Source organism: Erinaceus europaeus, chromosome 2, assembly GCF_950295315.1.
Source record: "Erinaceus europaeus chromosome 2, mEriEur2.1, whole genome shotgun sequence".
NCBI lineage: Eukaryota > Metazoa > Chordata > Mammalia > Eulipotyphla > Erinaceidae > Erinaceus > Erinaceus europaeus.
The window spans coordinates 103,787,818-103,859,906 of record NC_080163.1 but is presented as its reverse complement, the minus strand read 5'-3'; positions in this window follow the sequence as shown (position 1 = coordinate 103,859,906).

Here is a 72,089-nt window from a genome sequence, read left to right as displayed (position 1 = left end):
CTCTTGTGAAAAGAGGTAACTTTTCAGGCATAAATATACTAACACTTAAACAATGAATAATGACTTTATCTACTATTATGTGAACAGACAGGATGAGCAGCATATGTTTTGTATTTCAGGCAACTCACTTCCATGAATTAAAAAAAAGTTCCCCTTATTAAATATTATAGGACTAGTTCACTTAATTTTTCTTGAGCTATTTTATGATTATATAATAAAGTAAAATATACAAGCCCAATAAAATATACTAGGAATAATCTAAGAGATCAGCACTTAGTCTTTTATGATGTACAAATAAATACTGGGAGTATAGATCTTTCTTTCTCTAATATTTATTGTTATTTCATATCCAGACATAAGACCTATTCTACAAGGACTTTGATAAATATAGTGAAACTAAACAGCCATTCAGTTTATTCTAGTAAATATGCATCTGTGTTCCCCATGATGATGATGCATTTTATACTCTTTCATATTTCAGAGTGGTAATACCACATCCATCAATAGTTGACAATTTTGCTCACTATGAAGCAGAGCCCTAACACAGAGAAGTGCCAAACTGTTGAAAAAAATGAATTGAAAAGAAATGAAGCAAGCTCTAATGAACAGGCAAACATGACTTGTTTAGCACTGAAAAATCAATGAGGTGAAATAGTTTCCCTCACCAAATGAATAAGGTGGAAATCAACCTATCACTGAACCCTATAATTTCGCATCTTCATCCCAACCATCCACATGGTACCACCACTCTGATGTGTCTGATTTTTACCAGTAAATGTAAAATAAAGTAAGTTTCTTAATCAGTTCCTGCTCACTCATGAACTCAGCATTTTTAAATATATATATATATATATATTTATTTATTATTGGATAGAGGTAGAGAGAGATGTTGAGAGGGGGTAGAAAGGGAAAAAGACAAAGAGGAACCTGCAGCCCTACTTCAATATTCATAAAGCTTTCCCCGCTGCAGGTGGGACCAGGGGCTTGAAGCAGGGTCCTTGCATACTGTGATGTGAGCATTGCCTGAATCCCTCTGCAGTTTGATTTTCTAAAGACTTTCAGGCTGTACTACTGACCTAGTTTATCACAATAAAATACATTTCAGGGGGCATGCTATTTGTAACAGCTGTTACTAATTGTAATTCTTCTGAAATGGTTTCTGTGTATCTACTCTATTCTTGACCTCTTCCCATGTGCATAATAATTTCTTTAAAAGTGATCTACAGTGTTTTTTGTGGCCTAGATATTTGGTATCTCCCCAAATTGTATGTTGACACCCCACCCCACAGCATGGTGGTTTAAAGTAAAGTTTTCTGAGAGAAAACTAAGTCATGAGAATGGCATTTTTTTTTCTTTTTTCTGTTTTTTTGGTTTGTTTGTTTGTTTTATTTTTTCTATTTGACAGGACAGAGAGAAATTGAGAGGGATGGGGAGATAGGGAAGAAGACACCTGCAGATTTGCTTCACCGCTCATGAAGCATCCACCTGCAGATGGGAAGTGGAGGCTGGAACTAAGTTTCTTAGGCATAGTACTGTGTGCCCTTAACCTTAGGCATAGTACTGTGTGCCCTTAACCTTAGGCATAGTACTGTGTGCCCCACCCTAAGGACACTTTTATGAATGGAGCTACTACCCTTAAAAGACGAGATGCCAAGAATTTTCTCTAAGTTATCCACCTTATGAAGATACAAGAGGACAGACATCCAAAGATCTCACTAAACATACTCTGTGCTGGTCTCTTGATCTTGGTTACCCAACCTCCAGCACTATGAGAAATAAATACTTGCTATGTAAGTCTTCCCTGGACTATGAAATTGTGTTAAAATATAACCGTCCAAGCTATATCATGTTTTTCTCCCCCCCAGGTTTATCTCAACCATAAAGAATAAAAATGTTCAAAGTGCTTACTATCTGATACTTTTATTTTCTCTTTTCCTGTTTTGCTCCTCCTTACTATTCATCTATCATTTTAGTGAGTTCAATTTTAATTCTTATGCAGTTGATTTCCAAATACACATCTACAATTCGATTTCCCTTACAAGCACAATCACTGAAAGTCCTCTTAGCAGTGAGAATAGTGATAATATAACAGTGGCTAAACAGATCACAGATCTATAGATGACACAGAATAATTGTTTCTCACATCTTATCATTTCCTTTAATCATATAACCATTTACCACTTTCCAGATTCATCCTAAACTCCTCCAGCTGAGTGTTGCATTTTTACTTCTTCACTTGATTTTAATAAATATCTTTCTTAGTTTCTCAAGTGCATCTCCTCCTGTAGTAATCAAATAACCTCACTTCTTTTGATTTCCTTAACATAGTAAAGACACCACAAGACAGGTCATCAATCTATTTTCTATTCCTTTTAAACACATACCTACAATTATAATTAAATAGGGCTACAAATTATTTCTAAAATGGATCTTTTGGCTAACCATACTTTTCTTCCTCCTGGGTTTCTCATGTTTCTACCTCAGAAAATTAAACTCCTATGTGTCATAAAGCTAAGTTCAAATTCTAATCGCCAAGGTATAGATGCTAATGCTTCACACTAAACATTATTTTCTATAACTTTCCAGGTCCCTTTGCATTAACTTTCAAGTTCAGAATATTCAGACATGAACTACATTAACACACACACGTGTGCTGGTGCGCGTGCACACACACACACACACGCGTGCACACATACACGCATACACACACACATTTTCTTTTTATTAAATGGGGATATACCATAATGAAAGAAAAAAGGTTCTGGAATAAGATGGATATGCCATTTACAAACTTCACTAGCATGCTTCAGTTACTTAAACTCTCCCTGTTTTCATTTTCTCATCCATAAAATTAAATGTGATAAATAACATAAAGTACGTTATAGAGTATATGGCATTTTGTAGGTACTCAATAGATTAGCTATAATAATAATGAGCACCATAAGCAGAAACTTATTTTGTAAGGGGTTAAGCTCATCTATTCCATTATTTTGGCAAGGTCCAAAAGAGATCTTCCTTGTATTTGACCTCTAATAAATACATTTCTATAAATGAATACACAGATTGTTAGTCTTCTTAACAGTGTAATTTTCTTTCTCAGAACACTTCAGCTTCAGATCTCAGATGATGGTCTTCACAGATTATTTTCCTTTTTTTAATATTCTTTTAAACTAATTTTGTTTCTTTTATTTTACATTTAATGAGAGAGATACAGAAATAAATACAAGAGCATTGCACAGCTCTGGAATATGGTGGTGCTGAGGATGGAAACTGGGACTCAGAAAGTTTTTTGCATAACAATTAGCTGTCTGCCCCATGGCCAGAACTTTTTCCAAATACTTTAAATTAACTACCAAACAAAAGTTTACCACATACATGCATTATCATGTATATTTATTATCCATACTTTTATAGTCAATTTGAAAATTATAGATTTGTATACTTTTAAATACATATAGGATTTAATACTTAAATCAGATTTACTTCATATGAGACAGGAGTTTCGAGAGAGAGAGAGAGAAAAGTCAGAGTAACATTCTGACATATGCGTTTCTGGTGGTCAAGCCTGAGCCTCAGTCATACAAATTTCTGCTCCACCAGTTATTTCCCCTGCCTTAAAATATATTAAGATATATATATATATTTCTCATTTTAAAATTTATTTACTTATTTATATTTATTTTCCCTTTTTGTTGCCCTTGTTTTTGTTGTTGTTGTTTAGTTATTATTGATGTTGTTGTTGTTGGATAGGACAGAGAGAAATAGAGAGAGGAGGGGAAGACAGAGAGGGAGAGAGAAAGAGAGACAACTGCAGACCTGCTTCACTGCTTGTGAAGCAACTTCTCTGCAGGTGGAGAGCCAGGGGCTCAAACCGGGATCCTTATGCTGGTTTGTGCGCTTTGCGCCATGTGTGCTTAACCCGCTGTGCTACTGCCCGACTCCCATATTTCTCATTTTTATACAACATTGACAGTATCATTTAAAAGTGATCTTGCTTTTTCTTTTACTAAATATCATATCAATGTACTAATTATTTTAGATAGTAAAGCTTACTTGGAAATAACTAACTACTCAAAGTACAGAGGTAACTATTTTCTTCTATGATTTGTGGATATATAATGATGTTGGTATTGTAGTTTTGAAGGAAGCATAATCTATCTGTAATGCTACGTTGTAGTTAACACCCAATTTTCTTGTTTAATGATTTATTAATGAAAGAGAAGCAATCATCACTTCGGCACATGAAGTCTGGGGGCTGAACTCAGGACCTCATGCTTGAAAATCTAAGTCTTTATTCACTGTGTTGTTTCCTAGGCCCAACTTTTATTTATTGTTAATTATGTTTTAATTTTTGGCAAAATATTACATTTATTAAGACTGTTTTAATGGGGGGCAGGTGGAATACAGTTGAGCATACATATTACCATGTGTGAGATTTCAGGTTCAAGTCCCTGCTCTCAACCTGCAGGGAGAAACTTTCATGAGTGGTAAAGCAGGTCTGCAGGTACCTATGTTATTGCTGTTGTTCTGTTTTATATCTTAATGCTTTTTGGCCACCAAGTTGCAGATGCTACTTTGATGCCAACTTGACTTCCCTGGACAGAGGACCTCACCAATGTGTCCCGGAACCCTGACTTTCCAGAGCCCTGTCCCACTAGGCAAAGATAGAAACAGGTTGGGAGTATGGATTAACCTGCCAATGCCCATGTCCAGTGGAGAAGCAATTACAGAAGCCAGACTTTTCACCTTCTGCACCTCATAATGATCCTGAATCCATGCTTCCCAAGCATTAAAGAAAGGGAAAGTTTCCAGGGGAGGGGATGGGATACAGAACTCTGGTGGAGGAATTGTATGGAATTGAACCCTTCTTATCATAGGGTCTTCTTGATCATCATTAAATCAATAATAATAATAATAATAAACACTAGAAAACTAAGTTACAGCAGTCACAGAAGAAAAAAAAGGGGGGACCTTCAGAAACAACAAAAGAATAATAAGGAGCACTGCATTTTTGTTTGTTTTTAGCACTGTCATGGCAGTATTCAAAACTCAGTTGCAAAAAAATTATTAACTTCAAAGATTTTTAAGGAGAGATTTGAAGAATTTAACATATTATATACATACTGCCATATAAAGAAAACTGAGAAATGGTGTGCATGTACACACTACTATATTTCACTATTGACTGTAAACAGTTAATTCCCCAATAAAGAAATTTTAAAAAGAAATACAAGAGTATACTTGCACTGTATACTTTTTGAAAAATATTGTCTTTTACAATATTTCCATGGATTAATTGCAAATAGGACCATATCATTCAATCAGTACTGAAGGAACCTAATAGTTACATGTTAACTATCCCATATTCTGTTGATAATGAGGAAGCAAACAATACCTGCTAAGATGTTATATCAAAAATCAGTGGTAGTTGTGTTATTTGTCACCACTAGTTGAATATTTACAAACTAATCCTTCTGATAACATTTTTCTAGTGAAATACAGTCTTAGAAATTTACCAATAGCTTTAATTTACATGTTCAGACATTAAGATATCATCTTTATATAAAATTAAACTTTTATGAGCACTAGTTAAAAATATTATAATGTCTTAGCAGTCAGCAGAAAAAGCAGAAAATTAAAACCTTATAATATTACAAATGGAAAAAGCAATTACACTAATTATAAAACAGTCATTCTTTAAAATAACTTTATTTTGCATTTTACTAAGCCACATCCATATTTCATTCTTTCTGACTAACAATTTAGTCACTATTTTCATAGGATAGAATAAAAATGGCATAAAATTATATTAAAATTTTAGAAGCAAGTGCTATCAAAAACTAGTCACAAAAAAACTAGCATTTCCTAGCAAAAGGAAATCAAGCAAGTTATGAAACAAGTCTAAGTCAGAGTTGTTTTTCAGCAGTTCTGTCGGGTTCAGTGAGACTAAAACTCCCGCCCATCTTCTTTTATAATAGAATGTCTCATTTGTCAATTTTTATATTGATAAGCCAAGCATAAGGTTTAATCTCCAAATTAGGAGAAGTAACTTGAAAGCCTGATAATCTGAAAATTACTGTTTCTATCCTTTTCTTAGTTATGTCTAGCTTGAATCTTAATAACTAATAAAACTTCTTTAGCTTAGCCTTCATAAGACAGCCATTTTCCTAATTATCTTACTAATATACCTTCTGGATTGTCTGCAATGTAGTTTTGGAACACTTATTTAAGTTGCTATGTATTTCCTACATAATGCCCAATGCAATATAAATCTGAAAATTTTAGTTTGTTATGGGAACTCTTCTAATAAAATAATTGACATATCCATTTAGTAATTGATTTTAAAAAATCATGTAGACCTTTTAATTACATTGTGCAGGAAATATAGCTCTAAATTTTAAAAGCAATACACTATAAATAGCCAATGAGGTTATTATATCTGACATCTCTTTCATACAGTTAGATACTATACTCATTTTAATATGTCTTACATAATCCAACTCAATAATATTTAATGTTACCCTCAATAATTTATCTGGAGGCACAAAGGCTTTTTAAAAATCAACAGATCTAGGTATTATCTAACTCACAATAAAAGAAAGATGCTCAAATGAGACGATCATTATAAAATGTCTTCCTCTGTGAATCTTATATAAAAGGTTTAATTTCATATAACAAATAGCTCTTGTCAATTAAACATCTATTATTCAGACATTGTACAATGTGTGGTTAACTTTTTCTTCATTTCGTCTTCATTATAAAACAAGAATCAGATTATTCCATCTTACAAACAAGAAAATAAAGGCATAGCAGATGAGCAACTTATGAAGAGTGCATAATTGGCAAATTAGTCAGAAATTAGATATAAGTATATTTAATTTAACCTGTGAGAGCTACTCCCTGTATTATGAATGGCCCCAGAAAAAAGAAATGACTCAATATGGGGCAATGGTTTTCAAAGACTAAAGCCCTTCCTATCTTCTTTATTTACTAATTCTGTTGTGTTTTAGGCACATGTTAACCATCACATTTCACTACTATTGAAGTTATCAGAATAACCATGGTGTCTGATTCCAGAATTTATATTACTTCTAAGAAGAAAGTATTAGAAATAAGCTTAATTTTCAAATTCCTTAGTATTTACGATAGAGAACCCCCCCCCAACTATTTCTAATATCAGATTTAAAGTACAATAAAGCCCTCTAGATAGAGGACACTTTTGTAAACAGCCAAATGGATACTGGAATACTTTGGTGAAGTATTCTTAGTACAGCAATTGATGGATTTAATTCTAGGCTGAGGCTGGTACTGAGGCTGGTACTGAAGTGACTTTGGAAAGTTTTCCCACCATTGATATATATATATATATATATATATATATATATATATATATATATATATATATATATATATATTTTTTTTTTTTTTTTTTTTTCATCAGGGTTATTTCCAGGGCTCTGTACTGACACTAGGAATCTACTGCTCCTGGAGGCCATTTTTTACATTCTATTGGACAGGACAGAGAAAAACTGAGAGAAGAGGGGAGAAAGAAAGGGAGAGAGAAAAAAGATACCTGCAGACCTGCTTCGCCGCTTATGAAGTGTCCCACTTGCAGGTGGGGGAGCGGGACCTGGGACCTGGATTCTTGTGCAGGTGGTGTGCAATCCAATTACACCCCGTCCCACTGATTTAAAAGATACATCCATTGCAGTTTCCCATCACCATCTCACAACCACTCCACCCTGAACGCCCCCCCAAAAAAAATTTGCTTGAGCGCCCCTGAATGTAGAGGGGACTTTCAGAACAGAGTGACAGGTGACAGAATCACTGTGTGTCTCCTGTCTGTGACCAATGTGGGGTGAGCGCACCTTAAGGACTAAAACCAGTTGCTGATGATGACCAAACCCCTCCCAAATTGTGGCCCTGCCCACTTCCCTTTATAAATCTTGTAAATGTCTGGATTCTAGATTCTCCTGGTACCCACAACTCATTTATATAAGCTGCCACTAAAGAGGAATCTATTTTCCATCACTATGTGTTACTGGTTGTTAATGAAAGCATGCACCCTGTCCATAAATATTTATGCTTTTACTTTACATTTGCATTTGAGGTACAGAGTCATTGATAGTGCATTATTCATATCACTTTAATAGTGGAATACGATCACCTTGAATATAGGTTTTTGTAAAAGCAAAATATTTTGGTTTTGGCTTTAAGTCATTAAGAACTTAAAATAATCTGCATAGTTTATAAGGTATAAATTGAAAAGCAACATAATAGTGCCTTCTGCAACCTAATGTTTTTTTTTTTTTTTTGCATGGCTTGCTTAGAAAAAATAAAACAAATCTCAAAGGTGACCTACTCCACTTCTCTTTATGTTTTATGTAACATTTATGATAAACTCTAATTCAGGGTCAGCTTTTTTATTCTAATAGCATTGGAAGGTCAATGCTAACATGCTTTATTTCTTTCAAACAGAGAGCTATTTCACAGATAGCTTTCCAACTTGATAGGTCTATGTTAATAGGGGGAAGAGGTTAAGTGAATCATCAAGCAGGTGGTTTACTAAATAATGTTCAGTATAGAAAGAGAAAACAAGAACTTATGTCTGTTTGATAATGTTGTTGCTATTATTGTAACAACCAGAACTAAAGAAGTATCAATACTACTAAATAGAAAAGGAAAGAAGGCAAATATAATAGTTAAGAGTATCTACACACCAAGGTTATATATAACTGGATTGGATAAGACTTTTATAATAGAATCAAAGAGACTTCGGTAGATATTGTGATGGGGAAAATGTGGCAACAAGATATTTAACAAGTAGACATTATAGTCATCATTAAGAACCTTAATGGGTCTAAGAATATAATTTTTATTTACTATTTTTTATTGGAGAATTAATGTTTTACATTCAACAGTAAGTACAATAGTTTGTACATGCATAACATTCCCAAGATTCCCATATAACAATACAACCCCCACTAGGTCCTCTGAATCCTTCTTGGACCTGTATAATTTTGAGAATGTATTCTGATACATAATGGATAGAAAAACCTTAATGATCCTAAGCAAAAATTGACTACAAGATAGTGATTTATAGATGGGAAAGGTCTATTATATTTACAGAGAAAATGGTAGAGAACTTGGTCACCTGCAATAAAATATTTTTTCAAGTCCATGATTTTTTTTGGGGGGGAGAAGATCTTTTTAATTTTTTTATTATTTATTTTCTCTTTTGTTGCCCTTGGTGGTTTTTATTGTTGTTGTAGTTATTATTGTTGTTGATGATGTCGTCATTGTTGGATAGGACAGAGAGAAATGGAGAGAGGAGGAAAAGACAGAGAGGGGGAGAGAAAGATAGACACCTGCAGATTTCCTTCACTGCCTGTGAAGCGACTCCCCTGCAGGTGGGGAGCCGGGGACTCAAACCGGGATCCTTAGACCAGTCCTTGAGCTTTGTGCCACATACGCTTAACCCGCTGCGCTACTGCCCTACTCCCAAGAACATGAATTTTATTTTAACATTATAGTTATGAATAAAATCATCCCATAGCTATCCTTCCTTTTTCCTCTTCCCTCTTAGATAACCAAGAACAGCCCTTGACTTCCTCAGATGTTGTACATTATCTCCTCCCTCTCAGTGATGGTGCAAAAGCAAAGAAAGGTCCCTTGTCAAAAAAGTTCTGGTCTGCCAGTGAGATTGGGATTCAGAGCTTTCTGGTCATCTATGCCTAACATACTGTCTCTGGTAAAGTGGACCAAAATTTTCTTGGGGTTGAAAAGATAAGAAGGAGTTCTGGATTCTGTAGTTGCTTCTCTGCTGAGCATGGATGTTGGCTTGTTGATTCATATTGCCAACCTGTCTCTATCTTTCCCTAATAGGGTACAGCTCTGGAAAGGTGAGATTCTGGGAAACATGGGCAAGGTTATCTGCTTAGGGAGGTCAGGATGGGACCCTAGTAGCATCTGGAACTTGTTGGCTTAAAAACAGCAAGATATAAAATAGGTCAAAACGTTTAATAAGCTGAGACCAAGGAGGAGGGATACAGCAAATGAGAGTATGGATCTGAGGGTAGAAAGAGGCTAGGATAACTATTTGGGGTATATTCCTAGGAGCCTGGACCATTAAGTAATCTTTGCTTGAGATTGATAGCTTTGTCCTTGAGTGACAGACTAGTATGGCCCAGCTTCTCTTTGGAGAGTGGGGCAATCGTTATAGGCTAGTTAGTAATGAGTGTAAAGTCTTAGAGAGGCCAACAAAGGGGGCATATGAGGACATTCATTGCTGATGGGGTGAACAGTGATGGTAAAGACAAGAATCCATAACAGATCTAGGCCCATAGAACCAAACTGGGAATCCAAAGATTCCCTGACAAGGACCCCAGATGATACGGAGGCCTGGTATTGGTAAAAAATGGCCATCATTAAGTGAACCAGTTTCTTTCTCCTCTCCAGTTTTTGTAGTTCTTTCTTTCTTTCTTTTTTTTTTCTGACAAGCCTAAACTATCTCTCAATTGTTAAGGCCTTGAATTTTTTTTCTTTTGTTATATCCAAGCAAATATTAGGTTTATGAAATCTAGCCTGGAGTTGTGAAGTAATATATCTAGGTTTTTAGCGGTGTCTAAGTTAACTTCAGTTTTTTGGCATTCACTTGTTTGATAATTATAAAAAATGTTGTCTAAAGGCATCAATTGTCTTTTACTTGATATATAAATTTTTCCTTTTTTGTTGTTTCAATGTTTTTATGATAAAGCTACAGAAAGAAAACTTGTAATGCCATAGAAAAGTGATTAAACTCTTTAAGTTGTTGAAATAGTTGATAGTATATACATTTTTCTAAAATACCTGTTGGAAAATTATATACAGTGCTTCTTCTAAGAGACTGGTGAGTGGTGACAATAATGTCCATACCCTGTCAAACAAGATTAAAAGATAAAAGAGTGAATCTTATTTAATAACTCTTGTATAATTATCTCAATAGCTCAAGTGAATGAGGGAAGTGAAGTAGTGGGTAGAAGAGGAAGATGTCTAGGGCTAAGTAATAAATGCTTCATTGAAGACTTTATGATTGGAGGCCAAGCAGTAGCACAGTGGGTTACACACACATGGTGCAAAGTGAAAGGATGGCGTAAGGATCCTGGTATGAGCCTCCGGCTCTGCAACTGCAGGGGGTTCACTTCACAGGCGATGAAGCAGATTTGCAGGAGTCTTTCTCTCTCCCTCTCTGTCTTCTCCTCCTCTCTCAATTTCTCTCTGTCCTATCCAACAACAATGACAACAATAACAACAATAATAACAACAACAACTATAAACAACAAAAGGGTAAAATAGCTTCCAGGAGCAGTTGATGATTCATAGTACAGGCACTGAGCCCCAGCATTAACCCTGGAGACAAAAAAAAAAAAAAAAAAGGCCTCATGATTTCTTTCCTTAGGCCATTCTACTTGTTGCCAAACTTACTAGGTTTAATTACAGAAAATTACTAAGTACTTTTACTTTAAAGTATAGAACTGCCCCTAACTTATAGGGACATGAGCACATGTACACCTTTGTCAGAAAATGTGCAGGTCAAAATGCAATTGGATAATTCCTTATGTTAGTAAAAAATTCATCGGGCAAAAGATGTTGGGAGGTTGACCACTCAGGATTGGCATCTCTATATACAATCTATAGCAAGAAGGCAGTAGCAACATGAGTTGGCATGTAGAACACGCACTGTTGTTATAGTTGAGACAGTATAATGAGGTAAGAGATCAGGAAAAGAAATATAAAAACATATAAGCAAAGTCCCAGAGGTTCCAGGCCAGGGAGAAATATGAAAGGTTCCTTGTAGTATTAAAAGAAGCTTAAAATAACAAGTTAGTTATTATTAGAACCAATTTTTTTAGGGTTTTTTTTCCTTTGATAGTCCAGTGATAATTTAGTTGAGACCAATATGGTAGTATTATAAATCTTTTCCATGCATTTTCAAAATATATTTCTCTTAATTCTTTTTTATTTTTATTTATTTATTTATTTGTTATTGGATAGAGACATTGTGCTACTGCCCGACTCCCTCAAAATATATTTCTATGTGAAGATGATCACAGATTATGTTATTAGCAAAATGCCCAATATTTCTTTACTAACATTATAAAACCCTATTGGAGAAATCATGCAATATCTATTCTCAATTCACAAAAAGTAAACTAGAAATTAAAAATAGAGGAATTAGAAAATCCCTACATAGCACACTTCTAAATAACAAGTCTCATAAGAACTCTCAAGAGAACATTTAAAATACTTGAAACAAATGAAAATTAAAGCATATAAGAAATGCATGGAATACTGAGAAAAATATATAATACACACAAAATAAAATATAATATTGATTATGTAAGTTTTAACCTTAGCAAACTAGAGAAATGAAGCAAATTAAATTCATAATCAACAAAAATAATATAAATTAGAGAAGAAATAAATCACACTGAAAATAGGATATCAACAGAAAAAATCAGCCAAATGAAATAAAATTTTGATTCTTAGCAGAGAATAATGAAATTGATAACACTCTAGCCAAAAATAAATAAATAAATAAATAAATAAACCAAGTTACTAACACCAGAAACAAAATAAATAGAGATCATCACTACCAAAGTACAATATCTATTATGAGGAAAACTATAAAGTTCTGATTAATGAAATAAAAAAATACAGAGGTAGCCTATGTTCATTTATAGGATTACTCAAGATTATCTATGTTTCCATTATTTATTTCTTTTTAATTTTTAAGCTTTTTTAAATATTTATTTATTCCCTTTTGTTGCCCTTGTTTTATTGTTGTAGTCATTATTGTTGTTATTGATGTCGTTGTTGGATAGGGCAGAGAGAAATGGAGAGAGGACGGGAAGACAGAGAGGGGGAGAGAAAGACACTTGCAGACCTGCTTTACGGTTTGTGAAGCGACTCCCCTGCAGGTGGGGAGCCTGGTCTTGAACCCAGATCCTTATGCCGGTCCTCACACTTTGTGCCACCTGTGCCTCACCTGCTGAGCTACCGTTAGACTCCCTTGTGTCTATTATTTCTAACTCACTGCAGTGTCAATGCAATCCCAATAAAAATGCCACTAAATTCATGTCAAATTGATTCTATTTTTTTCTTTTTTAAAATTAGATATTATAGAGAGAAATTGAGGGAGTGGCGAGAGGGGGAGAGAGAAAGACTGACAGACACTTGCAGATCTGCTTTACCACTCCTGAAGCTTTCCCCATGCAGGCTTGAATGTGGGTCATGTGCCTGAACATGTGTGAGCACAACAGAGTGTGCCAACGCCTAGCACCAGTTCCAATGCTTTTACACAGAAGCAAAATGCCCATAACAGCAAATGGGTTACTAAAGGAAAGGAAACTTGGTGAACTAGCATTCCTGAATTGATTTAGTATTATTATTATAGTAGTTGGTTAAACAGTAAGATAAATGATAGACAAGTCATTGGAAAATAATAGAGAATATAAATATAATCTCACAAATATGTGCAACAAATGTGATATAAAGTCTTTTTAAATATTTATTTATTTACTTACTTACTTTTGTTGTCCTTGTTGTTTTATTGTTGTAGTTATTATTGTTGTTGTTGGATAGGACAGAGAGAAATGGAGAGAGAGGGGAAGACAGAGAGGGGAGAGAAAGACACCTGCAGACCAGACCTGCTTTACCACTTGTGAAGTGACTCCCCTGCAGGTGGGGAGCTGGGGGCTCCAACTGAGATCCTTAAGCCAGTCTTTGCACTTGGCGCCACCAGCGCTTAACCTGCTGCGCTACTGCCTGAGTACTGATATAAATTCTTAACAATAGTGGGCCAGGCTATGGCAAAACTGGTTAAGTGCACAACTAAACTGTCAAGGATCCAGGTTCAAGCCCCTGGTCCCCAACTGCAGGGGAAAACTCTGCGAGCCATGAAGCAGTGCTGCTCTGTCTCCCTATCTCCCCCTTCCTTCTCAATTTCTGTTTCAATCCAATAATACATAAATTGACTTTTAGAAAAGTCTTAACAATACAATTTGATCTTTGACAAAGGACCAAACTAATATAAATAGAGCAAAGACAGTCTTTTCAACAAATAGTTCTGCAGCAACTGAGCACAATATGCAAAAACAAGTGAACGGGAACATAGGAAGATATTAAATGGATCTAGGATGGAATGTAGATCTAGTAAAATGCAAAACTATAAAACTCTTAGGAAGTAACACAGAAGATACTTAGCTGCAAAGTAAAGAGATAAAAGACAATTACTGGATGATTTCTATCACATGTGGAATCTAGAGTTCTAAAATACATGAAATTTGAAAAAAAAAATAGAAGTAAGTAAATTGTCTCTAAGACTTTGTAAGAACTATGATAATTATTATTGGGATAATGGGGGACCAGAACTTTAGTAGTGGGTGCTGTGTGGGATTACACCCTGCAATCCTACAGTCTTATAAACCACTATTAATCACCATTCAATCAAAATAAATGAAATAAAAAATAAAAACACAACACATTTACAAAACAGATATTAACCCTACAAAGTAATAATTTTCTCCTATTGTTGGGAAATTGTGAGGATGTGGTAGAGCTTAGTAGGCTTGACTTGAGGGGACATCTATCCTCTCATCTTATCAGACTCCCTGCCTCATAAAACACCCTACATTCCTGATACATAATCATGGTTTTTCCTGAAAGATCCACACCCATTCCATTCCTTTGATCTATCTTCTTTCTACACTCAAGACCCTCCCTGCCTGCAGGATATTATTAATCCTACCAGTTAAAACCCTTGCAACAGTTGCTAATGAAGTTCCTACCTTTCCAGCCCCTTTTGCCTTTCTCCACCCCTTTCCTAGCCATTTTTGTTTCCAACTTGCTACTTCTGGGTCTGCCCTTTAAAAGCCTTGGCTCTCTGATCAATAAAGAATCAAATTGCCTTGCCACAAGTCTGTTACTGAGTCATCTCTCTTGCATCACTGAGTGAGTAGCAGCTCAGGCTGGCTCCGGCAGTGTTCTCTCCAACCTAGAGAGTACACGCCCGGGAAGAGGCACCCCCATGCCAGCCCAGCATCCTATAAAAGTAAAACAATAATAACACATGAAAAACTTCTTTCACCTAAGACATGGTGAGGTATTTTTTCATATAAAACACCAATGACACAGTCTATAAGAGAAATCATTGCTCAGCTGAGCACAGTGAGATTCTGGTAGGTGATAGTGATAATGGAGGGGAGACAGTGTTATGCATATATGTGGGGAGTGGAGATATATATGGGATACATGGAATTTACTCTCAATTTTATGAAGTCTTAAAGTGCACTAAAATTTATTTGCAAAAAATAAATCCCTATTGTACTAAAATATGCATGTGATTTTATTGTGCATTTTAATAATAAAATTAATATATTTTAAACTTTTAGCTACAAGTAGTTAATTATAAGATTATTTTTTTCCAAAGCCAATGACTCAACTTTTTGCACAGAAAGCAATTACAGATTTTTATAAGCTCTACCTCCTCTTTGGGTTATAAAAGTCATGGTTGTGAAGTAATCAAAAAGGTTTTCTAAGAAGACATGCAAAATTAAAACTCTATTCAGCTCCATACTATAGTTTGTAGGTAACAGTAAAGAAACATAAAAGTCCATCTGAGTAAACACAGCAGCTAAATAGGCCAGTTACTGGATATTGCAGGTAAAATTCCTCTGGGTACATTGCTCTTTCAAACTCATGAACATTTTATCTGCTTTTTGTTGACAGTACAAATGCAGAATTAGCCATAGTAAGCACAAGAATCAATTAGTAGCTTTTGGCATTTTGACCTTCTTTAAAACCTTGCTGATACCCTGGTGCAGATACTGCTGAGTTAAACTAATCTGCAGGAATCTCCCATGAAGAGGTAAATGCAGTTATTTCTGTGATCAAATGTTATGTTATCAAAATGCTAAGGAACACTATTGTGATAACCTATCTAGAAAGAAGAATTTAAAAATTTACAATAAAAGGTCACCAGGGCACTTCAGTAATCCCTTACTGCATGAAAAAGAAGTATTGGTCTGTATCTTTTTTCCCCTCAGGATTCATTTATTTGTTTATGATAGAAAACCATAACATCACCCTGGCATATTCAGAGCCAGATATTGAACTTAGAACCTCACATGTGCAAGTTCTCTATTCTACCACTGAACCACTTCTCATGGAACTGGGCTATGTTTTGATATAATTTTGAGCCTTCAATATAAAAAATTATGTCATCTTCTATTTCCCTTATTAGTGGATCATAGTACAGGCATATCACTGCTTTTTATAATTATTAAATACTTAAATATTTTTGCTACTATTTTAGTTGAGATGTTTTTGGATTTCTTCCTCTTTTAGTGTATTACTTCCATAATGGAATACCATCATTTTTTTTTAAATTTTTACCAGAGCACTGCTCAGCTCTGGTTTATGGGGATTGAACCTGAGACTTTGGAGCCTCAGGCATGGGAGTCTCTTTGCATAACCATTATGTTATGTACCCCTGCCCACACCGCCAATTTTTATGACCATACTTCTTATAGTAATATGCAAATTCTATACAATTGCTATCAAAATCCATCTGATGAGGTACCAACTCACACTTGTGAGATTGTGACACATTAAAAAGTACTGAAACAACAAGTGCTGGTAGGATTTGATGAAAAAGGAACCTTTCTACATCGTTGGTGGGAATGTAAATTGTTTCAATCCCTGTTGAAAAACATTCTGTAGACTGCTCAGAACATTGGGAATGAACCTACTATAGGATCTGCCATTTTTTCTCCTAGGAGTTTATCTCAAGAGCACAAAATCAAGTATTTGATGGAATATACTATATGTATACCTATGTTTACAGCATCTCTATTGGAAAAAAACCCCACAAATTTCCAGTAATAAATAGTTAAGAAAGTTGTGGTGTGTATATGTACAATGAATACTATTCAGCTATAAAACTTCATGAGCTAGAAGCCCAGGAGGAGGCACAGTGGGTTGAATGTCTGATCTGTGACCATGAGGTAACACTTTAATCCTTGGGATTACATGTGTCACAGGGAAACTCTGGTTATCTCTACCTCTCTGTGTGTATCCTTGCTCTTATTAATAAAAATTAAAAACTGGGGCTGGGTGGTGTCACACTTAGTTGAGTGCACAGGTTATACACTGCAAGGACCTGGGTTCAAGTCCCCAGTCACCTGCAGGACTCATGAGTGGTGAAACAGGGCTGCAGGTCTCTCTTTCTTAATCCTCCTTTCTATCTCTCTCTATCTCTCTCTCCCTCCTTCCCTCTCACATCCATCCCTCTCAATTTCTGGCTATCTCTATCAAATAAATTAATATAATAAAAATACATAAAAGATTGAATAATGTTACTTTAAAAAATTAAAGATTTAAGGTAATTATGAAACATTCACTTTTGCTACATTTTGGGGACAACTTGAGGGTATTCTATTAAGTGAGGAAGGACAAATACCAGATGACCTCACATATTAAGTGGGACTTAAAAGACAAGGAAAGGGGGCGGGACATGGACTATTCTAGCAAATCCAAAGAGGAAGGGTTGGAAGAGATTGAGACAGACCTGGAAGCCCAATCCACTGTAATTTAGAAAGATGTCAGTTGGTGCTAGGTATTGTATGCAGTCACCTGTAATAGAAATAAAAGGAACTACACATGTGGGAGTCACTTTATTGTATATCAGTATTGTGTCCCCAGTAAAATCAATTAAAAGGTTGATTTGCATCCTTTCAGATGCAGTAGTGAAATTAATTTATTTCAGATTAAACTGTCTAAATGTTTCCATTCAAATGAATGTACTCTAAGGTCAGGGTGACAGCTGACCCAACAGCATTCACATTTACTATGTCCAAAGTTCAAGTCCTTGGTTATCCCATGAGAATACCATGCAAAGGGAATGGACCACAAATAGTTGAGCAGTGCTGTGGTATCTCTCCTCCTCCCTTCCTCCCACGTTACTGTTATGTGATAAAAAGAAAAGAGTTTGCAGGGGACTATGGAATCACAGTTGTGCAAAGCTCTAGCAAAAACCCTGGAAGCAAAAAAGAAAAGACTAGAAATAGAAATGGCTTAACGAAGCATGACTTGTCACTATTTTCCTACATGCTACTTCCTCCACATGAAATATGTGTGGAAGTACTCTAATTGTGCCACAGTCTATGCTGTGAATATATTAACAGAGAGACCCTACCTAGAAGCAACTGCAAAGTTCTCAGAATCTTTGTACATTTGGAGTTCACAGTAGTCGAGCCAGCAACTATCAACAGCTTCTCCATGTCTTTTGAATGCCTTATTTCTTTTTGTTATATTAACTTTTTCCATTGTACTAAACCACTGAAATAATGCAGCAGAATAGTTTGCAGGTAATTATATTCATATGACAGGTGTTCAGTTAAACACAAACATTCCCACATCCTTTGAACTAGTGCTGTGGACAAGCAGTGATGCTCAGAAGATTTGCAGCTGCTGACTTTATCCCCGTGAAGCTTTCTCCTTTCCATCTGTCCTTAGAAAAGAGAAGTTCTGCAATCATGAAAGATGATATTGTATCCTTCAGTATGAAATGAATGGAACTGAAGTTGATTACACACAGTGAAGTAAGTAAGGAGGTGAAAAATAATCTGATAGTTTTGCTACTGTGTAGATTGGACAGAAATACATACATTTATAAAAACAAAGTAGCCAAACTGGAACACTTTCTAAGGGATAGGAGGCAGGCAGGAAAGAGATCTTTGATGGTGGCTGTGGATGGAGAGCTATAACCCTGTAGACTTTTAATCCTGTAAAGCATTATCAAATCACTAACAAAAATAATACTAAAACAATAACTATAAAAGAGGAGAGATGAACTTTGTTATTATAAATACTGGAGTGAAACAACAGGTAGTATAGTATTTCCATGATAAAAAGGTCATATATATTCTATTATATAAAATTGGTTATATGTCTTTATATAATACATTTTTGTCTTGCTAAAATAAGCCTTTCTTTTTTAAACTTATATTTATTTATTTATTTTCCCTTTTGTTTCCCTTGTTGTTTTTTATTGTTGCTGTAGTTATTGTTGTTATTATTGATGTCATCATTGTTAGATAGGACAGAGAGAAATGGAGAGAGGAGGGGAAGATAGAGGGGGAGAGAAAGATAGATACCTGCAGACCTGCTTCATCACCTGTGAAGCAACTCCCCTGAAGGTGGGGAGCCAGGGGCTCAAACCAAGATCCTTAAGCCAGCCCTTGTGCTTCTCGCCATGTGCACTACCACCTGACTCCTAAAATAAGCCTTTCTTATATTCAGTGTGTTTGAGTATACTAACAACTTATTGTTATTTAAGTATGGATATTTACAAATATTTGGTGATAGACTAAAGGCAATGTTGTAGGTGCTCTAATGTCTATTTTATTATATGTGAAGTATGAGTGAAAAGGATATCACATTTAAATTCACAATTTTATGCTTTCCAATGTCAAGTCTATAGTCTTTCTATCACAGTATTGAAATACAATTCTTCTAATTTTAATTTAGGAGCAGTTCATTTGATTTTTGCTAGACGAATCCCCTCCGTGATTAAAAAATGTTACACTTTGTACAAGGTAAAATCTTGAGCCACTAATCAACAGCAAAAAAATGTTGTAATATATACATCCTCAGTATATCTGAATTTCATTTTCATATCATTATTATTTTGTTTCCTATGATGCTGGGAAATTGTGCCAATGCAGTCAAATCTGCCATGTTGTCCCCTCAGGCTACTGCTAGTTCCCGCGAGAGTTAGGACATTCTTAGAGTGCCTGTTCAGCCATGTTGTGCCCTCAGGGCATTGTCTATATCTCTGTGATATTTGGAGTGCTTTGGTTACTCCTCCCCCCTCCCATTCTCACCAGAGTTATTATCCTATCCTGGAGTGCTATGGTTACTCCTCCCTCTTCCCATTCTCGAGAAAGCTACTCCTATAAAACCCCTTCTTCTCCTTTGCACCTCGCTCTCTTGCCAGCGCTTCACTCCGGTGTTCAGACGCAGGAAAGGTTACTGCATGAGGCGGCCATTTTCACTACCTCCACGTGGCCCAACCTGTTTCTCCAGCACCCAACTCTGAGGTGCCAGCGCAAATAAAGATTTATGTTTCCTCTTTGCTCCGGACCCCCTCTCTCTCATCTCTGTGGCCCGTGCACAACAACACTATGATCTCTCCAATTTTAAATTTCATGTATTAATTTCCATACAGATCAGTATTCCATCATTTTAGTGTTTCTCTCTGCTTCTCTATATTGGCTTTGTATTATTTAAATACTTTTCAAATGTATGTCATTGGATTCTGAAATACATTTATTCATGACTCCAATGCCTCCCATTCTCCATGGATCCCAAAACAATTCCTGGAAATTGAGATTAGTTGAGTGGGATTCTTGAAGGATGTTCATTTTTAAAGGAAAACCTCTAAAACTGATATGTTAAGAGATGAACTCCCTTCATTCAGTTCAATTCCTTTCATGTCTTCCTGAATGCAAAACTTAAATAAATAGCAAAACCATACTTCAAAATTTTCTGTTATCCTTGATATATTCACATGATACTTTCAAAAGTCACTTCCCTTAGGATAGCTCACTCTCTAAGCAAGGGAAATAATTACTTCTCTCTGCTCCTAAAGCCTTTTACATTGAAATCTGAGGTAGTTCCAAGTACTTGGTACATAACGATAGATACATACAGCTTTCTTCCTCATTGAACAGCAAATATCTTATGGGCAGAAAATGTATGTGATTTGTAGCCTGGTTTCTATAAAATATGACAGTCATTAAAACTTAATCATTAAAATATGACACTTAACCATTAAAATCATTTAATCATTAAAGTCATCTCTAAACTTTTTACCTGTGACACTACATACTTAGCTATAGGGCATAAATTGTATTTAATAAAAATTCTGTTATGATTTAATATCATACCAAAATTGAATCAGATCCATAAGAATTAGTAGATGATCACTAGAACAGTATTTTCTGTTTTGATCTGTTATACTTTCAAAAACATTCAAACAGTTTATTTTTCTATTCCATCCAGTTGCATGAAGACTACACTGCCACAATACAGAATCAAGTAGAAGCCTAATTACCAGGATATTAATATGTTTCATTTCTATTTGAAACTAGAATCAAAGCAGTGGGATGCTATTAGTTCAAGTACTTATTGCATTCCTTAGGTTGACCAGTGGAAACCTTACCTATATGGCTTTCAACTGTTCTAGTCTCTTCTCTCTAAATAAACAATTTCTTCAGTAAGTTTGTTTTTGATATATATATATATATATATATATATATATATATATATATATATATGAATGGGAGAGAGAGAGCATAACTCCTCTCAACTCTAGCATACACAGTATCTGGGATCAAACCCAGACCCTCAAGTTTACAGGTTTTATGCTCTATCCAAGAGACATCTCCATGACTCAAAATGATTTGTTGTTATTTAATTTTAAATTTGTATTTTATGTAAATCAATCACTGACTATATCATGTTACAGTCTGTAATGCATTTTTATAATGCATTTTATATTACAATACAACTTACAGTGTATAATACAACTCTCAGTCCATCAAAATTTCTGAACCTTGATATGCAAAGAGAAGCTTCTGGAATAGCTACCTGAAATGATATGCTCTGGCAGTAGAAAGTCTGACTTTCAAGAAGATAGTTTTGAAATGAGCATAAAAATGTATTATTGGAGATACAAATCAGATTTTATTTTTTCTTTGTAGTTCATCTTATCCATATCAATAGATCAGTGATTGAGCTCCAACATGACAGAAAATAGTCTCAAAAGAAGTACAGATGAATCAACACTGAAAACATTCATAGCAGCACATTTTGAAATAGCTCAAACTCAGAAGAAACCTAGGTGTTCAGCAACAGATGAGTGGATAAAAAACTTATGGTATATATACATAATGAAATACTACTTAGGTATTAAGAATGATGAAATATTTCCTTTTTTCCTCTTCTGTCTCCAGGTTCTGAAGGAATTGGAGTTCAGAGCACTCTGGTAATCTTCCCCTATAATTTTTCCTTCTCTGAGAGACTGGGCTTAAATTCTTTTGGGGGTTCACAAGATGGAAGGTCTGGCTTTTGTAATTGCTACTCTGCTGGACATGGACATTAGCAAGTCAATTCATACCCCCAGGTTGATCCAGTCACCCCTCCAGAGCCAAATCCTTATCTTTCTCTAGCAGAGTGGTATCAAGCCTTAAAGCCAGCCTCCCCACCCCCCACTCTGCTCCATACTCCATTGCTGACACTATGGTCTATTTACATAATCATTGTTTTGTCTGAAAGTTTCCCACCACGTTATCCCCTCAGGGTATTGGTAATTCAGTTAAAACCATTGCAACAGTTGCTAAGGATGCTTCTACCTTCCCAGCATGCCCTTTGCCTCTCTTCATCTCCTTTCCTAGCCAATCCCGTTCCCGACTTGCCACTTCCATTTTTACCCTATAAGCCCGCTGCTGTTCCTGGTTTTGCTCTTCTTTCTCTTCTGCCTCCCGACCTGGAGAAGACCAGGAGAAGGGCTGGTGTGCACAGTGGGAGGTGGCCATTTTGCTAGCTCCACATGGCCTAAACCTACTGTGCTCACTCTTGACTCTGGGACGTCCACATCAATAAAGAATTGTATCACCATGCCACCACGAGTTCCTCTGTCTCTCTCTCCGGCAAAGCTAGCCCAGCAGAGTGGGGCTCTGGAGGGGTGAGGTTCCAGGAAACACTAGGCCACTCCAGGAACTTGGCCTCCCTATAATGTAGCAACAACAGGTACTGTCTCACTCTCCAAAGGGAGTTTAAGGTCATACAACTTTGCCACTAGAGGAAGACTGGTCTTGAAATGAGTGCAGCCTAGAATGTTCCTTGCTGTGACCAGGAGCTTTGAGTTCAGACCAACAGGGACTCAGAAGTTACACAAGCTCCTATCCTAAATATGAATATATTTGAGCCCTGGGTCAAGTTGATGGGTAAACTGTTACTTTTAGTCATAGATTTTCTTCAAGTTTGGGAGTTATCCTTTGCCCTAATCTAACTTTCTAGTCCTAGTCTCAACTCTGACACCATCTTCTCAGACAATATTTTTGTCCAAATCCATGTTAGCTATCAAACTCAAGCAAAAACATGAAACTCATAGGCCTCTAGGAGTATACACAAAATAGACTTTCTCACTTTTTTCCACCCTAAAAGTCCTATTTTCATCTGCTCTATTCTTACATTTTAGTTCTTGTTTATTAAGTATTTTGTCCTGCTTTATATCTTACTGCCTTTCAGCTATCAAGTTACAGCGACTGATTCTATCCTGACTTCCCTGGGCAGGTGACCTCACCAATGTTTCCTGGAACCTCACCCTTCCACAACCCCAGATATGATGAGCATTAACATCTAATAGATCCCTCTCTTCACCATCATTTGCTGCTTCCAACAGAAAAATCAGCATAATCAGCCAATGATGGCAGAAAGAGGGATCTATAAGAGGTCTAATCCCATCATATCTGTGTGGGAATCCAAATAAGGCCACAGATGATGGTATCCCAGTATCTCTATGTCACAGTTAAGAAATCTGAGACTAGGAATAATTAACTTGTGTAGAAAAACCCATTCACTCCTTTATAGTTTTCCTTTACTTAACATTCTTTCTGCCTGCCTCCACATCTATGCATGTCTCTCTACTTCTCTGCTATCTTTTCCTGTCCCCCAAACCAATTGTCTTTTCATGTGGTGCTCTTTTCTTTCATTTAGTCATTTTGCTCATAAAAACATATACATATATTTATTTTTTATATTTATTTATTCCCTTTTTTTGCTGACCTTGTTTTTTTTTATTGATGTAGTTATTAATGTCATCGTTGTTGGATAGGACAGATGAGGGGAAGAAAGAGAGGTGGAGAGAAAGATAGACACCTGCAGACCTGCTTCACCACTTGTGAAGTGACTCCCCTACAGGTGGGGAGCCGGGGGCTCAAACTGGGATCTTTATGCTGGTCCTTGTGCTTCATGCCATGTGTGCTTAACCTGCTGCACTACCACCTGACTCCCATATATATTTATTTCATTAAAAAAAGAATGATGAAGTCACCTTCTTCACCTCATCTTGAATGAATGGAGACTGAAGGAACTGTGATAAGTGTGTTAGCTAGAAAGAGAAGAATGAATATGGGATGATCTCACATATGGGAAGAACTTAAGAAAAAAGAACAGAAGTGGAAAACACAAAGTAAAACTTGTACTGGGTTTGGTGTATCACACCAAAGCAATGGACTTTGTAGAGGGAGTTAAAGTAGGGGGGTAATTTTAAACATAATCTAATATGTGACAAGAAATCAAGAGCTACAAAAAGGCATCAGAGAAGTGGCTCAACTACAGAAGATCTATCTTGATTAAATGAGGCCATTGGTTTATCTCTGATGCCACTTAAGAATGCCAGAATGAAGTAAAGATGTGAAAAAATTTCTTCTAGAAAGCTTATTTGTATAGTTTACATTATTTCCTAGTACTACCTTTTTTTTCATTGGATGAATGTTATTCTAATGCTTTTATAAATGCTACTTAAAGTGTAAAATCTATTCTTTTCATGATTATGTATGTATTTAATATGAGATGCCATTATTCTTAGTTGTAACATTACGGCAGGGCAAGGGCCTCAACATGCATATCCTATTCCCCAACATTGAGGTGCCTCCCTAGCTTCTATAAATCACATATCAATCACAATTATAAAAATACAAATTACACAAAAAGCCTAAAAGGAATCCTGTGTCAGAATGTCAAAAGGTACAAATTGTACAAATAAATTTAAGCAAATTTATTTTGCTTAAATAAAATGACATTGTTTTTCAGTTATCAAAATAGTCAGTTTCCAAATGCGTTCAAATAGAGAATCCAGTCATACTAACTTGCCAGTGAGATTGTATGAAAGGTTATCCCAAAATGCTAAAATTATTTTTTAACGTTTTAAAAATATTTCTTTACTTATTCCCTTTTGTTGCCCTTGTTGTTTTATTGTTGTAGTTATTATTGTTGTTGTTGATGCCTTCGTTGTTGGATAGGACAAAGAGAAATGGAGAGAGGAGGGGAAGACAGAGAAAGGAGGAATGTTGGTATGTTTCTAAATTCTGCTTATAAGACCTTTTGTTTTGATCATCACATTTGGTTCTCTTGTATTACTTACAATGTGCTCTATTTACTCTATTTATATAATCACTGTTTTACCTGGGTCCCGCCCTGCCTGCAGAGTACTGGTTTAATCCCCACTGGTTAGATGGAAGCTTTCTATATTCTTTTTGTGCTCTTTTTTTGCTCTGCCCCCTCTCCTAGTCATTTCCTTTCCCTTGCCACTTCCGGTGAAGAGATGCATAAAAGGCGATGTATCTGATTAATAAACGAGCTACTGCTTCCCAGCTCAGCCATGAGTCCCTGGTCGTCTCTCTAACGCCCGTGAAGCTAGCCCAGCCCAGCAGAGGAGAGAAAGACAGACACCTGCAGACCTGCTTCATCACTTGTGAAGTGACTCCCCTGCAGGTGAGGAGCCGGGAACTTGAACCAGGATCCTTATGCAGGTACTTGCACTTTGCGCCACTTGCACTTAACCCACTGTGTTATCGCCCAACTCCCAACGCTAAAACTATTAAACTGAAATATTTAAAACAGTTTTCAGGGAAATACATTTCTATTATAAATATTAGGATCTGATACAATTTTAATGCTTCCCATTTTATAAATAATTTTGTCAGATATCTAGGGAATCATTCTTTTTTTTTTTTTTTTTTTTTCAAATCCTAACACAGCCAAGGACAGAATATTCAACAGAATGAAGTACTTTGGAAAGTTTCTACCAAAGGCAAACTGTCTGACTGGGGCCAGGGGGAACTGTCTAGCCCATCAGGAGACCTATTTTGGGTCCTTCTCATGCAGGCAAATCACCTTGTGCTCTATAAATTTGAGCAAACCTCTTCACCTCTGCAAACCTCAACTTACATATCTTAAAAATGAGATAACCATAAGGGACAATCTCAGAAGATTCTATTTTTTAGCATAATAAGACCACTTAGTAAACTGTTTAACAACAAACAGTTAAATAGGCTTGCTACAGATCAGGAAAACAATAAAACAAACAAAACACCATCTTATAAAAGTTTGTGTAGTGGCAGAGTACAGGACTTGAAAGCATGACGTCCTGAGATCAATCTCCATATATAACAGAAAACAATGCTTGAGTTCTCTCTCTTTAATAAATAAATCTTTACAAAAATGTATTTTTCAGAGTTGTTTATTGAATTGAAAGGTGAGCTTCAATCTAGTAGCTGGAAGACAGAACCTGAACTTGGCACTGCTCTAGTCCTCTAAGTTGACTAAGAATATCATACTCTCAAATTTTCCAATATACAAAAAATTTCTGAGGTGATGGATATATGTCCTGAAGATAGTGATTGAACAGAAGCAAGATATACCTCATTTACGCTTTATTTCAAACTTTTTATTTAAATTTCTTCTCTGAAACAAGTCAATCTTCATTTTAATATGCTTTCCAAATTTAGCAATGCAGAGATCAAAACTTTTTTTGTACTCATGCACAATTTGAGAAATAATGACAGTTAGCTAAGTTTAATGACAAACTTGCCTTTCGAACGTGAGCACAAACCCCACAGATTCTGTGGACATGTCAAATCTCTGATTTGAAATGAAGCTATTTTAAAAGAAGGCTGACAGGATCAAGCCAAATGATCTAGTATGAGTTTCCAACTGCAAAATATTTCTTAAATTACTATTTGGAAGACGGTTGCTCTTGTTTATGCCACTAGTTTCAGTGACTACTCTGTCCCCACATAGAGTCAAATGAAAACCACAACTTTCTCTACATGTTGGCTACTTGTGCCCAAACCCCATTCTTTGAGAAACTTTCATTTTCTGAGGAAATAGGTTAGAAGTATTGTTATTTTGACTGCCATCAAAATTAGGTACAGAGTAGGAAATGGAAAAGGGGGTAGGAATAGAAGTATTTACTTTTATTTTATTTTACTTTACTTAAAGAGAGAAAAAGAATCGGAAAGAGAAAGACCATAAGACTACATTATCAAAGCTTCCTTCAATGAAGTGGAAACTAAGTTTGAACATGAGCTACATGCATGGCAAAGTGGAACACTATCTGTCTAAGTAAGCTATTGTACTGACCCACAAAGGTCCATTTTGATAGTAGAATTTTGTTGTTAAATATGGTTCAGTCTCATGAACATACAAAAATGTGAAACTGTGATGTCAAATTTGACAGTATTATAAACTATTAGTAAATCAATAAAAGTGATTAAAAGTTAAATAAAGGTTAAATTAATAAGTTAAATTCAAAAAAGGCAGGTCAATTTACTAGATTTAAATAATTTACTAACAATATATAAGCTGCCATGTTCACTTGCCACATCATAAAAACAGAGGTATGGAGTGTGCGTGTGTGTGTGTGTGTGATAGGAGCTATATATTAAAGAAACCAAACACAGTGTGATTCACAAGTAAAAAAATCAATTAAATTAAAAAATATATAAAGAGGTGTCTAGTATATAAATATCATGAAATAAGTAGCAAAATCTTCCTTCAATGCAGTGAAGGCCAGGCTCAAAGCTATTTCACTGCCTGACTCATGTCTCCCCGCTCCTCTCCCCCCTTCATATATATACAGTAATTGGGCATGAATGTAAGTAGCCTATGGCTGATGTCAACCTGATGAGCATATAATGAATTTACGGAAACCCACTTGGGATTGTGGATATAGGAAGTTATTTAAGTGAGTGTCTGGCAGAAATTGCTCTCTCTGTTCCCGCTGCACTTGCCTGCTTGCCTTTTCCCCAGGACTGATCATGCCACTTCCCCTGGAACCTGAACAAGTGTAGTGAAGCATTGGTAACTAGCTTCAAAATGCATGGCTAACCCTAGAGGTATTTCGGTCCACGAAAATGCAATCCTGCCATCATGACTAGCTGACCTTTGCCCCTTTGCCTATTTTACTGTCTTAGTTTTTATGTATCTAAATAACCCAAGATGCAACAAATCTCCCATTTGTTTAAACCCTGTCAAAGCCTGCAAAAGTTTTTTTTTTTAATTTAATATGTATCCCATATCCTTGTCCTTCAAAGTATAAACTATAAAGCTTGTGCCAGGTTAGTCAGAGTATTACACATAAACAGGTATGATGCCCAGAGATTATTTCCTAGTGCCTCAAAAAAAAAAAAAAGAGAGAGGGAATTAATCTATTTGTATTAATAACACAGAAGAGAAGCTATTGCAATTTCTATAACTACTAGCTATTATTATCTTAACATTAAAATTGTTATTCTTGTGTCAATATATACCACTGCAAAGTGAAGCAATGATGCATCTATGTGACTAAGGTAGGTCATTCTTAATTTGGATAAAACAACTTCAACATGAAATTTTTACTTACATTTGTTGGCATATATTTATAACACAATTCCAAAACAGTTCTTTACTAAATATTCACTAGTATAATTCAACTCATCATTTACTTTTTCAGTACTCAACCACACACAATTTTGAAATGTTAACCAGTAAGGTAGACCTTATTTTCTATGGCTGACAAATTCAGAATTCTCTTGATTAGAAAATTTTTTTTAAGGTTCTTAAGTCAATACGTTCTTTTAAGGTTCTTAAGTCAAAAGTCAACCTTTTCGGGCTCAAAATATTTTCATGGGTTCTTCTTTGATAACCCCGAATTGGGACTCTTTTCTCTGGGATTGTTTCAATATAAACATTGAAGCTACCTAGACTGTTAAGAGTGGTTTTAGTTTGAATTTTTTCCTCCTAATTATTGTCCTGCATGTAATCTAATCAAACCTACCAGTTGTTTTCCCTCAGGTTAGAGAACTTTATAGAAACTTTGCTAGGAATAAAATATGCAACCACATAATTTCAAATATATCACAAAAATTTCATGGAGATACTGATAGGTAGAATTTAAAATTTTTGATGACCATAATAGAAAGGAGAGTAAGCTATGTCAGCAGTGGTATACAAGTTAATTCTGTCATTATTAGAAAGCATCCTTTCTTAATAAAACTAAAAATGTTATTCTTTCTTGTACTAAAAATAACAATAAAGTTAAAAAAGTACCATGTGGGAATTTTCAAATAGACATACACTGTTACCTTTTACTTTCTCCAGGATATGCACATACTAGTTATACAAACACAGTGGGAAAATAGAATAATTTCTAAACAAAGTATTTGTTGTTTTAACACCACAAGGTAATATTTGGATGACATATTTTGAAACTGAAGGAAAATTAAAAATTGTTCTAAAATCATTTAATAGTCTGTATTTGGAAACAAGATGCTTGTTATTAATAGCCGATGCACAGTGAAAAATTATTATACTTAGAGTTAGGAGATAATTGAAATAAAATAACAGAATGTACAATTGTTTAAATTTCAGAAAACAATTATAGTTTATGTTGTGTTCTGATATGTCATGTCTCCAATTTATGTAATTTTTCATGCTATTTAATTAGTTATAATAAATATATATGCTAAAAATAATAAATATATGTGCTTTAAAGTAAAATGGCATGTGCAATATATGTAGTCTAATTGCTTAGAACCTTTAAATCTGTGTGATAAAGAAAAAATAATTTGAAAATACTGTACTTTAAGTAGAACTTAGTGTAATTGTTAATTCATTTTATAAATCTAAAATATAATTCTCTAATAATAGAAAAAGATACCCAGATACTAGTAGCTGCTTTATGTTTTAATCTTAACCTGTTGAATTTATGTATAACTAGCTAAATATTTACTATTTTGCATGAAACCTTCTGTATACATGTATTTATACAGTTATGATCACATAAGCAGTTATGTATATGAATGTGTGACTGAAAATTCATCATACTAAAAACCTAAGACTTAATATCGCGTATAAAGTTGGAAAAATTCTTAGGACAATCAACATCACCAGGATGTCTTGGATATGCAAACTAGGTTTATCCTGGTAGTTTTGATAATACTTTTCAAAAACCAAACTAACTATACAGATTTAAGAATTCAACTCTTGGGTGCAAATTAAAACTACCATTAGACACCACCTCATACTGGTGCAAATGGCCTATATCAAAAAGGTTAGAAATGACAAGGATATTGAGAGAAAGGGATTCTATTACAGTTGATGGAAGTTCAAACTGGTACAGTGTCTATGGAAAAGTGAACACACACACACACACACACACACACACACACACACACACACACACACACACACACACATATATTTTGCAGAGCACTGCTCAGCTTTGGCTTATGCGGGTACAAGTGACCGAACCTGGGGACTTTGGAGCCTAAAGCATGAGAATGTCTTTGCATCACCAGAAGGCTTTCTACCCAAGAGAGTTCTTATATAAAAATGGGAGTACCTGAGTGATGGCTCACCTGGTTGGGGCATACACACTACAGTGTACGAGGACCTAGGTGTCAGTCACCAGTTCTCATCAGCAGGGTTCAGCTTCAGGAATGGTGGTGCAATGCTACAGGTATCTCTCATTTTCCTCTTTCTGTCCCTCTCTTTGTCCTCCCATTTTTGTTCTAGCCCCCCCAAAAAAATGAAAGGAAGAAAGAAAAGAAAAGAAAAGAAAAAAGGAATTAAGAACAGAGAAAGTAGAGAAGAGATAAGACAGGACTGCTATTGTAAAGCGTTGAGCTAAGCAGGCACCAAGCCCTAGTGATAACCCTGGTGGCAAGAAAAAAATAAATACATTTTGACCCAGCAATATTACTCCTAGGAATATATCCAAAGGGCACAAAACATTAATTCAAAAAGGGTATAACCACCACCTATGTTTATAGCTATACTATACAGAACAAAATAGTCAAAATATGGAATCAAATGCCAATCAACAGCTGACTAGATAAAAAATTATAGTAAGAATATTGTATTCAATGGGAAAGTATTCTGAAATTTAAGAAGATGATGATCTTGTATTATTTGGGACAAAATGATACATGAAATAAGGCGAGAAACAATTACTGGATGGTTTCATTCATATGTGGAATATAAATGACTGAAGCAACCAAATTTGCAACAAAAAATTAGTAAACCAAAATGTCTCTTAAACTTTGTGAATATACCACAGTGGTGACCAGAGGGGAGCAGGGGATAGAAGGGAGAGAGTGCTGGAACTTCAGTGGCAGGCACAGTGAATTTTATATATCTACTTGTAGGGGTGTGTGTGGAGGTGGTGGTGAGTGTGAAATTACACTTTTTTTTTTTTTGAAATTTTTTAAACCAGAGAACTACTTACTTGTCTTTAGCTTATGGTGGCATAAAGGACTGAACCTAGGACTTTAGCGCCTCAGATATGAAAGTCTTTTGTATAACCATTATGCTATTTCCCTCTACCTGAAACTACATGCTTCAAATGTTATAATTCTGTAAACTAACGTTAAGACATTAATAAAAATATTACTAAAACTTTATGATTTTATTAAAGGAGTTAACAGTTTTTTTAAAAATAATAATTTAAGCAGAAAAAATGAAAGAAGGGTAGGAAGGAAGAAAGAAAAGCCACAAGATCATAAAAGAAAAAACACAAAATGAAAACAGATAGGGTGTACTGTAATGCTGGGGAGCGTGGTATTGGAAGGCAGCTATGCTCACCACTATAACACCAACAGCCATGCTAAGGGATCATGGTATTGGGAGGGTGCGAAAGGGTTTTTGGGTATTGATGTACCCATATGCCGACAAACATACTGTAAATCACTAGCCCTCCAATAACAATATAAATAATCAATTCATTATTATATTTAAAGTCAAGTATCACTATATCTTTTACAGTTGTTTTCATGAAATATTTTCATGAGTTATAATAGATAATTGAAAACTGATTTTTTTCTATTTTTAAGCAAAAATTAGACAAACTTCATTGGTGAAATACTGGCTTGGTATTTAGGTGAAATAACACGTATTACTGATTTGTTTTTATGCAAAAGTGATTATTAGCTATTTACCTCTTATAAGTAATATTTAATTTTCAATGCATTTATAAATATTTTAGAATGAGTTACAGATGTATGCACACAGCAGTGTCCTATAGCACTTTTATAACAATCCATTCACACTACATTCCATGGAGTATTATTATTTTTATTCTTTTATTATTAGAGACTATATTTAATTCAAAATTCTGAATCTTTAAATTTGTCATAATTTTTTTTTAAAGAAAACTCTTATCAGAGCACTACTATATACATATATACATATGATACTATAAGGTAAGTTAAAACTATACTTTATAAGAGGTAACACTACTTCTTCACGAGCAAAATTCAAAAGTTACTATATTCCAAAATAATCAAAAGAGAACTATATTGGTTTTTTTTATTTTATTAAACATTATTTCTAGAAATTCTTAATTATAAAAGTTGGTTGTACTTTTTATATTCTTTGATATTCTTTCCTTGGACTAGCTAACATATACTTCATGGGTGCAATAACTAGATTAAAGTAATAACACACTCAAGCATAGCTTCAGGCTACAGTTTTAGCTGAAACAAATCATCTTTTACTGGACATACTCTATAGTCTATAACACAAGATGACTTTGCTGGAAAAGCTAGTGCTGCAAGCTGGAGTTACACTTATACACTGTCATAAGTCTGTGGCTAGGCATCACAAGTTTGTAAGAATCTGTGATAAAATATTGCTGATGTAGTTAAAACATCTTAATTATATTTCTAAATCACATCAGTTTTAACCACCATATCTCTACAGTTAAATGCTAGCTAATCTTGCTTTGCAATTGGCTCCTGTGAATTTTGGCTGAAGGTCAAGATAGTGTCTTTTGTTCATCTAAACAGTAAGTTTGTCTTTAATTCTGAAAAATCAAATGGGTAGTTTAATGAGGAAATAATTAGCATATCTACTAACATTATACAATAGTCTATACTGGATGAATATTAATGCATTTTACATAGAAATTCTGTGTTTATGTATGCTGATCTGATTTGGGAACTACAGAAATGTATTAACAAATATATAACATAGGTTTTAGGAAAACTAGTATTTAAAAAGCCATCTATAGAAATTTGTGATTTTATTTATAAAGTTGAATCTAGAAAAATATTAAGTAAAACACGTTTTGAAGGAGTCAAATATTAGTAAATAATTTGTTATATATATGTATGTATTTTATGAAATGAACACAATTATTTATCTCATTTAACAAAAGAAAGAAAATATCAGCTATTAAAGAACTATACAAAGGGAAGCAAATTCTACTGAATTTGATAGTACAGTTTACCTGATTTTTCTAAATAAATCAATTTTAACTCTATAGAACTACATAAGGGAACAGCTTTGTGAGAATATTACAATTATGAATTTTCCTCCCAGACATAATTGAACATGTTCATTAAAATGTACAAAAAAAAATCATGCTTATCTAACTGTAAAGCACATTTGGCAGGTAAAAGATATTGGAAAGAGTACAAAGTTACTGAGAAAACAGTTTTCTTATTCCCTAAATTAATGTAATAAAAAGCTGGTATTTTGAATACAATAATATCTATAAAAAGAAAACATAAGTTTATGCGGAAAATAATGTAAAAGTTGGCATGCAATGATATCATTAGTTTGATATTCATACAGTTTCTAAGAATGCATGTTGTAATAAGATAATGATGTCCTAAGAGACCATATGTAATTTCTCACAGATTACTGTAACTTAACAAGTCAGTTGTCCATATGTTTGGGAGCTTTACCCATAGCATTTATTTATATAATTAGATTCTTTGGGATAATATATACTAATTAGGTAAAATTATTTTTAAATGAGAAGTGATATATGCAGCAATGATTACATATGAAGGATTACAGGATAATACTTGAAGTTATACCTCTAAGGAAAATAGTCTTTCTTCCAATTTAGTTTTATAGCAGACAACAATGTAAGTGCTTAACTGATAAAATTCTGATTTTATGATAACTATTTGAACTGAAAATAGGTACTAAGAGTTTAAGTCTAGGGATTACTTTCCTGAGAACCAGTGTAATTGATTCTGAAATTATGTGAACTGAACTAATTATAATATATGGTGCTAATATGAAAAAGTACACAGGTAACAATGTAGAATACTTACATTATCTGATCCAGTATCCAGTATAAAACCCAGGTAGGGATTAATTGTTATGGAGAATCTGAGAAATATAAGCTACATTTCATTAAGAAACAAAATGGGCAGTGTTTTAATTCTGTTCATAAGACTACAGGTCTTCAGCTGTTTATCTTTCTCTCTCCCTGTCTATCTTCCCCTCTCCTCTCAATTTTCCTCTGTCCTATCAAAAAAAATAAAATAAAAAATAAATAAAAATGGCCACCAGGACTGTGGATTCCTAGTGCAGGCACCAAGCCCCAGCGATAACCCTGGAGGCAAAAAAATGAAATGAAAAAAAGGAAAAAAAAAAAAAAAGAAGACTACAAAGGGTTATGCCTAAGCTCAGCCCCGATACTTATTTCAAGAGCAAAGACTTACCAATGGAGTGACATTTTTCAATACTATTTAGAGCCAGAACATGACTTAAAAATTTGAGTATGTATAAGATGTTTGTTTATGCCTAATGCCTTCACATATCATATAGTCATGATATATGCACATGCACAGATTCAGTAAGATGCACATATAAATATATGTACACACACACACACATATATATATATATTTATATATATATATATATGCCTGGTATGCAATATATGAGTGTGTCTGTCCACTGTATGTGACACATAAGTGATAAGAATGTAGTTAATAATACTTCAGCCTTACTCTCCTTTGAGCACAGAACTTTTCCTCATTTCTTTTTCTGTGTAACTCTGCAAGATAGATTAAAGACTAATAAATAATGTCCAAAATAATGTATGAGACTGTTATAATTCTTAGAGAAAAGAGATACCAGCATTGAGACAAATGTTTCACCTAAACTTATCTGTTTTCATGTTATTAGTTCTTATTTTTCTCCCAGCATGTTTTGGTATCTGGAATTTACTTTTCCAGACCCTAGTTAATAAAATGACTTCTTGTCTTTGTATTTCTTTTATCTTTATATCTCTTTTCTCATTCTTCCTAAACTTCCTTCTTGTATTGCAATTCTCTTCCATTTCTATTTTCCTAAGAATTTTCCACTTAACTCATCAAATATTTCTTCTTTTTCTAAGATTCTTCTATTTCTTAGTGTTAATAAACGACACATCCAGTAAACTTGTTAGCAGCTGGAAACATGGGGCAGTAATAAAAAGGTAAATAAGAAAACCATGGTAGAACATCATATTCCCTAATTATTTGCTGTCAGTATCATTTGCTAATGTATGAAAAATGTGACTAAACATTTCAATTTATAATATCCTCCTTGAGAAATCACATTAAGGATACTGAAATAAGTGATAGATGTGTTGTTACAGTTTTAGAAGCACTGTTTCATGCCATTCTAAATCATTAAGATACTGTGATTACACTTGCAGTTAGCAGGTATCAGATTTTACAGGTTTGCATTTTACAGGTGATTTATTACTTAATTATGGATATGTTAGCAGCAAAATTGAATATATATGTTTTCTTTATCCCCCCTAAATTATTTTTAGCAGAGCAGTGAAGACTTCCTAAAACATCAATAGTCACATAGTTAAGAAAAATTAGAAGTTGTATGAATTTCAGGGTTACTAAAACACTGTCTTAAGAATTATTGCTTCCTCTGTATACAAGGTAAAATCAAGATAGCAGTATAGATTTAATCTCTCTACATCCAATTTCACATTTTATGTAGCTAACTCATCTTGAGCCATACTTAAGTTCAATTTTAATTTTTTTCCAAATAGATGTGCAATTTAATGATAGTTTAAAAATTGTCTTTAAAATATCATGTGAAAAAAACACCTACCCTTCTGCAGTCTCGAGTAGAGTTTCTTTTCCATTTTCCTCTATTAAACTAAATTTTATCTTGCCTAAAGGTGCAAGTATACTTCTAGGTGCAGAAACTTCAATAATTCATATTTTGACATCCAGACATTTTATGACCCACTGAATATTCTTAATTAGTTGGGGAAGGAAGCATCTGTATGGATTCACAAATTATTTTAAACATGCTTTTAAATATTTTAAATTAGAGCTTCCAATTAAAATTGTACATGTCACATTGTCTCATTTAATTCCACTGTTCTTTTTTGGAGGCGCAGCCTCAGCTGAACAAGCCTCATTGATGTGAGTTGAGCTCAATTAGTTTCTGATGTTCTGCCAAATTGCCTCATTACCTGTCACACAAATACCACTGACACTTAAAGTTGAGCTTTTTGCATCCATATTATTCTCTTTAAGCCAAAAATAATTATTCTCACTAGAGCAGTAAAAATATGCAATTTACTAGTAAACAATAATTCAATATGTTTACAATATAGTAAAATTTTTGATAGAACTTACAAATAAAGTATTAACTAATGTACACACACACACACACACACACATACACACATAGTTTAAGTTACAAATATGAACCCTTCATGAAGCCCACAGAGGTTTGTTACTATGATCACTTTGTCCAGTGGCTTTTTCAAATAACTTAATGATGAGGAAATCAAAGACTTTTTCATTCTGTATACATTTGAATTTAAAATGTACTTCACCCTAGGATGAAGCATACATCTGAAGCATTCCTTACTGCACAGAATGCTTAAAATGACTTAAAACACATCTATGTATCCTAGGAGAGGATATATAAACAGTGACTTCAAACAATCTTTATTTAAAAGTCCTTCATTAATGCTTTCTACCATTTATCAAAATATAGACCTGGAAGTAAAGATTTATGTGATTGTAACCCTTGAGTCTTTCTCAATCAAATGACTTTTCTTTCTCTCTTGCCCTTTATCCATTCCTTCTTACAGGGGAAAAGAGGGCAGAAAGTTAGAATCTAATTAAAAGATGCTGCCCAGGGTTGGTCTATACAGATGACACATACTGAAGAAAAAAAAGTTTTTCCCCATGATTACCTGGCAGAAAATGACTAATATAGAACAAAGAAGAAAAAAAAAAGAAAGAAAAAGAAACTTACACTTCATTAACACTGTAATGCTACTTGTAAAATAATCTAGTTATAAGCATTTCTGTCTGCTAGTGACTTTCAATTCAATATTCACAGTACAATCACCTAGAAAGATTATAGATATACTCATGCCTCCTACACCATAAGCCAATGAAGTCAAAATCTTGGGTGACTGTATTCTGTAAATATCCCCAACCAGTTTTCCTGTGCCCTCAGGGTTGAGAACCTTGTTGGAGGAACATCTGTCCTTATAGATAATCACAGACCCAAAGTGTAAATACATACTTTTCTTTGGACTTTACATTGATTCCATTTTAAGTAAACTTCAAAATGACTTCTTAATGTTAAAATTAAGATAATTACGCTTTAAGCATTTGATATTTTTATTACTGCTGTTTGCACTGATATTCATTTATGAGCTTTACCTTATCTTATAATGCATTCACAATCTATGCAATTAGAATTTTTGTGTCACTAAAAATGAATTCTTTCTAATCACTCTAGAATGGTAGAATTCTTTTTCATTTGTATGATATGAGATTAAACAGAACTATTACTGTTGCCTTGGATACAAACCTAGGTAATTATTAGAAGATAGTACCCATCTAAATTTCCTTCACATTCAAGTTTTATGTTGATCATATTACATTTGCATTGCTATCAGTGTCCCTGAAAAATCTGAAAAAGCTTCACTGTGAAAATATCCAGTAAATAGCAAGTTTTCTAGGAAAGGATAGCTAGGGTTATGCACCAAATTTATGGTTGCTGTATTTTCTCTAAACACAGGTTTAAGTTTTATTTGTAGCAGTGGCCTAGGGGAAGGATCACTAGTCATTATTCCCCCCAATCCTAGATTTGAATGTCCCTGTTAGTACAGTTCTGACCCTGTAAATTTTACCTACTTTATCAACATAGGTTAAACTGCTAGACACTTTTCTTGACCCAAATATGATAAGAAAGTAAGAGTAGACTATACACCACTCCTTTTTGTAGGAAACATCATACATGATGTCACCCTAGTTCTGAAAAGTTTTTTTTAATTTCAAAATCTGATAATAATTATGTTAAGTAATTTTATAAAAGACTTTCTGGTAGAAATAGCTTTATGCCAAAAGAGAGAGGCTCATATAATTTATATGACACATCAATATCTCTCATGAAAAATTAGTGTTAGAACCCCAGATTAAACACTGAGAAATCTTCTGACTCAGTCCATATTTAATTTTATTGCATTTTCTACATTCTCTAATTCTACTATAACAGCAATATGAACATACTGATGGCTAAAGAAAAAGACCAAGAGCAAATTCAAAGTCTGAAATATTAGTTAGCTATCCCAGGCAGTTAAGACATGTTCAGCGATGCTTATGTCAATTTGTATCAGAACCTATACTCACAAAAAAATTAATTCTGTCAACTGTTATTTATAGAGTGCTGCTAGTAAGGCTCAATATACATTCATAATATTTAAATAGCTAGTAACACACTTCAGACCCTTACCAAATCTATTAATACTATTAATATATAGCAAATTGAATTCTGCTTTGTTTTTGACAAATAAGAATAAAAGCAAAGTAGTTATTATAATGAAGTCATTTTTCAGTAATAATTACATGAACACTCTGAAATTTTACATGAATCTTGCTAATCCCTCAACACACACGCACACACACACACACCTTAAATATACAATCATACTTTGGAGTATACTATCTATTTATTAATTATCAATGTCTCTTCATATTTCACCCCTATGCCATCTGTTGCCTGTACTGTAATAATTTCAATGCATCTAAGCATATTCACTAGAGCAGAGAGAGGAGAAGAAAGAAAAATTCAGTAAAGTTTATTTATCTATTACAAAGCAGAGATCTTATGAGATTTATGCTACTTTGCATTCCATCTGCGATTGCTGAACCTCTCACTCTCCTGCAACATCAACAATACCACTTCACTTTGTTTTGTTTCAGCAAGTTTTGTTACTCATCTTCCTTTACCTAGGACGTGATCACCTCCCTGGACTCCCCACTTTGCCTTCCCCCTCACTTTCTCTTCTTCACTATGGGATAAACACAGATGTTTATTTTGCATTGCACATTTTATATTTATTGGCACAAACCTTATCCCCAAGATATTATTAAATCAATGTAGATTCTTATGTGCATTTTTAAGTGGACTGTTTTTAGGTCAGTGCACTTATCCTCTCTGAAATAACATTAAATTATAGCTATGAATTATCTTTTTGAAGATAATAAATCTGAGAATTAATACAGCAAACTTCTGTATTACATACATTAAAAAGTACTGACCTGTGGTCCGGGAGGTGGCGCAGTGATAAGGCTTTGGACTCTCAAGCATGAGGTCCTGAGTTCGATCCCCGGCAGCACATGTGCCAGAGTGATGTCTGGTTCTTTCTCTCTCCTCCTATCTTTCTCATTAATAAATAAATAAAATCTTTTAAAGAAGTATTGGCCTAACTGAGGTTCAAAATTCTGCTCCAGCACACTGGTATTTTTCGTCAGAAAGACACACACTGAAACTAACCCCAAGTTTATATGACATGGGCATGGCACTTCATTTAGCTTAGCTTAAATCTATCCCTGAGGAAACAACCTTCTAGGCAGCCTGGAATGTTTCTCAATCTCCTAAGTGCTCAAATTGCTAGCATGTTGCAGAAATTAACTATATTTGAAGAAAATCCTTTGCATTAACATTATTCTGTTACTATATGTTATAATAGAGTATGCTATTAAAAATAAACTTTAGGGCTGGGGAGACAGCACAATGGTTACTTAAGAGACTCATGCCTGAGACTTTGAAGTACCAAAGTCAATCTCCAGTACCACCAGAAACCGCTAAAAAATGCTATCTATTTCTCTCTCTCTCTCTCTCTCTCTCTCTTTCTCTCTTTCTCTCTCTCTCTCTAGCAAGTAAAATGTTAAAAAATAAATAAAGATTGAGGTGAGAGAGAGTATAGTAGTTTCTCAGAATATTTTAATTCCCGAGGCTCTAAGGTCTCAAGTTCAATCACTGGCAACACTAGAGACCACATAGAACATTGCTATGGTAAAATAAATGACAAAAGGGTTTTAGGTCTGGTAGATAATTTATCTGGAAAAGACACACACTTGTTCTTCATGCCATGGATTTGGGTTTTGAAAACAATGGACAGCATTAAGGGAAGTTTCATGAGTGTTTGAAAGGTGCTAAGTTGCCTCTCTTCTCTATTATCCTTTCCCCTTCCACCTTCCCCCTTACACACACACACACACACACACACACACACACACACACACACACACACACACACACTCACTCACGCACACACACCTATGTTTTTTCCTCCCAGGGGTTCGGGTGCCTGCACTATGAATCCACTGCTCCTGGCAGCCATGTTTTCTATTTTATTGGTTAGGACAGAGAGAAACTGAGAGAGGAGGGAAGATAGAGGGGCATAGAATGATAAACACCTGCAGACCTGCTTCACCACTTGTGAATTGACACCCCCCCACCCTAGCAGGTGGGGAGCCAGGGGTTTGAAGAACCAGGATTCTGTGTGAGTCCTTGTGCTTTGTACTAGTACTATGTGTGCTTAACCCGGTGAGGTACCTCCTCGACACCCCCCGCGCCTGGAAACACACACTTTATAAAATGAAGAAGAAAAAATTTGGTCTGCAGCGATTGTTTTGTGGTAATATCATGCATTTGCAAGACCCTGGGTTCATTGCCTGATCCCTACCCTGCCTTACACACACACACACACACACACACACACACACACTTAAATTTACAAACATGTTTTGATGGGTGGCAAAGTCGCTGTCAAGTTACCACTTATGGACACAGAACATAGAATTGGTGAGAGAGCACAGAAAGAACAAAGCAAATCTAGATGAGTAGCTTGCTTCCATCAGGGACTGGCTGCATATATGACTTAGAAAAATCTTCTTCAAACTGTTGTCCTGGGAATCTGTATTCAAAAGTGACAACTAACATAATAATGACAGAGAAAAGATTTCCATACTTTTACAAAATTAAGGGTTCTCTGAGGATACACACTTTTGAGCTTGCTATGAACTGTACATATTCCCTCAAAATGTTTATATTTAGGTTGTAACCATCAAAACATGGCATTTGGAAAAAGGGGTCTTTAAAAGATAATTCATTTATGAAAATGGAATGTCCCTTATGAATGTGATTAGTGCCTTTATAAATGATATTCCAAAGAGGCTTTTTGTTCCTTCGAATCCTTCCACCATTTGAAGACAAATTAGTACAACAACATCTATGAGCCAGAAAGTGGCTATTTACCAGATGCCTGATCTTCATGTCTTAAACTTGAACGGCCCAAGTTTCAAGTGTGTGAGAAATAAACTAACATAGTTCCTTTTCATATGAGCTTGAGTAGACTAAGACACACATATGTTAGAAGTATATATGTGTGTCTTATTCTATTCAGACTGCTGTAAAAACAAACCACAGACATTTTAGTTATACACCGTCTGAACTAGTATTTTATAAAATTCCTAGGTATTCACATTAAATTATGAGAAACACTAGGCTACAGAGTCCAATGTACCAGAGATATCTGTAATACCATCTGCAGCCTTATCAGTGTGTTCCTATTCTGCTCCAGAACCTCACTGGCAACTCAGTACACCAGATCCTGCAATAACAACGTTTGATTCAGTGACGTTTTTGTTATAATGCTGAAAAAAAAAATTTTCCAGCTAAAACCACTGTCTTTGTAGTCTTTATTTTTTTCTCCACATCAGCACAGATTTTTTTTTCCAGACCCTCCAGTGTCCCTTTATATCTCTGATGTGCACTTGAGATTCACTGGTGAGTCTCTACTGTCTCAGCCAGAATAAATGTAGCGGATGTGAAATGCCCTATCTGGGAATGAAATCCACCTTGCATCCTGAGCTGCCAGGACAGGATCAGGGTGTCAGAGACCTTGACTCTGAATAAGAAAATTTGAAGATGAGTGAAAAGTAAAAATGACTGTTAAATAATGGTAGCCTTTGGGATCTTTATTTATAATTTTAGTGATGTATTGTGACCAAAAATATAGTAAGAACTTCACTGTATCAATAATCCTATGGTAAAAAGTTAACTTTGGAACACATCCTTTTAGATAAAGTAGCACTTTTTTTTTTTTAAAGAACCCATGGGGAACTTTAAGTGGGAACTAAATGTTCAAGATTCACTGAGGCAAAAAGAGATGTGTCCTTACCCTGATTCCTAAGCCATTGTGTGCATTTCTCTTGATTAGCTTTGCTAGCAGAAAAACTAAGGGATCTAGACTCAAGTTTCTGTGGCCTTGGAAGTACTCAGTAATAGAGCTCAGAACTTTGATACATGTGGTCCTGAATTCAATGATCCTTGACTCCACATATGTTAGACTAGAACTCTGGATCTTATCTCTTTTTCATTAAACTAAAAAAATTTTTTTTCTTTTTAAAGCTCAAATCTTTTCCTTTACTCATGATGCAACAGACAAATAAAAGGTCCCTATTTTACAAATTTCTACCTCTGCAATTTGTTCACTTTTTTAATATATGTAAATCATTCAATATTTTTCCACATGCTGGGAAGGACCTATAAAACTAACAGGTACAGTCGAAAGCTGATGTTAAGTAGGCAAAATACATTGCTGTTTTCTGTGAGAGGAGCAGCAATGACAGGGTCAGAAAACCAAAGCATGGGAGAAATAAAGGGCCTGCTGTGACAAGAAGGCAAGAAGGAGAAAGCATATGGATTAGGCTACGTTTTCTTCTCCAAGATTTCTTAGGATACAAGGGAAGCTTTCTTTCTGTAAAAATCCGCTACCATCTGATCTATTCCTGACTGACTTTGCTAAAAACAAATTAACCCTCCTCTTCTCTTTTCTTTTCTTCTCTTCTCTTCTCTTCTCTTCTCTTCTCTTCTCTTCTCTTCTCTTCTCTTCTCTTCTCTTCTCTCTCTCATTAAAAAAAAGGCTCTAGTTTGAAAGTCACAAAATTCTAAATCATTATCAGTTATGAGGTAATAAATCAGCAATTCTAAGTTGATGAGTTTTTGGTGTATATATAAAAATACATGAGGTCTGGTGACTAATGACTCTAGCTTTGTTTTATATTTAGAGAAATACAGAGTTTCTGAAATATACTAGCATATGGGTTGTCCAAAGTAATTGGGAAAGGGGGACTCATTGATGATCTTATAAGCTCTTTAATCTGGTTCTAAAATGCCTCCAGAATTTAGAACAGTTTGATACCTCTGGCTGGCTGTTAAACTCTTCTCTTTTCGACTTCTCTTAACATGATATTACATTTGAAATGCTGAACCAAAACTATTCCCTTGAAAAAAAATCACCTGATCTGAAACTGGTCAAGTTTAGTGGATCTTCCCAGACTACAGTCTGACAGAAGTACTTTTTTCTTTGACTATACTTTTCTACACAAATGAATTTCCTGTTTCACAGTTACCAGTATTGGTTAGAATTTATGCTGATTACTTCTCACAAAGCATTCTGCTTCTTTCTAAAAGTTGAGAGAGAGATATATATACTTAAATAAGAAAAACCTCACTCTTCCTCTGATAATGGTAACACTTTGGGTAGCAATTGTACAGGGCCTCACAAAGTACTGAAAATATGATGTATAAATGGTATCAGGCAAATCCTCCTTCTGCCACTACCTGTAATCATGGACACATTATTTAAACTCCTTGAGCCTCAACTTTCTCTGATGAAAATTACCTTGTATACAGAAGAGTCTTCATGTTTGGAAGATAAAAATTATTATTAGCAAGTACTTTCTGGAGTATATATTAGTTGCTTAATGCATAGCATTTTCTTTCTTTTGTTTCCTATTTTGTGTCACATGTTAACTGTTTCACTCTCTAAAAAAAATTGGATTTTAAGTCTACAGTATTAATTTAGTTTTTAAATAATCCATTCTGCTTCTTATTTATGCCACATTTAACCATGAGTTGTTGTTAGTAATGACAAGTACTTGCCCTTAGTGTCACCATGTTTAATATTTGAAAACAATTTTTATTCTCAGCTGTTATATATTGTTTTTATAAATTCATGATCTTTCCTTATTCAAATCCAATAAAGTGTCACACTTTGTGAAAATGCATTTGTTGATTACATTCCTTCTGAAAGGATAGCATTTGGGGACAGGGTATAAAAATAGATATCCTTTGAAAGGAAACATTTGAATAAATAATGGAAAACTCAAAATTATTGCATTCTGATCTTGAGTGTTACAATGTACAATTTCTATTCAGAACTACTAAGTCATTAAAAAGATCTTCCATCTTCTATACCCCATAATCATCCTGGGTCCATACTCCCAGAGGGATAAAGAATAGAAAAGCTTCCAATGCGTAGGTTGGGTTATGAAAGTCTAGTGGTGGGAATTATGTGAAATTGTACCTCTCTTATCCTATGGCCTTGTTAATCATTATTAAATCAATTTAAAAAAAGAAAAAGAAGGTATTTCTTAATATAGGATTTTAATTATGCATAACTATTCTTAACGGTATCTATGTTTTTAATTGTAGAGCCTACTTTCTTTGACTTATGTATTTATTTTGAGGTGTTGTATTAATAGAATCTCTCTCAATATGCATTTTTAAAATTATATTTATTTATTTATTTTCCCTTTTGTTGCCCTTCCTGTTTTTCATTGTTGTTGTATTTTTTATTGTTGTTATTGATATCATTATTGTTAGACAGGACAGAGAGAAATGGAGAGAGGAAAGGAAGACAGAGAGGGGGAGAGAGAGACACCTACAGACCTGCTTTACCTTACTGGCTGTGAAGCGACTCCCCTGCAGGTGGGGAGCTGGGGTTGGAACCTGGATCCTTATGCAGGTCCTTGAGCTTCACGCCATGTGCACTTAACCCACTGAGCTACTGCCTCACTCCCAGTTTTATTTTTTTTGTCTTTTTTTAAAGACTTTTATTTTAATTTTTTAAATATTTATTTATTTATTCCCTTTTGTTGCCCTTGTTGTGGTTATTATTGTTGTTGTTGGATAGGGCAGAGAGAAATGGAGAAGGGAGGGGATGACAGAGAGGGGGAAAGAAAGACAGACACCTGCAGACCTGTTTCACTGCCTGTGAAGTGAGACCCCCCCCCCTGCAGGTGAGGAGCTGGGGGCTTGAACTAGAATCCTTATGCCCATCACAATATGCATTTTTTTTTAAGACAGAGGCAGAAGTGGAGTGAAAGAGAACACAGCACCAAAGCTTCCTTCAAAGCAGAGGGGGCTGGGTGGGGATAGATAAGCATAATGGTTATGCAAAGAGACTGTCATGCCTGAGGCTCCAAAGTCTCAAATTCCACCCTCACCCAGAACCAGGATTAGCTAAAGTCCAGCAGTGTTCTGGTAAAAAAGGAAGAAAGAAAGAAAGAAAGAAAGAAAGAAAGAAAGAAAGAAAGAAAGAAAGAAAGAAAGAAAGGAGGGAGGAATAAGGAAGGAAGAAAGGAAGGAAGGAAGGAAGGAAGGAAGGGGAGGAAAGAAGGAAGGAAGGAAGGAAGGAAGGAAAGGAAAGGAAAGGAAAGAAGGAAGGAAGGAAGGAAGGAAGGAAGGAAGGAAGGAAGGAAGGAAGGAAGGAAGGAAGAAAGAGAAATAGTTGGATCCCTATTTGGGAAATATTCTAGATAGCATGTATAGTTTGGTCTAGATATCTTTTAAAAAATTATTATACAAAGCAGAGGGGGCTGAGGCTTGGATTTGTGTCACATGCCAAAGCTGCACACTATGCAAGTGAACCATTTTGCTAGCCTAAAGTTTAATGTTTTTTAAAGGTATTTTTTTTTTTAGATGTAAAGAAAATTATGCACTGCTTTTTCTTAGCAACATCATTGGAAGCAAGCTGTCTTTATAAATGTGTGCATTTGACTCCTGAAACACTCTGCTCTCTAGAGATGGAAAAACTTGGGACCAATGCGTTGACCAGGAAAAAACAGCAAAGCAGTAAAGAACTTGCAATAATTTCTCTAAATATTCATTGTCTCCATCTTTTTTTTTTTTTGACAGGGTCTATGCAAAATCCAGGGGACATCAGAATGAGTACAGACAGACTTTATCCTCTAAATAAATTTACATGCTGCACAGTCCAGAGTCAAAATCACAAAACAAAGCTTTTGTACTTCAAGTAGGAGAATACAGCAGTGATATGAGATTGATGGAAACGGGATTTGTGTGTGAGTAACTTAGTTTACACAAAGGACAATCAATGAACTAAGTGATCTATGTGTGTAAATGTCTTAAGTTGCAAGGTTGACCATGAAAAAGCATATCTCTACAATGTCATTTTGATTTAATAGTATAAATGTGAATGACCTACAAATTTTGTTTAGGACCTCATTGTTACCACAGACTTATTTAGAGACAAAAATGAAAACCTAATACTCTCATAAAATAATAACTCTTGTTATGTTTGAAATGATTCATAGAAGAGATCTTCAAAATATCACATTCTCTTTGGCAGTTGTGACTGAAACTGACTCATAAAAATATCTAATGAAATAAAAAAAAATGCATGAATAGTCCTAAAAAAGACACAATGTGTATATGTGTGAGCCATGAATAACAAATAGCTTTTGCTTCAAAGAAGTGAAAATAAACTGTCTGGGTTTCTCTATTTAAAAGGCGTGAGGTGGAGTTAACAACAGGTATTGGGAGGAAGGCTATAAATTTTACATTTAAGATGAAACAATACATATACTTTGTAAGGTTAGGGAAAGAGAGAAACAGGCTAGGAGTATGGATCAACCTGCCAATGCCCATGTTCAGTGGGGAAGAAATTAGAGAAGCTAGACCTCACACCTTTTACACCCCATAATGATCCTGAGTCCATATTCCCAGAGGGATAAAGAATAGGAAAGCTTTCAAGGGAGGGAATAGGATAGAGAGTTCTGGTGGTGGGAATTGTGTGGAACTGTACCCCTCTTATGCTATGAGTTTGTTAATATTTCCATTTTATAAATACAAAAAATAAAAAGTGAGTTCTAAATCAGTAGTCTCCATGTTTTGGAATTTTATGGCTGAATATAATTTTCAATACCATTTGAGGATCTATGGACTCAGCCCATTTGTAGGAAGAAGGGGGAGTCAATTAGAACATTTAGAAACTAAATTTGTACTTCTGTAACTATTAATGCCATACTCAATTGAGGACCTTTACACCTACATTCTCATTCTTGACATGGGTCCATGAATTTAACTTGTACGAGCATCTACTTTAGATATATTCTGTCAAGGTTTGGAGCCTCCTAGGTGAACATGTGATGAAATTGCCTTTTTGAGAAATATCTACTTTCTCGCTTAGAGCCTGAGCTCCTCCTTCTACAGGAGGGAATCCTATCTAATGGTATTCCTGTGAGTACGGCATGAAGAGGCTGCGAGTACCACATTTTCCTTTACCCCATGGTGATATTCAAGTCTATATAATATCTACCTTTTGATTTGTAAAGCAAAGCTGTTCCCATTTAAACAGAAAGATGTTGGTATGGTGGAAAGGGGTAGGTTGAAGAGATGAAGCATACAGGCTCAGAAGAGAGGATTTCTTCATACCTAAAAAAATTTACTAGAATCTAGCCCAGAAATGGATGGTGTCTAGTCTGTGTAAAATATTTAGATCAAACACATACAATGAGATACGATGTTCATTGTTTATTTCATAGAACACATCTCTGGTCAAGAAGGTAGCAGACCCTGTCTTGTTCTTCCACCACAACCACAACAGTATTACAACATATGTAGAAAATTCAGCATAGAAATGAGTTTGGAGCAACAAAAGAAAAAAGCTCAGTATCCAGGCAGTGAGGACAGAGACTTTCACAATAGAGGTAAAGATCTGCTCCATAATCAGCCCCATACCACCCAAACTCCCACCACTCATCATACTGGACTTGCAGCACTGGTGCCTACCAGGCCCAGCTGGTTGCTACTGTTAATAAAGCTTAACCCAACAAGGCCTTTGCCATGATTGCTCATTGCTGTCTACCCAGCTGCATCTGCCAAGCTGATATATTAGTGGTTGCCAACAATCTCCACTACTGCTCCACCGTAGGCAAGTCTGTGCCTCCATCCTTCCCCCTGCACCTCCACTGCTGCTTATTCAGCTGGATGTTCGTCTTTCTTTTATATGCACAATGGTTAAACTGTTTTTGTTGCATCATTGCTTTCACTTCCAAAGTGGCTTGTGCACTACTGAGATACTGATTTCAATATAGATAGTGAGGCTGGGGGTTTGAAAACTGTAGGAAAAGATGATGATATCTTACTTCTTTCTCTGGAGTTGTTTCTGGGAAAAATTAGGGCCTGGAAGTTTTCGTTGTAGTTGCATTATACTTTCTCTCTACTCGGACTATGAGATATTAAGGTATTACTTTGGATGCCCCAAATTGGTTCATGACTAGTTAAAAAATGTCTTTTTATGTTGGGTTGAGCTTCACTGACAGGAGACAGATGACCAGGGACTCATGGCTGGGTTGTATGCAGTATCTCTTTATTCATGTAGAACGCAGCGCAATCTCAACCAAACTAAACTAATATACTTGCCAAGGAGGGTGTAAACAGGATGTGACACAGAGAGGGTGAAGCGAAAAGTGACTGGTGCAAATCAGGGTATACTACCAGAGGGGGCGGAGCAAAAACACATCATGAACCAGTGGGGATTAAACCAATGCCATGCAGTGGTTATGTAAATAGAATACAGTGGTTATGTAAATAGAATACAGTGTTAAGCAGGGGGGATTAAACCAAATGAAACAAGGGGTTTTTAGAAGCAGAATTAGAAGCATACCAACATTTTTATTTCTTTCTTAGAGTCAGGGACCACACAGTTCTAAGCACTGGAAGTACAGTGGTCAAACCAGGCAGTCAAGGGGCCAGTTCTCATAGAGCTTCCCTTTAAATAGAGTTTAGAGAATAAGTAAATAGATGAAAGAACCAATTCAAGACAGTTTCAGATGGCTGTTGGTGCTGTGAATGAAGAAGATTGCATGCTAAGTTATACTAGAGAGAACTAGGAAAATTATATTTGTAATATGAAAATATAAACCTAAACCCATGGAAGGAATATGAAGAACATAGTAAAATTAAAGGTAGTTGTAAAATTTGAGAGGGTAGAGTAGAGCTTTCTAGGGATTAATTCAAAGCAATATGATTAGATCAAATTATACAAGATAGTGGTAAGAAATGATAATGAAAGTCTGAGTAGTGGACCCAGGTTCAAGGCCCTGGTCCCCATCTATAGTGGGGAAGCTTTGTGAGCAGTGAAGCAGTAATGCAGGGGTCTCTCCCTGTTTCTCCTTCCTTCTCAACTTCTCTCTGTTTCTATCCAAAATAAATAATTAAATAAAATATTAAAAAAAAACAAGAAATGACAATGAGGAAAAAAGCTGGTAGAAAAAATCCAGTTGAGACTTGTAGGACCTGATGATTAGTGTATACTTCACTTTCTCCTCTATAGATAAGCATTGTTAGAACTGAGGATATTCAAATAAACCTGATCAGAACACTGTAGCAGAGTTAAGTATAAGAAGCATTTTTTATTGCTTCCTAAATAAACATAAATTATTTGATGTAATTTTGAAGCTTTTAGCACTACTATATATGCCTTTTTTCTATTTTTAATCATAACTTGGGTTTATTAAGTTTTATTTTGCATAGCTAAATCCTGAGAGAATGTAATTATTTATTTGCATTTTATTCCCACTAATGGGAATTGTAGAACTTTTTAGTCAGATGTTGCCCCTTGTAACATATTTATTTATTTAGAAATTGTCATTTACTCCCCATACCTATGGACATCTAATCTTTGATAAGGGGGCCCAAAGCATTAAATGGAAAAAGGAGGCTCTCTTTTATAAATGGTGCTGGGAAAACAGGGTTGTAACATGCAGAAGAATGAAATTGAACCACTTTATGTCACCAGAAACAAAAATCAACTCCAAATGGATCAAAGACCTAGATGTCAGACCAGAAACAATCAAATACTTAGAGGAAAACATTGGTAAAACACTTTCCCACCTACACCTCAAGGACATCTTTGATGAATCAAACCCAATTGCAAGGAAGACCAAAGCAGAAACAAACCAATGGGACTACATCAAAGTGAAAAGCTTCTGCACATCCAAAGAAACTATTAAACAAACAAAGAGACCCCTCACAGAATGTGAGAAGATCTTCACATGCCAGACATCAGACAAGAAACTAATCACCAAAATATATAAAGAGCTCAGCAAACTTAGCACCAAAAAAGCAAATGATCCCAGCCAAAAATGGGCAGAGGATATGAACAAAACATTCACATCAGAGGAGATCCAAAAGCTAACAAACATATGAAAAACTGCTCTAGGTCACTGATTGTCAGAGAAATGCAAATTAAGACAACACTAAGATAACACCTCACTCCTGTAAGAATGGCATACATCAAAAAGGACAGCAGCAACAAATGCTGGAGAGGATGTGGGGACAGAGGAACCCTTTTACATTGCTGGTGCGAATGTAAATTGGTCCAGCCTCTGTGGAGAGCAGTCTGGAAAACTCTCAGAAGGCTAGACATGGACCTTCCATATGATCCAGTAATTCCTCTCCTGGGGTTATACCCCAAGGACTCCATAACACCCAACCAAAAAGAGGTGTGTACTCCTATGTTCATAGCAGCACAATTCCTAATAGCTAAAACCTGGAAGCAACCCAGGTGCCCAACAACAGATGAGTGGCTGAGAAAGCTGTGGTATATATACACAATGGAATACTATTCAGCTATCAAGAACAATGAACCAACCTTCTCTGACCCATCTTGGACAGAGCAGAAGGAATTATGTTAAGTGAGCTAAGTCAGAAAGATAAAGATGAGTATGGGATGATCCCACTCATCAACAGAAGTTGAGTAAGAAGTCTGAAAGGGCAACTAAAAGCAGGACCTGACCATATTGTAAGTAGGGCACCAAAGTAAAACCCCTGTGGTGAGGGGTAGACATGCAGCTTCCTGGGCCAGTGGGGGGTGGGAGTAGGTGGGAGGGATGGGTCACAATATTTTGGTGGTGGGAATGGTGTTTATGTACAATCCTAGTAAAATGTAGACATATAAATCACTAGTTAATTAATATGAGAGAGGGAAAATTAATTGTATGTCTCGAAGTTTTTTTAAAACACAGACTGAGTCTTTTTAATATATAGGCTGTGTATCTGATATGCGGACTCTCTCAAAAGCCTAGACCAAGTAGATCAGAAGCAACCAATAGCACAGCTATATACAAGATACTGGGTACTGTACAGCAAACCATAACAAAAGGACTTTTTAAAGTTAACCCAATTACCAAATAATGTGATGATAACATTAACTATCGATTGTCTTTTTGAACCCTAAGACAACAGGAACCTCACATCTCCACTATAGAGCCTCTACTTCCCCTGTCCTGGAACCCTTGGATAGGGCCTACTTTCCCATATGCCTCTCCCAATCCATATCAAATAATATTGCATCTGCCGATCACAACCTAATCAATGCAACGATTGCCACCTCAACATGCTTCACTTCAGACTGTGTCCAGAGACTTCACGTGTGGAATAACAACCCTTCAGCTTCGTTACTCGGGTGAGACCTTTCCTTTCATAGTATACTCTAATTCCATCTCAGGTGGTTCACTTTCTAACAAAGTCCCAAAACCTAGATATACACCAGTTTCTGTGAGAGAGAGCATATGTTCACATGTATCCATAAACTACTGCAAAATATATACCTGAAAGCAGAAGTACACTAGAGTTTGCAGTGAGTACCTCCCTAACACTTCCTCTCCACTATTCCAACCTTTGGGTCCATGATTGCTCAACAATTTGTTAGGCTTTGTATGTTAACTCTCTTTTCAGTCACCAGGTTCCAGATGTCATCAGGATGCTGGCCAGGCTTCCCTGGACTGAAGACCCCACCAATGTGTCCTGGAGCTCAGCTTCCCCAGAGACCTACCCTACTAGGGAAAGAGAGGCAGACTGGGAGTATGGACCAACCAGTCAAAGCCCATGTTCAGCGGGGAAGCAATTACAGAAGCCAGACCTTCCACCCTCTACAACCCACAATGACCCTGGGTCCATGCTCCCAGAGGGATAGAGAGTGGAAAAGCTATCAGGGGAGGGGGTGGGATATGGAGAGTGGGTGGTGGGAATTGTGTGGAGTTGTACCCCTCCTACCCTATGGTTTTGTTAATTAATCCTTTCTTAAATAAAAAAATAAATTGTCATTTACTGCTGTCATATATATCAAGTAGGTACTCATGTCTATCTTGATAAGGCAATATTGTAAGCATGCTATCCCTTCTTCTATTCATATAGTCATATGTTTTCAGAAAGATGATATTAATTTAAATGATCTTTTGTTAACAAATGTGTAAAACAGGAAAAAAAAAAGTACCCATTGTATTAAGTTCACAGAATACTTGAATTTTGATTTCTGGGAAAATAGGGAATTAAGTTTTTAAATAATTATGTCTAGCTCCCTCTATCTCAATTAATTTAAACATTTAAATACTAAGTGATACTCTTAAAAAATTAAAGTGATCTTGTATTACTGAATTTTGTAACCATGATCTTGGAGTTGCTTCATGAATAATCAAATGCCATACATATTTTACTTTGCTCTAAAACTACTTTCAATGTTTATCCAAAACTCCACTTATGTAAATATGAGTGCTCCAAATGTTTCAAAGACTTCCTGAGATATTCTCTCCTTATATTTAGGGAGGAAGTAAAAAATGCCATTGAGGAAATCTTCTGGGTTTTATCTGAGGCATAAAAAATTTTCATTTTATTTTCCATATGCCTCTGTGCACTTAAAATAAAGCCTTTTATATTTCAAATACATAAGTGATGAAACATAGTCTTAAGTATAGTAAGACTCAAACAATGACTTTAGTCAACGTGTGAAAGTTGGATGAACCAAGGATTTTTAAATTCTTTGAAATGCTTAGTTGATCACCAGATACAAATGCAAAATACTAAATTTATATTTAGAATATATGCCATTTCGATAATGAAGCAAAAACAATATATTTCAATGCCATTAAGGTTACTCAAATTTGAAAAGATTTTTAAATACATTCGAATTTAAACCACAAATATGTTTAATTCTGTGAGTGGGTGGAGGGAATATACTAGAGTAATTATAACTCTGCAATTCTTCAGAATTTTTTTTTTTTAGGGTTTTAGAGTAACACTTTTGTTTAAAATGTTAATTAACTATATAGGAAATGGTCCCAGTTTATAAAAATGATATAATTTAAACTGTTTCTTAACATGCAATTAACCTTTATCCACTGAATTATGAATGAGTTTACAACTACTACTATTATTCTATGACCATTTGAAAAGAACTGAAACAAGCTTTGGGAAAGAACATTATTATTAACAGACTATTTTGAGAATAAAATATTTTAAACTAATAAGAACAGATACTACATTTCATATTAGCCAAAAGGTGAGAAGTGCTGATTAGGAAATAATTTAGTAATGTGAGATGTCTAGCCAAACAAATCATTGCCAGTGAGCCTTTTTATTTTAAAATGATATTGAAAATATTCCCTAAATCTATTACATTAAGCATCTCTTAGTCAGTGTCTGGCACAGCCATTCAGTAAATATTTATTGAAAGTTTAGGAGGATTTATTTATGTTCTAACTTCAATTAAGAGGGGTACAGTCAATGGTCTTTCCCATAATGTTTTCTTCAGCTATGACAGGGGGAAAAAGTGTGCCTATCTAATCTCTAAATACATTTTTCTATATAAGAGGCTGGTGAAGCATTTGAAAAGATCTGCTAATGGAAAAAATACACAGAAAAGTCACTGAAGTATGTAGTGTAATGGGCTGAATTCCGACCTACATGCAAGTCCTCTATACTGTCCCATCTTCATGGCCTCTAAAGTTACATATTTTTTGCATTCTCCTTTTACTATTATCAATTCTCCAAAGAGATAAGAAAATATATTATGTATCAGCTCTCACATGGAGAATTATCTGTTTCCAGGATGTTGTTTGAATTTTCCCTTTATAAGGCAATAAATCAAACTGAATGCTTTGTTTTATAATATGTCATCCTGAATAAATTAATTGTAGATTAATCTCAACCACCATATAACACTAGAACACAAGACCCAAGAAGACACAAGTTGTAAGCATTCTATTGATCTATGTGCTCACAGAACATTAGTCATGGCATCTGATACAGATCAGCAACTCATTATCTCTTAAATGAATGAACAAATACTAAATGAATAATTATCAAATAAAAAGGATGCTTTAGTCCCTGGCTTTTATTAAACTAGGTTTTCCTAAGTAGGTCAAGACAGTTAAGTAATTATAATTAAGTTTTCCTAGACTTAATTTTGAGATCTAAGTGATGCTCTGTTTAAGGGACACCACTGAAAAATGATTCCTTCCTCCTGGTTTATGGTCCTGAAATAAAGTGCTCTCTACAGAAGAGGAAGATGGAGGGATGGCAAAGTAGGTAGAATCACTGTTAGAAGATTTAAGGGCCTTCAGACACAACTGTGTGGTTAATAGGTCTTCCCTAGATTTGTATTAACAGTAGAAGCAAGTCAACACCCTTATGTATACACACATTGGACAGCCATTTTGCAGGGATGTAGGTTAGGAGAAAAAAATAATTAAAATCTAGTTTCAGTCTCACATTTCATCAGTCTCCATTCCAATCCAAGCAATTAACCCCCCCTTTTTATTATTATCTTAAATATAGCAGCAAGTAAGGATTCATGTTGAGTCTGTTCATCTAAAAACACATAATGGTAGAATGAAATGATATTGCAGGTAGTTATTCTGACTGCTGCACTCTAAAAAATAATCACTCACTGTAGATCCTTCTTCCTCACATAAGGGCTATGAAGTGAGCTTCCTAACTATCCCTTAGCTTAACACATGCCTTTCTTCAAAACATGAACACTACTTCACCCTAATTGGTATTGTTTATTTTCATACTTGGCACTGTTTCTGGTTTTGTGATTCATGTGGGTTCTATGAGAGGCAGATGCAAGGGAAGGGCTTTCAACTGTTTGAGGAGAGACAGACAGTAAATCCAAAACACGAAATTAATTAGAAAGTAATTCAGGAAGAGAATATAACTTGATTTTATTGCCCTCTTCAAAACAGTTTGGGAGAGGGTAAAATTCCCTTTTACCAGCAAAGCGAAACAACAAACAAATATAAATTTCATTCTAGTAATTATTTTCTTTCACTTCAAAACAGTTCTCTATTTAGGAGACAGGGACTTGCAGAGCAAATGGCAAGTATAATAAACTTTTAATTGTGTGCTAAATGCAGGAGATGTGGTCTAGATAACACAAAGGGATCAGCAAAGGCACTTAGCTCTTGATTCAGAAATTAATATGTCAACACTGGCTTTTTTGTAGATAGAAAGCACAAGCTGGCAGCAGGCATTCACCTTTCATTTATCCAACTGTGTGGCCAGCAGATTCACAATCATCCATTAAAGTAAAGAAACTGAGCCAACCACAGATTTTTATCCCAGATAAGAGACATTCAAAATCTTCTGGAATACAAACTAAAAATATTTCTTTAGCATTAGAATCAGGATGCTTTTTGTTTATTTTTCTCTGGGACAGTTTTATTTTTTATGTCTTTTTTAAAGACTTTTATTTTAATTTGTTTAAATATTTATTTATTTATTTATTCCCTTTTGTTACCCTTGTTGTGGTTATTATGGTTGTTGTTGGATAGGACAGAGACAAATGGAGAGGGGAGGGGAAGACAGAGAGGAGGAGAGAAAGACAGACACCTGCAGACTGCTTCACTGCCTGTGAAGTGAGACTCCCCTGCAGGTGGGGAGCCAGGGTCTCGAACTGGGATCCTTATGCTGATGGTTGCACTTTGCGCCACGTGTGCTTAACCTGTTGTGCTACTGCCCAACTCCAGTTTTTTTTTTTAAGCTTATCATATTGGATTATGAGAGACAAGCTTGTTCATTTTTATTTCTTTTTACTTAAAAAAAGACTAACAGCACTTGGAGCAGAAATCAATTTTCTTTGCCAACATTATAAGTGTTCTATCCTGTGAATATATAAATGTCAAAAGATTTATAGTGAGGGTAGAGCTATGTGAAACAAAATTCTCAAACAATTCATTGTCTTAATGTATATGCATAAAAATATGAGGATTTTAAAAATATGTGTACTATTATTTATCTGGCAAAGATATTCTAAAGAATTCAGGACCAGAAAACTTTTATAACCTTTCTCTGGGGCTGTATCTTTGAGAACTTATTAGTGAAACCCAAATTTATAATGATATTGAGAGTAAAGTATTAGAAGTAGCAGAAATTTTCCAGTACAAAATAAAATTTACCCTATAGCTAAGAGATATTAAAACACACAAAGATGAAGCTTTCTTAACAGGGCAGCAATTTTTAGCATAGTGTCTAAAAACTTATACTTCAGTTTTAGACAGTTTTGCAACTTACACATAACTTTTAGAAAACTATACAGTGCCACCAAACCTCATTTTTATATGTTAATAGAGGATAATAATGGTTCTTACTTCACAGTTCTATGGGGACACAATGAATTGGCATGTTAAAAACACTTACTATAGTGCCTCACACTAGAAAGCACTCAACCAATACTCTTTAGTGTAAGTAAATGCTAGATTTTAAGGTCATATAGAGAAACTCCTGGTGATGTGAGTGGTGTCAAGAACAGAGCTGGCTAAGTGGAGAACAATCTTATTATTCAAAGCATATGGCATTAGGATAATGGATGGCAAAATGAAGTTTAAAGTCTTCATGTGTCAGGCTAACAAAACAATAGGCAAGATGTAAAGCAAGGATGACATTCAGTTTCTTTCTTTGTTGTCAATTCAAATAAGCTGGTGGTGAATGTTTGGGGCAACAGGTTGGAAAAGATTCTCAAACTGAGTCTAGCCATAATAGGAAATACTTCTTAGCTAATTGGGTCATAGGAGAAACATTTCTATGACACAGTGTCAAGATTTCAATTCAAGGGCTCGCCTGGTAGGAAATCTACTTTGCCATGTATGGGGCAGAGGTTTTGTGCTGTGGCTCTATTTTGTGCCCCCTCTGTGTCTGCCTCTCTGTACCTTAAAAAGTCAGCCCAGAGCAATGAGCAGTGTCTTTGAGATGCATATATATATATATATATATATATATATATATATATATATATATATATGAAAAACTAGACATACTGAAATTTATGTCCTAGAAAACACTCACAGGGAGAAATCTTAAAAGCTACCTGATTTTGTGTGTGTGTGTGTGTGTGTGTGTGTGTGTGTGTATTTCAGGATTAGCACTCAAAAGATATCCCTGATTTTATCAATGTAATTATCCAAGTTAGCAATGCACTTATTACATTGGAATCTAATTACTCATTATTAAAATCATCACTAATATTTACAAAGTCTACACCTCAATCTGATTCACCATAATAAATCATATGAGTTTCTCTACATTTCATTTCTGATAAAAATCATGATTTATTTTCCTGAAGTTGCCTTTCAATGTTCTTTAGTTGTATTGGTTCAAATGACAAATACTTCAATAGAGTTTTGTATCAGGAAGATATCTGGTAGAAAAAAATTTAAAAAATTTTTATTAGTGACTTAATATTGACTTACTAAATTATAAGATAACAGGGGTATAATTCCACACCTTTCCCATCACTAGAGTTCTGTGTCTCCATTCCCTCCACTGAAAACTGCACTAGTTCTCCCAAAGAATGTTATCTTTATTTTTTTAATATTTTATTATCTTTATTTATTTTATAGAGATAGCCAGAAATCTGAGGACAGGGGATATAGAGTGAGAGAGAGACAGAGAGACACCTGCAGCTTTGCTTCACCACTCGTGAAACTTTTCTCCTGCAGATGGAACCTGGGGGCTTAAACCTGGGTTCCTGTGCATTGTAATATGTGCACTCAACTAAATGCGCCACCACTCAGCCCCCCATTTTTTCTTTATTGGGGGAGATTAATGGTTTATAGTCAAAAGTAAAATACAGTAGTTTGTACATATATAACAGTTCTCAGTTTTCCACATAATACTTTAATCCCTCCACCTGGGTCTTACTGTACCATCATATTGCAGGACCTGAACACTCTTTTTTTTTTTTTTCCTTTTTTTAACCACCAGGGTTTTCACTGGGGCTGGGTGCCAGCACTACACATATACCTCTCCCGGCATCCAGTTTTTTCTTTCTATTTTTATTAGATAGTATAGAGAGAAATTGAGAGGAGAGAGGGAGACAAACAGGGAGAGAGAAAGACAGCTGTAGACCCACTTCACCAGTATGAAGCATCCCCCTTTAGGTGGGGAGGAGAACTCCAACCCAGGTCCTTGCACATGATACCGTGTGTGCTCAACTAAATGTGCCATTGCTTAGCCTCCAGAAGAATTTTTAAACTAATTTCTTTGTTACCATGTAATCGGGATGAATAAATTAGTGAAAAATAAATTTCCTGAAAATTACAAAAATAAAATAAGCAAGTAACACTTGGAGGACAAGCTAAATAAAATGCCCCTTTATATAAGATTTTTCTGTTGGTATTGAATCTTAATATAAAAATAAAAATAAAATAAAATAATAGATTGTCACATATATTAATTTAATGTAACTACCCAAAATCAGGTGACCATTGAAGTTAAAATGAAAAACTTCAAAAGTGCTAATGTAACCTATAACAACAGCTTTAGCAAAATAAATAAATAAATATCAAAAGTAGATTTTAAAAAATTGACTTTATCATAAATTATTTAAGCAGAAACAAAAAAAACCCATAGGTCTTTAATTTCATAATGATATGAGAAAGGTTTTAAAATATTTTCATAGAAAATCTGTTCTACTAGATAATTTTTACAACAAACTGGATCACAATGAAATACAAGAGTGTGGAAGAAAAAACTTTTTGCCAAGGACAAAATGATACTAAAACTTTGATTTAAATAGAATTTTGTCTGCAGTGTAATCCTCATGCTTTAAAGAAACCTAATAGGTTTGTGTTTCAAACTCCTTCTAGTTTCAGATTTTTAGCAAAGACTTGCAGAGTACTTATTTGCAATACAAGAATATCAATAATATCCTTAAAAGTTTATGCTCACAGTAATCTATGCACACTCATCTCCCATTATTTATCTTAATTGGCTTCATTTCACAGAAGTATTGTCAAAGATGTGCTACCATAGAAATACAACCACATGCCAGGAGAAGGGCAAATGGATTTAATCTCACTGTATTACTTGGGTAACATATCAGCATCATTAGAAAATAATTAATGATGCTGACCAAATAATACATGACATACTTCCACCTAAGGGGAAAAGTTAATCTTGTATTTTTTCTTACAATGCTCCCAGTAATATATAGTTATTGATTTTTTTTATTCTGTAAGTCAAAGAAAATTCCAAAGATAGGCAGTCTTCTCTAAAAAGATGATTTCTACGAAAGCCTATAATGTTGTTCTATAAATTGTTGATTATTCATAGGTTCTCTGGCACATATTTTTGTACAACATACTAATATGTTTTAGAGGAGGTGAGAATGGCAATGGACATTCTAGGCCTTTCAAACTGAGGAAGGCTTCTCATGGTGTTAAGAAACCAAGACCAAGGAGCCCATGAATTTACCAATTTTTCCCTGAGCCCAAAAGCTAACATGCAAATGCACTAAAGGTATTGTCTGGGGAGATGGTGTCAGAGTTGAAAACAGGACTAGAAAGCTGGATCAGGGCAGAGTAGCTCTCAGATATGGGAAAAGTATATAAACAACCTTAACTGTAAACTCTACCAATCTGACCTGGGGCCCATGTCTATTCATATTTGGCATAGGTGCCTGTGTAACTTCTATATCTCTGTAGGTCTGAGCTCACATTCCATGGTTATTGCTAGGAACATTCTAGGCTGCACTCATTTCAGGACCAGTCTTCCTTGAGTGTCGCAGAGTATGTTGACCCTTCAGAGAGTGGGGCAGGTGGTTGTTCCACACTGAGAGCAAAATAGAGTTCCTAGCATTTTTCCTAAATTGAGATCCCAAGTCTCATTGGCTATATTCTTATCTTTAGGTTCCTGGTTATTAAACACTTTGTTCTGCCTTATATAGTAATGCTTTTCAGCCACCAATTTGCAGATGCTACCATGATGCCAACCTGGTTTCTGTAGGCAGACAACCTCACCAATATGTCCTGGAACTTCACCTCTTCAGAGCCCTGCCCCACTAGGGCAAGATAAAAACAGGCTGGGAGTATGGATTGATCTGTCAACGTCCATGTTCAGTGGGGAAGCAATTACAGAAGCTAGACCTTCTACCTTCTGCACCCCATAAAGAACCTGGGTCCATACTCCCAGAGGGATAAAGAATGGGAAAGCTTCTAACGGAGGGGGATGGGATATGGAACTCTGGTGTTGGAAATCATATGGAATTGTACCCCTCTTATCTTATAATCTTGTCAATCATTATTAAATCAATTAACAAAAAAAGTTATGAAAAAAAGAGAGAAAGAAAGTAAGGCTACCAGGATACCTATACATTGACCTGAATCCAAGAAACTGTTTCATAACATTTACTGGGTACAGTTTCTAAATAAGTGGTAAGACAGACACATGATGTTGTATGCTTTACATTGGGTTCTAGTTCTCCCCCGCTGAGAGAATTGGATCAGTCCTGTTAATTTCGCGGGCCTGCATGGCCCCGTCCCAAGGAACCCCGCGAGAGTTCCAAAGTGCCAGAGTTCCTGAGTTCGAGAGAAAGAGAGAGTTGGAGAGTTAGAGAGGGTTCCTGAGTTCCTGAGTTACAGAGTAAGAGAGAGTTCCACAGTTGGAGAGTTGAAGAGTTCCAGAGTTCCGGAGTTGGAGAGGGGCAGAGTAAGAGAGAGTGCTTGTGCCGCTGCAAAGAGACAGCAGAGTTCTGTTTGGTGATTAGTTTGGTTTAGTTTATGAATCGTTGTTCCTGAATAAAGAAATACAGCTTCCCTGCCCAGCCGTTGTCTCCGAGTCTCTGTTACCCACCCGTGAAGCTAGCCCGGCCAGCAAGAGCTTACGAAAATTTTAACAACAACATGGAAAGACAAATTACTGCCCAAAGGAATCTGCCCAATTTGAGGATGGAGTGAGGAAACAGCAGATTCAACCCTTCTCTATCTGCCTCAGTCATGTATTGCATAACCCCTCAGATTGTTAACTTTCATCATCATATTCTATCTTCCCAACATACTTAAATTATTCAAATGACAATTCAGGAAAATGTTTAGTGACAATTTCCTTGGCTATAATTTTTGTAAAGAAAGTCTCCACTTGGCATTTCTTGCATAATCTTATAAATAGCAATAAATAAAAAAATTACCATTACACTAGTGACAAGGGAATCATGTTGTCTTAATTTACAAATTATTGAAGAAGTCATGCTTAGTCCCAAATCACAGGATTTAATATATTCCAAATTCACCATTTTATCATGCTTTATTATTTGTTACTTTTTCCCCATTTGTTTCATTTTCCAAGTTAATTATTCATGTATAATGATACTTCCACTTCCCAAATGCTGATTGCTTCTATATTTTTTAATTGCCCACAAATTTGTATAGAGACATCGAGAAATTGAACTGAAGGAGGAAATAGACATGGAAAGAGGAGGGAGTCAGACGGTAGCACAGCGGGTTAAGCGCATGTGGCACAAAGCGAAGCACAATAACTGGGCCTATGGATCCTGGTTTGAGAACCCAGCTCTCCTCCTCCAGGGGAGTCACTTCACAGGCGATGAAACAGGTCTACAGTTTTCTGTCTTTCTCTTCACCTCTATGTCTTCCCCTCCTCTCTACATTTCTCTCTGTCCTATGTAACAATGACAACATCAATAACTACAACAATAAAAACAAGGGCAACAAAAGGGAAAATAAATAAATAAAAATAAATTTAAAAAAGAAGAAATGGGGAGAGGTGAGAGAGATGCCTGTAACACGGTTTCATCATTCTTGAAGCTTACACCCTTCAGGTGGGGACCCGTGGCTTGAACTTGGGTCCTTACACTCTAATGTGTGCATTCAACCAGGTGTGCCATTGTCCTGCCCGTTATTTTTTTTCTTATTACTTCTTTCAAGAGTGTAAAAATTAATAAACCTTGACCATACTAACTGCAACTGTAGCCCCTTAAATCACTCTAACAGGATCACTGCATTTGGCAACAGTTAAATAAATTCTCAGTTGCTTTTATTATTTGATAAAGCAAAGTAGTATCTTTAAATGAGTATATAAGGTAGCCAAGACATTAAACAACCATCTATAAAATATATATCACCTGTCACTTATTCCTACTCTATTTTTTGTTCACCTTGGTCATTTGTTTGATGACTGAGATGGTTTGATGGTTATTATTGACTCATTTAGTTCTATCAGTAAAGTCATGAAATTGATAGAATTAAAATTGGAAAATTATAGCTTTTGAGCTACATTAGAACTTCAAGTAGGGGGTATATTCAAAGAAACATGAAAGTAGTAATAAAGGTCTTTTGTTGAGTGGAGTTGGCTTTGAAGAGACCATATCTGAAATGGTTACAATACAAAATCTGAGAAGGGCCATAGAGGTCTTTGATTCAAGAACTTGATAGCAGACAATCCTGGTGAGACAGTTTCTTGATACACTTCTAGTAGACTTTATAATGTGTTTTCTTTTTTCCTTAGGCATAAGGTACTAAGATAAAAAAAAAAGTCAAAAACAATTGATTAAGAAGCAGTCTGCCCATGGGTTCAGTATGAGAGAAGCAAAATGCATCAGGAAGTAGACGTACATACAGAGCTTCTGTCTCTAGACTGCAGAAGAGCTGCAACAGAGGAACCTAACAGCTTGTTTGGGACTTACTTACACTTAAATATCATTTCCAGTTAGGAGAAGTTTTACTTCAGTGAGCAATTCAAAGTCAATACCTATACTATAGGAAAGAAAGAAAAAGAAAACTCCCTGGAATTTTAAGTTAAGCTTCTCTTCTCACCCCAGCCATGTTACACTGTCACGCTATTCCAATGCTCCCAGAGAATATAATAAAAGGAAGAATGAATTCTACTTCCCAACCCTGATGTGGGTATCTTGGAATGTGCAGTTTTCCTGTCAGTTGTCAGACTGTTCAGTGTCCTGCATTACAGCCTTAGCACATATTCCTGGGACTCCCAGCCAGTTTATTTACTCATCCTGCAATAATTTCAGAACTCCTTTATAGTAATATTATTACCATTGATTCTGACTATACAAAACATATAAGGAATTCTAATTAAGACTAGTGAGATAGCTCACTGGGATGTCGTGTTTTGCAGGTAGCTGAGGTTCAAGTATGCAGGTACTATGGTTTTGGCAGAAGTCCTGATACTGTACTGTCTCAATGTTTATCCATATGAGAGTGTAATGGTTTCTAGGAAATAAAAAAACAACTCCCCTTTATACAATAAGGAGAGGTGTTTATCTTGATTTAAAGCAAGTATGAATAAATGGTTTTTGTTTAATCCTCTACTCTCAACCCTGCTCTTAGTTTAAATTTGTCAATTTAAATGAGTAAAATACCAAAATAGAAATATCCTGTAGAAGCTAACAACTTTCTGAGATGTTAATAATACTATCACCGGGATATAAAAATTGATTAATGCAGAGTTCATTAGTAGTTTACAAAGAAATATATTATTGTCCTGGTTTAAGTTACCTTCAGCAACATCAAATGCACACCATGGCTATCTGATATATATAACCTGGGGGTGGGGTGTTAGAATGCTATGTGGAGGGAGTTAGACAGTAGTGCAGCCGGTTAAGCACAAGTGGCATGAAGCACAAGGACTGGCATAAGGATCCCAGTAGGAGTCCCTGGCTCCCCACCTGCAGGGGAGTTGCTTCACAGGCTCTGAAGCAAGTCAGCAGGTGTCTATCTTTCTCTCCCCCTCTCTGTCTTCCCCTCCTCTCTCCATTTTTCTCTGTCCTATCCAACCACGATGATATCAGCAACAACAACAATAATAACTACAATAACAATAAAAAACAAGGGCCATAAAAGGGAAAATAAATAAATATTAAAAAATGTTTAAATGTTGATTTTAGTTCCCTAAAAGTATACTTAGTTATGGAAATTGTAAACTAGATAATCTCAAAAAACATTTACAATCTTAATTACCTAAATGCCAAGGAATTTTTATTTATGCTAATTCTAAAAATATAAAATATTAAAAATTTTTGGTTTTACTAGGTAAAGGAAAAGAGACATGACAATGGGTATTCTAAAAACAATATTCTTATTAACACAAATGATGATTATGTGCTGCAGTAAAATGTTAATAAACAATCACCAGAATGAGTTGTGACTAAGACTTGAGTATACAAATAATTCTTGGTGTGCAGTAACGAACATAAAACTTATGTTGATCTTTTTCCACTAGAACTATTTTGGGGCTTGGTGTCACTGCTCTTGATGGCCATTTCTTTTATCCTTTCCCTTTTCCTTCATTTCTTCTTTTCTTTCTTTCTTTCTTTCTTTCTTTCTTTCTTTCTTTCTTTCTTTCTTTCTTCCTTCCTTCCTTCCTCCCTCCCTCCCTCCCTCCCTCCCTTCCTTCCTTCCTTCCTTTCTTTCCTTCCTTCCTTCTTTCATTCTTTCTTTCTGTCTTCCTCTCCTCCATCATTTTCTCTTTGTCTTTCCTTCTTTCTCTCCCTCTCTCTCTCTCTCTCTCTTTCTTTCTTTCTCCCTTCCTTCCTTTCTCTTTTTCTAATAGAGGTTGAGAGCTAGAGAGGGAGAAAATGCAAGAGGGAGACAGAGAATAAAGACATCTGTATCACTGCTTTACCACAGCTGAAACTTCTCCCCACAGGTGAGGACCAGGAGCTTTAACCTGGGTCCTAGCACATGATAATGCGTGCTCTACTGTGTGCACCAGCCACCTGGTCCCCTCATGGACTTTTTAAAAAATATTTTTAAAATATTTATTTATTTTCCCTTTAGTTGCCCTTATTGTTTTATTATTGTAGTTATTGATGTCGTTGTTGTTGGATAGGACAGAGAGAAATGGAGAGAGGAGGGGAAGACAGACCAAGGGAGAGATAGACACCTGCAGACCTGCTTCACCTCTTGTGAAGCAACTCCCCTTTAGGTGGGGAGCCAGTGGCTCAAACCAGGATCCTTAAGCCTGTCCTTTTCTTTGCACCACGTGCGCTTAACCCACTGCCACTGCCCAGCTCCCCCTCATGGACTTTTTAATCTCGTGATTTCTTTTGCTCTCTCTTTTTATGTTTGCAGGCACATATATATTGGTATACAACCCATGCAGGAATTATAAAATGTTTACAGTGTGTAAACTTCCTCAAAATATTTTAATAGATTTCCAACCACTGTTTACATGTATTGAGATTTATATACATGATTTTGATGAGTCCTTTGCGAAAGCCGAGAAATTTTTATTGCTGATAACAAAAATTGTGAGAACCTTGTTCCAAAATAAACCATAAGATCTGTATTTTAAATATGAACTTCTGACACTGGAGATGCCTCATCCAATATGGCACATGCTTTGCCTTGCAGACAACCTGAGTTTAAAGACCAAGCACCATATGGCTGTACCGTGGCACCTAGGAAAGTTCTGTTATGGCCTCTCTCCCTGTCTCACTGTCTATCAAAAGCTAAAAGAATGGAAAATTCATCCCAATAGTGATGGTATTTTTTATGTGTAAAGATCTGGTGCCACCAAAATACAAAACGTATGTGTGTTTGTTGCACGTAGATACATATGTATTCCTGTTATTACCCAATATGTATATTTGGAATCGCGTTTGAAAAAAATGTAGATATATCAACAGTATGTATTGATATATATATGTATATATATATACACCATTATATATACAAGTATACATATATAATATCATATATTAATATATATATATACACACACAAGGATATATCACTAGTAATAGAACAATAGCTTTGCATCCCTGGTATACCAGAAGTCCATGGTTCAATTCCCTGCACCAAACACCAGCAATAAGCCACAGCTGAGTAGCACTGTGTTTAAAACAAAACAAAACAAAGGTGCCAGGCAGTGGCACACCTGGTTAAGCATACACTTTACAGTGTACAAGGACCCAGGTTCAAGCCCCTGATCCCCACTTGCAGGGGGAAAGCTTCACAGTGGTGAAGCAGAGCTGCAGGTGCTCTGTCTCTCTCCATCTTTACCTCCCCCTCCTCTCGATTTCTCTCTGGCTCTATCCAATAACAAATAATAAATATTAAATAAATAGAAAAAAGAAGATGAAAATAAATTATATATTTTTTCATTAACAACCCCTAACTCATCTTCACCTGCCTTTATCCAAGTAGTAGTTAGAACTGTAACCTCAGCTTCTAAAGCTAAACCATCATCAAACAGGATAGCCAGAAAATTGTAGATTTTGTTCCACCACAGAACAATTATATCTCATCTTTCCATCACTTAGCACTTTGCATGGAATTTTTGTATCCATTACCTCATATAAAACATTGCTCACAAGCCTCTAACTTCATGGAATTTCTATTATCCAAATCTCCCAACAGTGACTTCCAGAGGTCTTGTACTATTCAATAACGTTGCTGGTTTTTTATATTTTCCCTTTCTTTGTGAATTTCACATTTTTAGTATGTTATGACTCCTCACTTTAGCCTTAAAAAGAAAATACTTCCCCCCATCTAGCACTAACTCCTTCATACAGTAGGCAGCCAACCTCACTAGCTCACAGTACGTTTGGCACCCTTCGATCTGACTTCCTTATTTTCAGAGTTTGCAGGGGTTACGTACTTTCCTTCTGCAGAACATTTGCACATTAACCAAACACAATGTAAAACCTAGGAAAACTTTTCTTACTATTTATACTTTATTCACTAAAATGTGTGTTTACTCCCCATACCTCATATCTACACAACTAGTTTCTTTTTTTCTCAAAATGTTATTCATTTTGCTTCAGTATAGATAAGTTATTATAAATATGTAAATCCCTAGAGTTTGTGTTTTTAGTAAATTCTATTTGAGAGTAATTGCATAATACATATCATTTGATTGTGTAAATAATTCACAAGAAAAAGCAAAGTAGTTGGTATAGAACTTAGATACTTGGGAGTTCTATTATAATGTAAGAAAAGCTATCCAAATAACTATTTCCAAATAACTAATAGCAAGTATACTGAATTGTCATAAAAGATAATTTGAATGTATTTCTAAGTTCAAAGTAAGAGTCTATTTAACTAATGGTGAGAAATTTAATGACAATCAAAATGATTCATGAAGTTCCCACTTATCAAAATTAAATAAACAAAAATTCCATTACTTGTGTTTTATGAGCATATACTTTTTTAATGTAAATCATTTAGGTCATAAAGAGGAATGGCTATCTAACATAAACATAAATTAAATGTTAAAAGTAGTTGCATAATGTAATGGAAATTTAATATTTCTCCAGATGACTCCCATTACTTATTTATATATGTGAATTTTGTAGGCATCCAAGTACTTTGAAGAGTCGTGAAAGAAAGAGGAAAATATGAAAATGCTATCAGACTGAAATACGCTTCATGTTCTGTGCTAAGAAATGTTAGGGCTTTGAAAATAATGTCACTCCTTCCCTTTAACAAGCTGTATCTTCAACATCCATAATTCAACTTACCTGTTCATTCAACTACAGTAATTCTGCTTTGAGGTGTGGCAAACACATTTTCCACAAGAAAATATAATGACAACAGAGATGATATTCTGAAAAGAAAATCTGCTTGCCAGCATTCAACACTGTCTCAAAGACTAACTTTTGGGATACAAGTTTCATCTTAACTACTTCAAGTCCTAATTTTCAAAAGCCACATACTTTACAATGTAGGTGATCAAAATAATTAAGTATCTTCCTATCTATATTTTAACCACTTAATTTAAGATAGTTGACTATAATTTATACTTATTTAACATTTCATGATTGAACAGAAATGTCTATTATAACTTCCAACCACAAGTTGAACCTTTGACAAATGAATTCTCAGAAGTGTCATGCAGGTACTTGCATCTTTCACAAATATGCAGAGGAAAAATAATCATTAAGTGCATGGGAATTGAAATGCTCTGGTATGTAATATTTATGCCTGTAGGGTATAGAAAATTGGCCAAAAGACAGCTCCTAAATAAATATTCATTGTTTCTACCCTAAAGGCAGTTCCATCATATTTGCTACTTGGAGTGTTGTTTAGAAGCAACACTATAAAGGTTAGAATCTAATGAATATCACCTTTATTATTAAACTCTCCTTAAAAAGGGAGAAATTAAGAGTAAAATCTTGATGCTAAAATGAATTCAAAGGGTCCCCAAAGTGTCAAAGCAAATAAATCTATGTTAATTTATCTCTAGTGGATTTGTAAGAATATTGACAATGCTCTGGATTTTCTAGGACTAAAGCTCAAGGCTAATATTCCTTTGCATGTATATTTACATCTATGTAAAGTATTTATTGAAAGTGCCATTATGAAAGCCTTTTACAAAAACTTTCATAAATTTTTGTTTTTAAAATAAATATTGTTTTGTAATGCCATTCTGTAAATGGTTCTAACCTAATTGCATACAAACTTGATTTATGTTCTAGCCCATTTTCTGAATAAGATTGTTTTCACTGAGTTATGCTACCACTTAGAAAAATTTCAGGGCTGGGGAGACAGCATAATGGTTATACAAAGACACTCTCATGCCTGAGGCTCCAAGGTCCCAAGTTCAATCCCCACCACCATAAACCAGAACTGAGCAGTGCTCTGGTCTCTGTTCCCTCTCTATATATCTCTCATTAAAATAAATAAATAAAATATTATACAAAAAAGAAAAACTTCAGGAGGCTCTGTTTCATGAGGATCTAGATCTTGAGAGGAGCTACATCTGCAGCCTAAGAAATAAAACCTATTGAGGATTCTGAAGATAACTCAGCAGGTAAAGTGTATACCTAAGAAGCTTGAGACTCTGGATTGGATCCCTGGTACCACACAGGAGTACCATGAATATCACCAAAGGGAAATAAATCCCTGAAAGGTAGAATGCTACTTTGGTGTCTTTCCTTGTCTGTCTCTCTGTAAGCATGTCAAGTGAAAAAGTTGTGTGAATGTCTCTGTGGAAGTCAGCAGGTGATATCGTGCATGTGTACATTATTATCCTTATTCCCAGATGCTATGTTACAAAAAAGGGTATATATATATATATATAATCTAGTTCTTTCATACCAAGTAAATCACCATCCTTCTGCAGCTGAGATCATGATTGTTTTGAGGGAGAAACAAACTTCTCTGAGTTTGGAAGGCTGATATCATATTAAGTAACATACTTTGATAAAATTGGCTTTCATACCACCATCAAATATAATTTTCAGAACTGACTCACAGTAGACCACTAATCTGAGTCTGACATTTCCTGTATTTTCAAAAAATACTCAGTGACAAGAACTGAATAAATTTCACGGTGTTGTGAAATTTTCCCTTTATAAAGAGGACAAAAAATACATATATACAAATGTGATATGTGATATGTTGTTTTTTACATAATATATATGACGATAACGTGATCACTATCTACAAGTAATATATCATTTTTTTAAAATTAGGTGCACCATATTAAGACACTATTTGTATTAATGTTAATTATGTACAGTCAGATATTTTAACTTTTTACAACCTATCTTTTCCATGTTTGAGCATATGTCATTTAGTTTATGATGAGTTTTGGACAAATTAGGATTACCAATTATTAGTTAATTGATTTTCCAATTAACTGCTCATATATAAGGAACAATAGTCATAGTTCAAAATTTAAAAAAAGATACAGGATGGTATAACCAATATTAAATATTTCTAAAAACTTAGCAATGATTTTACTAGATATCAAAACATTTTTTTGCATAGACAGCTGGCTAATTTTGTTTAAAACCACATTCATTTTAATATTCCCTGTTAGATATTTAGCCTTAAATCACTAAAAGAATCTTAATATAAATGAAACTGTAAAACTTAAATGCAATTCAAAAAACTGAATACCTCTATCACTTAGGATGTTTATACGAAACTATAATTTTGATTCTAGTTACATGATTGAATTTTATAAAGTAGATTTTCATAAGTTCTACATGGCTGTGTTGTTATTTGTTATGCAATAACATATTTCTACTATAGTAAGACTTTGGCTACTATAGTGTACTTAGATTGAAATGAATTTAAATTACTATTAACACAGTAAGTGAGCGTGTTCCTTCTCTCCACCTACCTTGATCTATTTTCTGGCCAATTATCATTTGTACAATTTGAAATTGCATGAAAAGTAATATTGTAAGATGGTTAATTGATATCTAATTTATATAAAAATATTTAAGGGAAGGTTACCACAGAGTGAAAACTGACAAACACATTTATCCATAAAAATCTCATATAAAAACTTGTGGATCCATGAAAATGGGTATGAATATGTACAGCTATTGAAGAAACAACATTTTTATTTTTTAAAATTATTTTATTTTTATTTTACTATTTATTGTATAGAAATTATGAGAAATCAAGGGGGGGGACTGAGGGGGAGTAAGAGAAGAGAGACATCTGCAGCACTGTTTCACCATTCATGAAGCTTTCCCCTTCAGGTGGGAACCAGAAACTTGAACCCAGGACCTGGTGCATTGTAAAAACTACCACCCAGCCCTAAAGCAACACTTTTAAAATACACAAACTTGGGACAGGTTTGAGGAGCACCTGGCTGAGCGCACATGTCACAATTCTCAGGACCCAGGTTCAAGCCCCAGGTTCCCACCTGTAGGGGAGAAAACTTGAGTAGTGAAGCAGTGTTGCACGTGTCTCTCTGCTTCTCTCTCCCTCTCTACCATCCTCTTTCCTCTTAATTTCTGGCTGTTTCTATCAAGTAAATAAAGATAATTAAAAAGTAAAATATATAAAATATTGAAATTGACAGATATATTTTTGAAATTATTTTATTGGGGGCTTAATCATTTGAGCATAGTTATTGACACATGGGTGTAATTTCTCTCTTCTCCATGACAGGTTTCGGTTCAAAACTTTCACCTCCAATTTAGGTCTACTTCCATCATTATGCACCTATTTCCTAACTCTGCTAAGCTAGGGCTTCTCACATGTGTGATTTAATTATTATAGTAGCATCTTGGAGGGTGGCAAACAGACAGAGAGGGAAAGACAGAAAAGGAGAAATACTATTCACCCAAGCTTTCCTGTGGAGCAGGGGCTGGAATCTGGGTCACTGGGATGACAAAAAATATTCTCTGGCCAATCTTAGGAAGTTTAATTGTTCTCGGTGATTTTTTTTTCCAGGAAAAGTTACTACTTTCTTCCTGGTTAACCAGAGGTTGATAGGATGGGAGAATATATTCAAGAAAATAATGCATATGAAAGTGTTACATATTCCTTGTACAAGTTACTATCTCCAACGTGTACAATTTTCTCAGTGAGAACAGTATTTATAAAACACTAAAGATTTTCATATTGTAAATATATTCTTTCTGGGCTTTTAGCCAAGATGTACAAACATACTGATAACTCTGGCAACAATTCTTGTATCACCTAGATCATTATTATGGTGATTTGAGTCGAATAAAATGTATAATTCATTTAATCAAAGAAATGAAAGATACCTAAATTTATGCATCAATTGCCTGTCAATGTCTTCAGTTTTTTGAGAGTGTAAACATTTCTATGGTTAAAGTAATAGCCATAATGATAAATCTGATAGTTTGACCTTGTTTAAAAAATGGGGTGGGGCAACATAATTCATCTGAGAGGGTGCCTAGTGTCTACTTATCAATACCTGTAACCCAAGTTCAAGTGCAAGCCCCAACTCAATTTGCAGCAGCTTCA